The 72,089-nt window shown below is 40.0% G+C and overlaps 2 protein-coding genes across 3 annotated transcripts in view; one reads left to right on the top strand and one right to left on the bottom strand.

Moving 5' to 3' along the window:
• grin3a (glutamate receptor, ionotropic, N-methyl-D-aspartate 3A) overlaps positions 1-30,324 on the top strand; it is a 33,554-nt gene extending 3,230 nt beyond the window's left edge. Inside the window, exons 2-10 of the mRNA XM_026340109.1 lie at positions 3,555-4,294; positions 12,330-12,999; positions 14,156-14,539; positions 16,807-16,952; positions 19,951-20,066; positions 21,072-21,223; positions 23,979-24,140; positions 24,336-24,406; positions 29,760-30,324. Of these exons, the coding sequence (XP_026195894.1) occupies positions 3,555-4,294; positions 12,330-12,999; positions 14,156-14,539; positions 16,807-16,952; positions 19,951-20,066; positions 21,072-21,223; positions 23,979-24,140; positions 24,336-24,406; positions 29,760-30,324 (3,006 nt within the window). The remainder of the gene's footprint in view (positions 1-3,554; positions 4,295-12,329; positions 13,000-14,155; positions 14,540-16,806; positions 16,953-19,950; positions 20,067-21,071; positions 21,224-23,978; positions 24,141-24,335; positions 24,407-29,759) is intronic.
• Positions 30,325-35,747: 5,423 nt separating this feature from the next.
• On the bottom strand, positions 35,748-71,091 carry plppr1 (phospholipid phosphatase related 1). 2 transcript variants are annotated; one of them, XM_026338979.1, is made up of 8 exons: positions 70,899-71,091; positions 58,378-58,487; positions 52,060-52,248; positions 46,530-46,662; positions 44,023-44,273; positions 42,796-42,972; positions 38,026-38,157; positions 35,748-37,758 (listed from the first exon to the last, which is right to left on the bottom strand). In XM_026338979.1, exons 2-8 carry the CDS (start codon positions 58,435-58,437, stop codon positions 37,753-37,755), a joined length of 948 nt encoding a protein of 315 aa, XP_026194764.1. In that variant the 5' UTR covers positions 58,438-58,487; positions 70,899-71,091; the 3' UTR covers positions 35,748-37,752. The 2 variants fall into 2 exon arrangements, with proteins under 2 accessions (XP_026194764.1, XP_026194763.1); XM_026338978.1 differs by having other exon boundaries at positions 35,748-37,541.
• Positions 71,092-72,089: the final 998 nt, after the last annotated feature.

Here is a 72,089-nt window from a genome sequence, read left to right as displayed (position 1 = left end):
TCTACTGCACATGCAGGAACTTAACATGACTCAACATAAGACATGAATATTTTTACAGTGAAGATAAAAGTACACATAAGAAGACTTGAATTTTCTTTTCAATTACATGCTGCTTAATTAATTTGTAGAGTTGGTTACTGATTAGAGCATTGGCATAATTATGTCTTCAGCTTCTAGATGAATGATAGGGATTTACTAACTGGAGGGAGTTGTTGGACTCTCTTCTTTCCTTTATGAATAATGTTAGCAGTGGCATAAGAAAACCATGAAAGGCTAAGAGCTATGGCTAGGTCTTTAAGTAAAGGTTGGCTTTTTAACAATGGTGAGACCCCTCAAGGCTTTACAATTCTTCAACAGCAGCATGATTTTATTTGCAGGACACGGCAGACATTTTGCATAACTATAAGAAAACATCTGCAATCTTGTACAAAAAAAGTTAAAATATCCTTTATGTCGTTTTACACTTTCCAACACAATGAATCATTTAATCAGGAAAAAGATCAATACCCAAGTCATTGCTAGTTTACTTGATTTGTCTACTGGCTCATGATGCTGCCAGCACCTGCGGTTTTAATGCAATGCTTGCATTTTCAGAGCAAATGTATTTTTTTAGGAGAGAAGAGTGATAAAAGAGAAAACACAGGGACAACAGAGCTGGGATTTCCCGCTGCATCAAAAGCAGCAGATTTCTGTATTTACGCCAGAGAGCAGGCAGACAGTTTGTAGCTGATATTTTCCTGTCTATTTACATGTGGAACAAAGACGCTCCCAAAGTGTTACAGCTGTGTATAAATCGTACAATATTCCTCAGGGTTTAAAGGAGGTAAGAGTATGATGCCCTGTAGACTTCTAAGTCCAGCATGAAATGTGCCGTATTGGTTTTGTTGGTGCTTTTTTTTTTTTTCATCCATCATTACAATAAGTAGATGAATAATGATTAGCTTATTTACATGCCTTTTGGGTAGAGTGATTAATGGGATAAGTGAAATTAACCAACAGATTAATCTAATGGACTTTAAGTGCATAGCTTGTGTAAAAGTTGTAAAGTCAATTAAACAGAGTTGCTAAGGGCCCTTTTCAGTGTGTGTAGTTCTGCGTGTGAGAGCATCCAAGCAAGTGCCTGACTGATCAATTCACTGTGCCTGGTATGTTGGAAACAGTGTGAATAGGTGTTAAAGCACGACGCCAACTCAAGCTACCTGATCTGATCTATTTATTGTATATCTGAAGTTTTATTGGGATGGCTGTGTCCCCTTTTAAACTTTGCTTCTGGCTTAATATATACTGTACAGATTTTGCCATTTACTCGATCCATTTGTATTGTTTAGGTTTTAAGATGTTTGAAATAATTTGCATATGTTTTGAAATGGGTGGACATTGTAGGTTCGAACTAGCAGGAAGAATAAATGGAATAAAAACGACAATGCAGTATCCTTAGTCTGTGAATCCGTTACTTTTTGTATTAAATTTAAGGAAATATGGTGGGGGGAGCGTCATGATTTGGGGAAAATGAATTCCCTTGTGTATCGAGGCATCCTACAGGATCATGTCAGGGTGGCTTTTCATAAACTAAGCAGAAGTTCAGCAGATGTTTGTGGATGCAGTACAACAATGTATTTGGTGAAAATCGGATTACATTTCATGAGCAATTTATGCAGAAATAAGGGAATTGTGTTCCAGTGCCACTATCTCTTTTCTCACTGTATGGTGGATACAGCATATTTGCACATACATGCAGCATAGGGAAGCCTAAGGTACATTTCTGCACTTTACTGTACAGCTTTTCAGATTGTCTACCTGACTTACACTAACACTGTGTCTTTGCATGTTTAGTGTTTGGTGTAATGACCACTGCAACACTGGTATTTTCCTTTGGGATTAATTCAGTTTCTATCTAACTTTTCTTGTTAAGGGTCACAGGGTTGCTGAAGCCAATCCCACGGCTGACATATAAAGACAGAACGACATTCATACTCAGATTCACACCTATTGATAATTTAGAATCAGCAGTTAACACAACTCGATGTCTTTGGATGAGAGCATATTTCTTCAATTCTTCAGTTTACTGTTTTGCACTGATGGTACCTTCACAAATATGCAAGACACACATTGCAAAGGTAGCGATCCACCCACATACCATCACAGATGCTGACTTTTGAACATTTTAGTGATAACAGTATCATGACTCATCTTTGCTTGCAAAAACGCAGCCTTTGGTGGCTTTATCTTCACCTGTTACCTATTAGAGTGCTTATATTGAGATAATCCAGAATAGTGTTTGTCGAATATTTGATTAGATTTTTAGCCTTCTTTTGTCTCTGTCCCAAATTTTGAGTTGGTGCAGGCAGTGAAAAACTGAAATTCCTTCCTTTGTGCTTTTGTCAGATAAAACAAGGTTAAAGTCGGTTGAAAAATCACATATTTTAGTTTTTATTGAACTTTACAGAAAGGGTTCAAACAGTCATTTGCTGAACAACACTGGCAAAAATGTTGTTGATGTGCCACCCAGTGCGTCTTTTGAAATTAATCTTTACTTTGAGCCATGAAAATTGCCATTAATGAGCTAATACATGTACATTAGGTATCTTTACCTTTGGTAAAATTGTTGCCTGAATGCATATCAGTATGCCTTCAACATTTATCCATTGTATGGATGCTTTCATTGCAGTGCCATAGGTGTCATGCTTTTAATGAGTGTCCGGGTGGTAATCACACGAAAGTCATGCTGTGTACAAGACACTGGTGAATCCAGGCCTTATCAATCAAGTGATTAAATCATGACATCACAGATTAAATTACATGGAACTGACGTAGCACTTCCCATTTGGGTGGTGCAGTTGTGTTTCTTCAGGTTTAGGGTATTCCTAAAAATAAGAAAAGTATTCAAATAGAAATAGATGTAGTGTATTTCTTATGATGTGAATAATGATATTCATGGGAGCTGGTAAGTGGAGGTTGAAACCTATTATATCCAACAGACTGTGTTTATTCTGGAGGAACAAATTGGATTCTGGGATACAAAGTAATTCTGGTGTTGGATTTATAATCTCTCTCTGTCATTCTTTGTTTCCCTCTTTCTTCTGTTCTCTCATCATTGTTCTACCACATCTGCTTCTCCTTCCCACCGCCACATCTTCCCATTCTTATTCCTCTACAACCTTATCCCTTCTTCCTTAACGCTGCACCTCGCTTCCTCCTCCATCCTCTTTCCATTATCCTCATTTTACCTTTCACCTTTTTTTCTGTTCTCATTTCGCCATTTCTTCCATCCTTTGTTTTCTCCATGAAATCTGACTGACCTTCACTAACACTTTGTCCTCCCCATCTCCAATTGATTATTCCCATCACTCCTATGTTTTCATTCCCTCCTGTTTATTTAACAGTTTGTCATATCTTCCATCTTTCCAATCCCCTTCCCTTTGCTCTTTCCACATATCTCTATCTATCTCTTCCCAAAGCCTCTTCCTCTTTCTCTATCATCTATTTTCACCCTCTCTGCTTTTGTGTAAATCTTTCACACTTAACCTGCCCATTCTTTTGTAATCTTCTTGCAGAATCGTCTCCATTTTCAAATGGCGATGCGAACTGTGGAGGCCCCACCATCCCATCTCCTCTATTCCCTCCTGATGATGAACGGCTGGTGGGACATCAGCATTCTGCTCTGCCAGGAATGGGACATTAGTGACTTCCTCTCGCTCATCAAAAACAACACCCGCTTCCACCTCGGCACACTTGTCAATCTGACGACCACCACATCAACCTTAGCACTGTCTTCATTATCATCCTTTGGAGTGACATCAGGTGTCACAACAGGAGTGGAGACATTATCATCATTATCATCTCTACCTTTTTTTGGTCCGGCCGCCTCATCCCCTGCTTCTTCGTCCACACCCTCATCTAAATCAGATCAGCAGCAAGCTCTCATGCGGCAGCTTGAGGCCCTGAGAGAACCTTCATCCATAACTGGGGTGGTGACATTTGGGTGCGATATCCGGGAGGTACGCCGTCTCTGGACACTGGCCACTCGGATGACACTCCCAGAGTTTCACTGGGTATTAGGGGACAGCCAGAATGTGGCTGAGCTGAGAACAGAAGGTTTGCCCCTGGGGCTGATAGCACACGGGGTCATGGGGTCTCCTTCTCTGGATCATTACGTCCATGACTCATTGGAACTGGTGGCGCGGGCGGTGGGCAGTGCAGCCCAGGAGAATCCCATCCTGGCACTCATACCTGGAACTACTAACTGTATGGCTGTACAACAGAACAACGGCAGCTCGGGGGAATACTTAGCAAGGTAGGGATTTAATGTGACAAATATACCCATATGTCCTCAGAAAACCAAAAGTCCACAAACATATGCAGGTTACATGTTTGGGACACTTAATTTGTGTTTCTACCCATCTGATGACTATTTGTCCAATATTGATTCTCATTTTAGCTGCATTTGGTTTACAGTAAGGGGATCTTTGTTATGCTATGTGAGCTATTTTGCTGACAAGTTACGGGGTCAATTTGTCCCCTGAAGAGTGATGGGTCACTGCAAATCAATACAGAGTTGTTTTCAGTGATTAAATGATTATTGGATGATTCTGTCTCGATGAGCATGACCTCCAGGCTGAAGATTGTGTCACCAAATGGCTTGATGAGTATGAAAATGACGTGATTCATATGCTGTATCCTTTGCAGTCAACAGATCTTAAGCAAAGTAAACACTCATGGGAGGCTTTGGAATGACATGTGAGACAGCTTTCTCCAGCCAACACTGCCATCAAAACACCACCAAACATGTGGGATTATCTTATGGAAGAATGGTGTTCCATCCATCCAGTAGCATTTCAGACATTTATACTTGTGCAGCTGTTCAGGCAGCGCATGGTGACCATTTTTCTAAAAGATATTCTCATCTGATGTTTTGATGATGGAATTCAACTGTTGTAATAGGTTGAACCTGGGTCATCTCTACCCAGCAGCTCTTATGTACCACTGCACTGCTGTCAATAATCTGTGTCTTCTTCAACTCGTTGTTGGACAGGCTATTTCCTTCACATGTTGCAGGTGTTTAGTTACATCTCAGCAGCAACAGCAGCCTTACAGTTTGTGCTGAAACACATAATTCACACACATCTGTGTAGCCATATGCATGTAATGCACTACCCTATTAGAACGCACACACTATACAGTCAGTGACTGCAGCAGTGTGGCAAAATGATAACGTGTGATGAAATGCATAAGTAGCAGCGCCACTGCAGCTGAACCACTTTATATTGCTGAGATATGAGTGATGAAAAGTGTGTGATCACACACCACTGCATTACAATTAGAGTTTGACCTTTCCTACCAAGATTCCCCTCAAAACTCCTGAATCAGCAGAGTGATCATCCTAGGAAGAGAATTATTTGGACATGGTGAGCTTGCAGGAACTGGAGGAGATTTCTAATTGTGTTTACATTTTTTTTTTTTTTTTGGTTCATTTTAAGCTGATTGTGAGATATTGATTTGTCTAATAGTGTTTTACAAATTACAGAACAAAGAGTAAGGGGGGGTGACTGTGGTTCAGTTAGTAAGGGCAGCCGTCTATGGACCCCAGGGTTGGTGAAACTTTGTCTGGACAAGACAAACCCTTGGCGCCTCAATGCAATTTCCCCACTGTGGGACTAGTAAAGTTTTATTTAAAAAAAACTGTACCTCTCGACTTATACCAGAGTCCTGTAGTTGACCATGGGAAGGTAGGAGACTTACCCTAAGAGGAAAAGTAGTAGCAATATATTACCAGCAGTGGAGGATGGAGAAGAGGAAAGTATTTTGTGTGTAACCTGCAAAGATAAAGAAAGCCTGTTTTCTCCCTGAAATGTTATTCCCCTTTCTTGCAGTTCAATTTTTGAAAAGCCCTGGGACTGTGTAGACTGTCTAATCACATTCATGCTACACGGAGTAATGGGTGCTGACGTATTGTTCTTTTTTCTATTTCCGTACGTCTCTCTAGGTTAGAAGGATTGGCAATGAATGGAATCAGGATCCTGATCATCACCTATTGCCATTAACTTTTCTTTCACATAGTAAGAAATATATTTACGTGTGCAGTCTAAGAATTGAATCAGTTTTTTTTAAAACCTTTATCTGAGCTTTAATCTCATTGTGGTGGCACTGTTAGAAACAGAGTCATCTGTTTCTCTTTGTCAGTTTCGGTCATGCAGATTTTCACGGTGCTAACAAAGAGGTGATATCCTGACTTGATGACAATTTGAAAATAATTATTTGATGATATATTTTCCCTTTTACTCTTCTATTCCTCTGTACCCTCTCCAGCACATGAAATGTGTCAACAGGGGGTATAGCACATTCAGACTGTTCAGTAATGGCAGAGGACTCAGGGGCTGTAGACACCCTGAGGGAGAGAGAGATATATGAACAAGGTTAGGATGTGGTGTCCTCAAGTTCTCCAGAGGAAGAAGCACATATTTGCACAAGAGAGTTCCTGATGGTCAGATTATATATATTTAAAACCACTTTCAGCTTTTTGCTACAGAGTAGGTTGACATTCAGACCAAGGAGAAGTGCACATACAGCACACAGATAGCAAAATATGTATTACAGTGAATTGTTATTTGAATATTTGATTCAGACAAATAAAAATAAAAAAATCGGATGCATGTCAGGTGCTGTGGTGGAACAGCTACACTGACTTGAGATTCTCTCACCTATTACAAGCAAATTGCACTGGTAGCACAGTGCTGCTGCAGCAGAGAATGTCACTGAACTAATTAGACTGCAATTAGACAATCATTAATCAACCAACCTGGAGCTAAGTGCTTGTGTGACTTCTGTAGTACTGCCTGCTGTATTTACGGATACGGAAATTCCCTTTTGCACTCTTACCAATGACATACTGTCACAAATCATTTTACAATGCACTTGTGCATCTCATTTATTCAATCTAGTTTAACATCATTAGAGGACTGTTGCGCTGAAAAGATGAGAGGCTTTTTTGACAATTTAAAAGTGCACATCCTTACTTGTGATGACATTTTATTTTTTTATTAATCACCACTAAACAGGAGTCTGGATGTTAGTCCAACCAACCACCTCTGCTATAGAGTTAAGAAATGTAGTACTCATTCATTAAAAAAGAAATCATTACTCAGCAATTTGTTACCACCACGCATTGTTGGTAAAACAGTTTAGTTTTATATAACCAGACAGTATTTAGGAGATAGAGTTGGTCATTTTCAGTCATTTAAGATGTGTCTGTTGCAGTGACGGGACTGACTTTGTTTTGTCAAATCACAGTATCAGGGACACAGTGGATGAGTTGACCTGGAGGGAAGTGTTGTCACCACAACAGCGTTGAAGCCAGAAACTATGTGGCAGATGAGCAGCAGAGGGTCTGTGGCTGGACTTTGAAACCCTTTAGGGAATCTATTGCATTATCATCATGGACTTATGGTGGCAGCACAGTTGCTGGCCAAGCAGCAAGCACTCATAGAGGGAAATTGCTGATGACATGTAGAGATGTCTCTCATCAGACAGCTGTAGTATAGTAAGGGACTGTTACAGGCGACACTTTGTAAAAGACACCAACAAGGTTCTAAACCAGTTGCAGTTTGTACTCAAGGTAGGTGAGAGAGCGAAACTTCCACAGGTTTGGTAAATATGAAAAAAAATAAAAGAAAAATAAAAGAAAGAATGAGGCTTAAAAACCTTCTAATAATGCACTTGATGACTTTAATTGCCCAGTTTATAGTTTTCTTTTTATTTCTGAATAAGTGTTGAGTCGAACGAGTGAAATTAACTGTCCCCGCAAAACCTGTGTTTCAGGGCTGATTACTCAAGTTAAACTCGCCAACATGTTTTTTACCTTTATTCAAAGCTGCTGTTGCTTTTTGTCGTCCACGTTTTATGTGACGTTTATTGTGAACTTTTAATAATTTTGTTGTGCTATACTGACCTTAAACTAACAGTCAGTGTATTGTACTGTATGTTCAATATGTATGTACACAAGGAGGCACAGCTCTCTGTCTTTTGATCCTGGGAGGAAATGCTAATCAGTCAGTTGAGATGCAGCGTATGAGTGTGTGGAAATTGAAATTCTTCACAGAAAATGCTTCCTAAGGATTCTTACCATTCTTCCTTATGAGCAAAATGTTCAGTGTCTCAAAAATCAAATTTACTCAGCATGTTTAGAATATTTATGGACTAAATATCCAAACATAAATAATGCATAGATGAAAAATGAAACACTAAATATTCTAATAATGTAGAAAGTTTCCATTATGTGAAATGAAATTATTAATTCTGTCTTATTTCCAATAGTGCTAATCAGTGGCTGCTGGCACTTCTGCTTGGTTTGTACTTGATTTATTCATTATTACTTTCATTTCCATCTCTCTCTATTTGCTTTCACGTGCTTTGATCCAGCAAATGTCACAAAGGTTCAGGTTGTACCATGGACAAACTCATCACCCCATCAGCCACATCCCAGAGCTTTTCTTTCCATTTACAACTGGGTTTCCTGAGCACTCTTATATGTGCACTTCTTGGTCATTTGTTCAGTTGGTCCTATGTGAAATGTCATTCAGTTTACATCACTTAGCATTGTGTTGAACAGTAGCCCGGGGCTACCAGCGCAGTGCACTGCATATTTGTACTGGAACTCTTCCTGTCCTGCTATGTGCAAAGAATTTTCTTCTGTACATTATGATACACAATAATATAATACCAATCTATCTATAAGTTCTTTTTTTTAACAAATATTATAAAAATCTAGTGTTACTGAGGGTGTCACTATAAACATACTTATTGTTGATGTGATATTGTTCATGTTTTCACCAATTTTCCCACTGAAAAAACGGGCAAGTATCCAATTTCTAACAGGCTGCTGGCCCTTTAACATTTTAATTGTATTACTGCAGTAAACAGTACACACTGTATTCAACATCAAAGTGGATATTTATGACTCTAAATTCTTCATTTTTAAGTCTTGACTCTGAGCTGGACCAACTAGCCTCAGGTTAGGAGAGCGAGTTAGCAGGACATTTTTCACATTCAGCATTCCTTTTTGTTTTTGTTGTTGTTGTTGTTTCTTGGTTTTGGAGTGGGCATCACTTCAGCAAAAACAATGTAAAATATAAATGATGGGTGTGCTTAACAACTGGAATAGTCATCCATGACTTTCATCATAGCTTTTGGCTCCCTCAGCCCACATTATATTATTGCACTGTACTGTGTATTGGTGTGATTTAAATAAATGTATGGTATGGATTCAGCTTGCAGCACAAGGTGAGAACATGTTGTCCACAAGTTCTGCAGGAACACTATGATGTATGTTATTCCAAAAAATGAATTTATAATGTCTATAAGGCGCTGAGAAGGACTGATAATGTTTGCCAACCCAGCTGGGAAGTTGAAAGAGGAAGGATAGTGGATAGAGGCAAATGATTAGATAATAGACTAACAGAACAGAAGGAGAGTGGAAAATAACAAAAGAATTATTTACATAAATACTGTAATAAAAAAAAGCCTGGAGACGCAGCCTCATAGAAAAACTTTGGAGGCCAAAGTCCTGTATCAACAGATTAGATACAACCAGGACAAATTTCAGCAGGTTATCTTTTTTAGCTACAACCCTTTCTCATAAAAATCACTTTAAAGTGATACATACCTACCAAAAACAAGTGGAGTATTCTGAATGAGCCAGCCAGCTGGGCTATGAAGATATAAAATGCTATATAATAAATGTCCCATCTGAGGCTTATACAGGATTCCCCGAGCCAATGTAAGTAAAACACTCTCTCTGTGCTTCAGGGAGGGATTGGTTTAACGAGGAGAAATGCTGTTGGCAGACATTTTTATGTTGCTAAAAAGGCAGCGGTATTTACTTATTTCTGGATCTTTTGGTGTTAATAAATATATGTCTTGATACATAAAAGAAGCATGCAATGTAGTGCAATGTAGCGATGTCATTTTAAATGCATTCCCATTCCTTTTTATGCAGCTTGCTTTTTTGCTCAGATCCCTTTGGGGGCATTGGCGTGAATATGAATACAACTGTGTGGTAATGCACAATATTATCAGCACGATCTCTTTTAGCTGATGCATGAGGCAGGAACACAAGGCTGACATGACAGTCAATTAGTGTTTCTGTGTAATGGATACAGTGTGATTCACCCGGACGTCACTGTCTGTTCACAGTCTGAATACCATCATGCAATACTCATGTGCTTCACATCACAACATTTTTTCATTTTATTAGGTGCAATTAGGTCATGTCTTAAAAAATCAAATCATAGTTTTTATTCATAGGTCTGTAGCAGTTTCAGATTAGCAGTCAAATTAGCAGTTTAATTAACAAGCTTTAGACACTAAATACATGTATGTAGCCCGGGAAAATGAGTTGACACATGGGACACAATAACTGGGGTTCTTGCAGCTTTAGTAGAATTTTACAAAAAAGAACAAAATAAAGCAAAACAAATATATACATATTAATTAATTTGTGTGTATGTAGTGTTTGTTGTTTTAAAAAAGTGGTTTAATTGGAGGCATTGTAAATATGAACTTTTTACAACCGTTGCACAATTCAATCTATAAAATAGTGATAATATCTTTATTTGTTAGGAAACTAGTAACTATAACTGTCAAAATATACTACAGCAGTAAAGACTTTTCCATCTCAAGTGTGGTACTGAATGTATGTACTTACACATAGCTGTCTGCTCTGTGTTGATACATGAGAAATAAAAATCAGTCAAGTCCTTTACATGAAAGAATCAACATGTACAACCGTAGGCTGTTCAACTTTTTTGTTGCAACATGTCACGTTTGTAATTGCTACCGTGAAAGAGCAGTGTTATGCTACTGAGAAAGAGCAGTGTTCCCAGTGACCTTTCAGTCAAAGATAGCATCTCTGACTTTCTAAGATTTAACTTCTTACTGCAGAGCCACTTGTGAAACTCAAGTCCCTCATACAACTCCACTCTGCTGACATACCCGGCTGGTTACTTCAGATTTCAGCGACGAAACACACCAAAATGTTATCAATGTCTCGACTAAACATAAAACATTAACTAATATACTATGTGACCTTTTACTAAAATGTGACATTTCATTCTTTAACATGAAACACCCTCTACACAGTAAGGAGTGTAGAGGAGAATGTCACTTCCATTGTGCAATGAGGAGAAAGACACACTCCCCAAGTAGCTTAACACCTACAAGACACTGACCTTCAAACAGACTAGTTGAGCTGTCAGGTTGGCTTAAAGCCTGCTATAGACAAAGAAAAGTAGACAGGGTCGGTGGTTATTTTCAGTTTTTCAGGTAAACGAGGTGACACAAAGGGGAATGTTTGGGAAAAGGCCACATTATTTACATCATGGCATCTCTACTGTACGTAAGAAGTGTAAATCTACCTTCCCGGGATGGACGCCTGCATTCTTCCCTAAATCTGTGTGTGTGTGTGTGTGTGTGTGTGTGTGTGTGTGTGTGTGTGTGTGTGTGTGTGTGTGTGTGTGTGTGTGTGTGTGCGTGCGCGTGCACATCTGCTCTGGTATCTGACACTCTCAGACAGCCAGCAGCATGGCTCAGTGACTGAGATGGCGTGATCACTGGACTGTGGTCTGTCTTATCCTGACACACACACACACACACACACACACACACACAGACATTGGACAGCCACTGAGACCACCAAGATAATACATTTCTCCTGTGCTGGTGTTATGTCATTAAATGGGATTTTTTTTTTTGTATAAACTAAACTAAGTGTAGAACATAATACTACATTTAAGCCTGTTAATCCCTGCTACCAAAAAAAAAAAAAGTCCTGAGGTTTCTGGAAAAGGTGATATTCTTATTGGCAAATGGACAAAAAACAGCAAGCCAGCAGAAAAAGTCTCCAGCTTACTTTGCATCTAATTTGAATAAATGACTTGAATTGTGTTCCATGCACTCTCACGCTGCCCATGTCATTTGAAAAACAGCCACATAAAGAAGATGCAGTAGATATACGAATACAAGACAAAGTCATATGCATATTTTATGCTGGTTCATCTTGTTTGGTTCTCAAACAAGATGTAGCGTGGTTTTTTTACAGCTTCTCAAAACCTCAGGAGCAGGCTCGACTGGATCAATGGGTCAAAAAAGCATGAGCTTACACAGGAAAGACTGATACTTGTTTTGTCTTTACTTGTTAGAAAGCTTATCACACAAAACATCTTTAACTCAAATGTTACCTTTCTTCCTCCAACTCATTTGATATCCTGTGTGTCTTCCATTTCTCAACTCCTCCTCTCTTCCTTTTCCCATCTCGCTTTTCACTTCACTCCCCTCAGATTTCTATCCAACACATCATTTGAGGGCCAGAGTGGTTTTATATCCAGAGACAGTCGCAGCCAGAATCTCATCTCAGATGCCCATCACTACATCTGGTCCCTGCAGCTGGACCCTCTCGGCCAGCCAACCTGGACTCGCCTGGGACGCTGGCGCAGGGGGAGAGTTCTGATGGACCAGGGCGCCTGGCCGAGCCATGCGGGTTCTGTGGGAGGGGGTGACTGGCGTCGGTCCGCGCGGCTGCATTTGCGGGTGGTGACGCTGGTGGAGCACCCGTTCGTCTTTACACGGGAAGTAGATGGGGACGGGTTGTGTCCTGCAGGCCAGCTGTGCCTCGACCCGCTCACCAATGAATCTTCAGTCTTGGAAGGGCTTTTTCAGAACCTCGCAGGACCCAATGGATCTGTTCCCACTGATCTGAAGAAGTGTTGTTATGGTTACTGCATTGACCTGCTGGAGAAGCTGGCTGAGGACATGGGCTTCACTTTTGACCTCTATATTGTTGGTGATGGGAAGTATGGGGGGTTCAAGAACGGTCGCTGGACAGGATTGGTGGGTGATCTGCTCAGTGGCGCTGCCCACATGGCGGTGACTTCTTTTAGCATTAATTCAGCCAGAAGTCAAGTCATTGACTTCACCTCGCCCTTCTTCTCCACCAGTCTGGGAATTCTGGTCAGTATGTCTCTTTGCTTTCTGTCATGCACATCTTTTTCTCATTATATACAGATTTTTTTCCCTTCACTGGTTCTTTATCACTCTTTAGCCCATGCTTCTCTGCTTTCCGTCAATGACCTCAATTCAACTCTTCCCGCTTGGTATGCTGGTGGTCAGCATCAATATGGTAGACTTTTATTACTGCAAGCCCTATGTGATTGGATTCTAATGCAATTCCCCACATGGGGATGTACTGATGAGTGTACAGCTTTGTGGGGTGACTCTATTACTGCAATTACTATAGGTAGTCTCACCGGCTGACAGGTATAGTGATGGTAGTAATCACTCTTCCCTCTCCCCCTCTTAACATGCCACTATAGAAGGAGATGTCCTGTTTTATTTACAGCAGCTGTCTCTTCTATTATGTGTTTCCTCTGCTTTTACCCCTGTTTTGCCTTGGGTATCTTTCTCATTCACAAAGGGCACCTTTACCAGTAAAGCTATATGATAACAGCATAAAAAGCTACTTTTTGTCACTTAAAGCTATAGGATGAGAGGGGACATTTGCATTGTCCAAATGGACTCCTTTCCCAGCTTGGTTTAATGTTTTTTGTGTTTCATTGCCCAAATTGCTGAAACTATAAATAACCATAGATCTTAGTGAGTAAAGGGTGACCAAAACAATATTAATATTCATAAATAAATTGGATAGCATTAGATTACTTAATTAATTGGCCAGTGAGTGCAAATTTGATTTGGTTTGTTGTCGACTCCTCATTTTGCACCTCTGCTTTCTAAAAACATTTTCATACAACCTAACTAAAAATCTAAATGTTTTTCTGAGGACCATAATTACAATTGGAGGATAAACTCTCAGTCACTTTGAACACAGTGTGTTTAATTATCTATCTTGGGATTGTGGTGTAACAGTTCTGTGCATTGTATGCCCATCAGTCACCCCATTAGTTGCAATAGGACATAATCCATCCAGTGCATTATGTTCTCTACAAAAACTGAATCATGTAGCTGGAGTTTAGTTGAAGATTAACATCATTTTTAGGAGACATGGTTCGACTGTTAGGATTGTTTCCAAATGAAAACTAAACTCATATACCTTTGTAATACTATAAAAAAAAAAAAAAAGATTTCTAATCCTTTGTACCACTCTGCCTAGGTTCGTACTCGTGACACGGCCGCACCCATCGGGGCCTTCATGTGGCCCCTGCACTGGTCCATGTGGCTGGGCATCTTTGTCTCCCTTCATGTTACTGCCATCTTCCTCACTTTGTATGAATGGCACAGCCCATTTGGAATGACGCCACGTGGACGCAACCGCGACAGAGTGTTCTCCTTTTCCTCGGCGCTCAATGTGTGCTACGCTATTCTTTTTGGGAGAACAGTCGCCATCAAGCCGCCAAAGTGCTGGACAGGTCGTCTATTGATGAATCTCTGGGCCATCTTCTGTTTGTTCTGTCTATCCACCTACACTGCTAATCTAGCTGCTGTCATGGTTGGGGAGAAGACCTACGAACAACTGTCAGGGATACATGACCCAAAGGTACAAGAGCTCCACTTTCTACAGTTAAAGTTTAATGTTCTTTAGAGTCCATCACTAACGCAGGCTTTCTACATACATTTACTCCCTGCCCAAGGCCACCTTGCCATACCCTCATGCCACTCATGTTATGTATTTTTTGATATGCCACATCAACACTTGATAGAGTAGACTAAGAAGTACAAACTCATAATAAATAGAACATGGGCATATTATGACTTGACTTGTTTAGTCAGTCATGAATGTTTAATGTCACCGAGAAATAATTTTTCAGGGGCCTTAATTTAAAAAGGTCAAATTCACCAAATCACACAACTGCCTCCTCTGTATTAAAATATCTAACTGCTTCTAGCTCAAAATCCTTTTTCAGTTCAGTTGACATCAGCTTCACTGGAAAACAGTCCTCCATATGATGTCACCTGGAGGAATTTTATTTTTAGCTAGAAGTCGAGAGATATTTTAATACAGGGGAGTTTAATAAGAACTTTAAGTAAAAGTATCCATGTAATATAATAATGATGTGCAGTGGCACGAAAAAGTATTTGAATCTTCTGAATTTTAGTGGTTTTCTGCAATAATTTCTCATAAAATGTTATCTGATCTTTATCTAAGTCAAGAGTATTAACAAAAATAATAACACAAAAATATCTGATCTTTCATGTCTTTATTGAGAACAACCATTACAACCTCATAGTGATAGAGGAAAAAGTATGTGAACCCTTGGAATTAATAACTGGTTGACCCCCCTTGACAGCAATAAACTCAACCAGGCGCTTCCTGTAGCTGTGAATCAGACCTGCACATCGTTGAGAAGGAATTTTAGCCCATTCTTACTGGAGAATTGCTTTAGCTCTGTCGTATTCTTTGGACATCTCATGTGTAGCTCTCTTCAAATTGTTCCATAGCATACCTTTTTATACCAGAGGTAGTGCTGTGTGTTCTTTCCAAATAGTTCAATCTTAGTTTCATCAGTCCACAAAATATTTTGCCAATATTGCTGTGCACTGTCAATGTGCTCTTTTAGCGAGCTGCAGGTGTGCAGCAATGTCCTTTTTATTAAGCAGCAGCTTCCTTCCTGGTGTCCTGTCATAGACACCCTTCTTGTTCAATGTTTTACCTATTTTTAAATCATGAACACAGATGTTAGCCAGTTCCAACGATTCCTTCTGATCTTGCCGTCTCTCTGGGTTGTTTCTTAACCTCATTAATGAGTGTTTGTTGAGTTCTTGGGGTCATTTTGACTGGCCGCCCACTTCTTGGTAGAGTAGCCTCAGTCCCAAAGTGTCTCCATTTGTAGATTGTTTGTCTAACTGTAGACTGGTGAGTTTCTAAAGCCTTTGTCATCACTTTGTAACCCTTTCCAACTTTATGTAAATCAACGATTATTGATCGTAGATCCTCTTAAAGCTCCTATTGATGAGGCATGGCTCACATTCTTCTTGTGCAGAGCAAACTCAAAACGTTAGAGTGGTTTTTATCAGTCAAAGTAGCTCTAGTCCACACCTCCAAACTAATTTTCTTAACAAGACTCCAGATATGCTAACACCTGAGTCAGCTTTTTTAAGGTCAATATTCAAAGGGTTCATGAGGTTTTTTTGGTTGTTCTTAATAAAGACATGAAAGATCTGAATTTTTGTGTGTTATTATTTTAGGCACATTGTATTTGTTAATACTTTTGACTTAAATGAAGATCAGATCACATTTTATGAAAGAATTCATGCAGAAAACCCTGATTTTCCAAAAGGTTTACAAACCTTGCCACTATATGTATACTTTTTCAATGTTAAAGTTTGATTTAAAAGTCTTTTGATCCAATTTAAGTTTAATCTGGTGCGCTGTCTTTGCAATCGTGGTTGTTTACGTTCTCTCAAGTCTATGATGACTAATGGGCTGTTGTTAAAATTCTCTTGCCCTTGACAAAACTGCAGACCAACTGATCAGCTATTTGTTCATTCTTTAAAAAAAAATCTCTTAAACTTTAGGTCTGTAAACACGGTGCAGTAATTTATTCAATTAGACCACTTTTGTAAGTGCAACTGGGGTAAAGTAATTACAACTCTCTGAATCACAAAAGCACAGAAACACTGAGTGACTTCTGGAAAAGAAAAGCAAAACAAGCATATTAGTGTAAAGTCTTAGGTGAGTGTTCTTTCTACATCTGAGAATTAATAAATTGAAAAAATTAAAAAGATAAACAGAAATATCTGATTCAACTGAAAAATATGAATATCAGTAGAGTAACACCTTGGCTTCCTTTTTCTCTCCTGCAGTTGCACCATCCCTCTCAGGGATTCCGATTTGCTACGGTGAGAGAGAGCAGCGCAGAGGACTACGTCAAGAAGAGTTTCCCTGAGATGCACGAATACATGAGAAGATACAATGTCCCAGCTACACCAGATGGCATACACAATCTCAAGTAAATCAGAGTTATACAGTACATACAGCCCACGCACAGTATATTTACATGCTTGCCTTCACTGAATCAGGTCCAACTATTCTGATTTGAAGATATTTTTGTCTTTATTTGATAGTTTATTAGTAGGGAGGTGGACAGGAGACATGGGAGAAGAGAATGTGGTATGACAGACAACAAAGGTCCTGAGCCAGACTCTAACTGGGGACGCTGCATTTATGCGGCATGTGCTGTAACCATTCAGCGACCAAGGCACTCTGCAGTGGTGTCTGCTCTACAATAATCACTATTTAAACAGTTTGCTTTCTGTCATTCCCTAAATATCAATCTGTCTCTGGTTACATAAAATAGAATAACAAATCTAACTTGCGTGTCCAAGTCAACATTTTTAGAAAAGGAAAAAAAAAAGCATCCCTGCTGCTGTTATTCCCCATTGCAAGCCTGCCTGTTTGCATTCATACCTCACTCTCCTACTTACCCTGCCATTGCTGTCATCCTAAGCTGCTTCAACATTCAACTGGCATCCCTGTGGAGCAAAGCAGAATATAGCGAGAAAAGGCAGCTGGAGTGCCGGGCCTAGGCTGAGTAGGACACAATTCGAATGGATGAAACAAGATTTTTCACTGAGCTTGTAAAATGCTGATTAGAGGGTTCAAGGGAAAATGTCATCTTTAGAAAATTACAACTCGGGAACAAGACAGTGTACAAGTGCCCCATGATGCAACTTTGAATACTGTGTCCTCAGGGTTTATTCCCCAAGGTACCTGGCATTTAGTTATCAGTTACATAATGAGATACAGTAGGTTATGTGTGTGTTTGTGTGTGTGTGCTATGTGAATCACCATCGTATTCTTGGCATCTATACACAAACAGCAACATGGGGAGATTTAATCCAATGCTATTCATGAATTCAGTTCTGAAGTGTTAAGAATTCTATTTAGATTTTCATCCTTTGTCAGCTTTTTGTTATGGATTTTATTTTATGGTCATCTTCATCTAATTAAAATGCTTTTTTTCCAAAAACATAAAACAAACATAGTAAAACACTGTAAAAACATTTGAGACACAATTCCTAATACTGTAAACAGAATTGTAAGTTAAAAGGCTTAGAATCAATCGAGGCGAAGCATTCTACTTTAAAAAGCTGCGAAGTAGTCTGTCTAAAATAATTTACCTGAGGCTTAAAGGGCTCTGAGGTTTTCTGCTAAGCAGTGGTTGTAAAGTGTGGGAAATGGTCTATTTTTTTTTTTATGTAGATCAATACAGTGATAAGAGCGATAAGAGCAATATTTATCTCCCATAATGTAATGCAAAGCACAGTGATAACCTTCATAAAGATGTTTTAAGGTAGAGATGTGAAGTCTGGTTGTGAACTTATCATTTTATCAAGACAGAAGCATGATTTATTCAGATTATTATCTTACTGTCTATCCAAAAGTGATGTTTTGAAACAGTTACAGTAACATTAGAGCATTACTGATGGTACATAGGTTAGACCCAGTGAGGACCCTTGCAGTACCCCCATATTTATTAAAAGGGAAGATTTTTATTATGCCATTTTGGGCATACAGGTTTGCTATGACAACAGCATAGCATGTGAGATTATAGAATATCTATTAGGCACTTGTCTTGGTTCTCATTCCTGCATCTGTGCACCCATTACAGTATGTGTTTTAGTTGGTACTGATTTTACCACAGCAATTGAAGCCAGCTACAACTAACTACAGCTAACTACCAACTACATCAGATAATCATCTGATATTATTTTGTCTTATCAAAGCACAAAAAGAGGCATTGAAAACACTGTCATATTCCTACAGTCTAGCACAGTCTAATTCACGAAGGGGTTTCCTTGAATATAAAATAAACAAATTGCAGAGAATTTTAACCTGGTTGCTGATGGTCATGATGTGAAGACGTTTCCCTGATCAACTTAAGAGATTCAACATTAATGGAACTGCTTCACATGACCTTGCATTTAATAAAGCTACAATACACCACGTAACTGTGTCCTCTGGCTAGTAGCATTTTCCATTTGTAGCATCAGGATGCAGTTCAGCTCCTTTTACATCTCCAAATAATGATGAAGAGAAAGAAGCAAGCTAATTCAACCGGCAATAATGAACAGCCAGATTGTGGGTAGAATACTGCAGAGGGTTTGAAGCACTGTCCTTGACAACAAGCAAGCAAGGGGCTTTGTACCGTTTTGTATCCCACTAGACTTTAGCTGTCAGTAAAGACATTTTAGAGTTGATTTGTAAAAGCTTCACTGTAAGTGTTGTGACTCGACATGTCATCTCTGTAAACCACCATGTGAAATGTGGACTGTGAGTAACTGGTAGTATTGGAAAACCACAAAGAGTGGCCTGAGAAATGTTTAGTGACGGTTAAGAGAAATGTGTCGAATCATTTGTGATCCGTTCTTTTCATTTTCTGTGTGATAAACCATCCTCTCTGCATTACCCACCTATAACCACAAGCACAATTCATTCTCATTTATATGCTGTTTATGCATTATTCATTGCTTTCAGCTTTATCCAAATCACTTGTAAGTATTATTCCTCTGTTAGCTTTGATTTGGTGATTTATCATTTATTGAACAAAATGCAAACTTCCACATTTCAACATATCTATACAGCTTTACTTTAAGGGAGTATGGACTATGTACGGTCTGTCTACATTTCAAACAAGATAAGTGCATATATTTGATTTTGAATATGCGTTATGCATTGGTTTACCACAGTGTGGCTAAATATTGCTTGCAAAAATGTCTGTGCAGTGAAATGTTTAATTAACACAGCATGCCACATAGTTAGTGGTAAATCTACATTCACAGGAAGTGCCACATCCTCTCAAAGGCTGGTCATAACATATAAACATATTTTAAAAAATCCCTAACTCTTCTAAGTCTCGTTCAACAGTTTGAAGCTCTGAAATGCACGACGTCTTTAACTACACCTGCACTTCCAGTACACTGTATCTTCTCCCTGTGTGTTTACAGGGCTGACCCTCAGAAACTGGATGCGTTCATCATGGACAAAGCTCTGCTGGACTATGAGGTCTCCATAGATGCAGACTGTAAAACACTGACTGTCGGAAAACCCTTTGCAATAGAAGGTAACACGTAAAAGCTCATAATGTGACTATTTATGTTTTTAGATCACTAACTGTGTGTTTGCTGATCAGTAAGAGTAGTGCTCGATTAAGAACATTTTAAAAGACTTTAGTCATTACTGGATAGTTTTCTAGTTTGTGGCATCACAGCAATATTCACAAATATGTGTTGGCTTTTAATTATCACTTGATTTTAAGAGGTCTTTCTGCATGACCAACCAAGCATGAGCATTTTTAGGCCAGACAATATCAATCACTGAACATTTGCACAGCAGTTAATCTTCTGCCTCTCAAAAGCTTACATCCTTTTCTCTCTACTGTTAATCTCTGGTCCATTTAGCAAGACTCTTCCTCCCACTGTGAAAATGTTCCCGTGGTGGTTGCTTCCATTACAGGCCACCACAGTCCCAGATTCCAGTGTTGTTGTTAATTACTTAATGCACTCTTAAGCCTTCAGGATACAATACAAATCAATCAGCGTACTTCCTATTGTGGAAAGGTACTTCTGTTATTGGCTATTGTTGGATTTATCACACTGGCATGCTCAGACATTCTGAGATATATTGACATTGTCAAGTACCTGCTTTTGCCAAAATTGCCGGGACTCCTTTCTTTCTGCTCAACAGCTGTTTTCTTTATTCTTCTACACAGCTATAAACTAGCAGAAGAAAATAATGGCGCTATGTGATTGTAAGGTGGAAATGATTTTGCCGCTGTGACAGAGGGATAATTGCTAGGGAGTCTGTGTGTATATAAGGAATTGCGTGTGTTGTGGGGACTCAAATCTTACAACACACTCACTTGTGGGGACATCACTGAATTTTAGGGTGATGCCTGGACCAAGGATAGTAAGGTTATAGTTAGGTCAAGTTAGGTGAGAGTTAGAGATGCTTAGAGATGCTGTAGTTATGGTTGGAATACGTCTCCAGCAAAGGAATGTAAGTCAACATAATGCCCCCTCAAGTGATGAAAACCAGACTGTGTGTGCGTGTGTTTGTCTTCTGACAGGCTACGGCATCGGCCTCCCTCAGAACTCTCCACTCACCTCCAATATCTCAGAGCTTGTTAGTCAGTACAAGTCAGATGGCTTCATGGACACGCTGCATGACAAATGGTACAAGGTTGTGCCCTGCGGGAAGCGCAGCTTTGCTGTGACTGAGGTAAGAACAGCACCACCAGGCGCATTCAGCAGCAGTAAAGGTACTGTTACTATTGACTGAGGCATTTTGATAGATGTTGAAGTTATCAACACCCATAGATTTAGCTCAAATCTACAACTGTAAATCAGTCAGGATGCAATACAGTTTAAATTCACCGTATCATCATGGTTTCACCTGCTTTGCAGGATTTTGTTTATTTTTATCCAACACTGGACAAATTCCATTCAACTAAAGACATATAAATAATTATCATGGAGCCTTTATTGAAAAATGTGAAATAACCTTTTTAAATAAATAAAGTAAATCAAATGTGTCCTTACCCAGGCCACAACCTGCATGCCCAGTCATCTCTCCTTTGTCACTTAGACCGTGGTCCCTGACCCTCAAGCTGCTAACCAAGCTGTGTCCCCATAACTTCAGTCCTAAGTGCTCCAGGCCCTGTGGTCAACTCTTTTCTGCTATTACAGAGCACTTAGCTCTCTTAACAGCCTGGCCATGTCTTCACACAGCTGTGACTCTGAAATCCTCAAAAGTGACTCATGGCTCAGTACAGACTGTCTCTCCCCAATCACTGCATGTCCCTTCCCTAACCAGTCCTCATTCTGTATATTTATTATTTATTTTCTTGTGGACTGGGTGACAGGTTATATAAACTCTGTTAGTTCCTTATAATGATATCTAATTAAGAAGAACTCATAGCGTGTGCCTTGGAATGACAGTGTCACCTGAATACCTTACACAAATTATTTACTAACTCATGAGTCTCATGAGAAACTGACAGTGTACATTGCAGCGCCACAGATTCAGTGTCAGTGAAGAGAACTATTTTCCACTGTGTAACAGCTAGACGTGTCATAGATGCTATCTGGAGATGCAGACATTTAAATTGCTCCAGGTACATTTCATTTTGCAGCACCATGCCTTCACCTGCTTACAGTGACAGCAGAGAAAGTTGTCAGTATGGGAAGACCAATATTTTGCATCATATGTGTCTCATATAATATCACATGCAGCTATATCTGGTACATACAGTACCAGTGTCCTGCAGAATTTGCAGCACCATGACTCCTGTTTATTTATTTGTTGGGAAAAACAAAAAGAACACTGGACATTATTAGCCAGAAATTCACGTGATATAAGCAGTGTATAAATTACTGGCAAGGCTGGCTCCTTTTAGTCCTGCTCAGACTTTTGTAGCAATCTTTTATTTCGACAAATTACTGCTTTGCCACCAGCAGCAAACCTGGTTTCCTGAAAAGATGAAAAGTCTTGTGGATTGACTTTAGTGAGGCAGCCAAACTCTCTGGAGTTTGGCGATCTCTCCGTCCCCCCCCCCCCCCCCCCCCCCAAAAAAAGTTGATACCATTTCAAGTAATAGAATAAATACCAATAAATGTTATATTATTCAGTTAGCTAACGTTAAAAACGCTGGAAGAATCAGAAATATATTATGATTATGGGGTTGATGATTGTTATGTACTTTATTGCAAGTAATAAGTAGTAAGTAAGATTTAGTTTTTATGCAATAAAGCTAAGTATTAGATTGAAGTAAAGTCACATGTGTTCAATAAGCTTGTCTTACTCTTAAGAGGATAATGCCAACATATTTACCACTGTCTGTATTGCCCGACCTCCGATGAATCTCTCTCTCTCCAAAATTTCATTACAGCAGGCTCACCAAGTCACAATACTGCAACGACAAGTTTAATCCACTGTGTTTTCTTTCCCAACATGATTTTTATAATGCAGCCATCGCAGCTGCTCCTGTATCACAAACTGTTCCACACTTAGCAGCAGGAGATTTATATGAAAGACCACGCAGTACTTTCAGCAAATGCTCAATTAAGAAATGAATTGTGATATCACATTTAGAGATGGTTAATAGACTCTCACGTACAGTATGTTTCTGTGAGGTCACTCTCCACGCCGATGTATTTAGAACAGAATAAGGGCCAAATTAAAGAGCAGGTGAAAGCAAAATACAATTATCCCAGAATGAGAAGGTTTTTCTCAGGAGCAGGATTTTCAGAGATTCTGAAAATAGAACTCTAACGTATGACTATGACTTGCTATCCACTTTAATTATATGTTATTATGCAAATTATTTTCTAGTTATTAAACATGTGTCATATTAAGTCAAATTATGGACAGAGAAATTTCCTACCTTGAGCCTGTATGTCTCTGCCAACCAATTAATCCACAGTTTACATGCATCTCTGTCCAGACTCTATTCTGCAGGTGGATATTTGTTCCAGATGTACTGTAATGAAATTCCCTCCAGCTTTTCTGATGACATTGTGTTGAAAATGGGAGCGATAGGAAGTTACAGTGAATCTTGAGCTTTGACCACCAAAATCTAATCAGTTCACCCTTGAGTCGTAGAAGTAGAAGTTTGTGGTAATTTGTCCTGTGTTATTGCTTTCACAAGAATGATAGGGGCAGACAGATGGACAGCCCTACTGCAAAACCTACTGCCTCCCGCACATAATTAGAAAAATACCGTAGGCTTTACTGTACATCTGTCAATGCAGAATCTTCTCCTTTAGGCTGCTGTTAATAATATTTTGAAAACAATTAGAGAAAACCAATAACCACTGTGTTTACACTTAGGTTATTAACTTATTAACTTATCACTAATGTTGAAATGTAAAGTGTAAAATTTCTTTGCTCAGTAATGTGACTGTTTTACCACCATGCACCACAACCTGATGGACTTTATACTGTCCCCCATGTGTCTCTCATTGTCTCTCTCCAGACACTACAGATGGGTATAAAGCATTTCTCTGGTCTGTTTGTGATGCTCTGCGTGGGTGTGGCCTTATCTTTACTGACCACGATAGCAGAACACATTGTGTACAAGCTGGTGATCCCAAGGGTCAAGGAGCCACGCTTCAAATACTGGCTGCACACTAGCCAGGTACTGAACTTTTACACATCAGTCACACAAATGCAAATAAATGCATAGTGAAGGTTTTATTGTTGTTCTTTCTCATACATGTCACACTGCATGGGATGCCTAGCTTTTAAAGTTCCCAGTTTACAGAGAATCACAAAGAATAGTCACAAAGTAAAGACAGAGCATGTGATAGTTAATGTTTTGCTTGTTTTCCAGAGATTACACCGGGCCCTCAACTCAGTCTTCACTGATGACAAACTACCGACTGTTACCAAGCCCGGGAAGAGGTACTGTTCCTGTTACTGTAGACCAAGCTCTGTTAAGTTTCAGTTCAACCCAGTGAATTCATAGAAAAGTACTTAATCTTTAATTAGACGCACAGTAACTGACTGAACTAAATTTAAACTGTTGTATTTTAATTTATCATTAATTTAGTTTGTTTTGTTATGACCTGGGACTCCTATCATGCAAATATAAATAAGAAAACGGGCCTGTTGCTCATCTTAATGTTACAACACTTCAAATTACTTTAGTTAGAGATGTCAACGAAGTGACAATTTGTAGCAAATGGTTATAGAGATAGATTTGGTGGAAAAGACTCTGTAGCTTGAGAGATCTCATGTGGAACCTGCTGAGAGAGCTAATCCCCCACACATGAACATGAATTTTAGTTACAACATGATATATAAGGAAGAGGGTACCGTCACCATCAGAATGACAGTAAGTGCCGGCTTATAATATCCCTGAAGCTCACTTGAATGAACATGATTAGATGTTACTGCTCACTCAGTTTGAATGGTATAATTGTAAAGAATAGTGGAAACACATTGAGTCAGTTAGTGTGACGTCTCAGTGCTCTGCTTGAACTAATGCCATGTATCAAAAACAACTAAATATTATACAGGAAAGCGGCAGATAGTTAGAGTCTGAACCCGGTTCACTGCACCACATACGACTGAGCTCATATGTTGTAATCTCTATTCACACCCATGCACAGAATCATGCCCAGCAAGATGCCACTTTTCCAGACTTAAACCGCCCATTGGCCAAATTATCAGACAGAGAATAAGTGACATCAATTAACATTCGAGTGGCAGTTAAGGCACCCCTTTTTAATCGCACACTAAATAGCATGGGCAGTCCTTTGGAAGCTAATTATCAGTAAAGGATATTAAGGAAATAATCTCTGGCTGGCGTCACAAAGTATTGTTTGGCACAGAGGGTGAGAAAGGGAGATTAAGAAAATCTTGACAGCTTCTTTTTTTAACAAATTTGAGTGTCTTTTCAAATACTGCATGGGTGCACTTTGTCCAGATGAAGTACATAAACCTTCACAGATGTTTTGACACCACTAAAGTGTGCATCACATTGTAGCATCCCACGTCTGCTGGAGTCTCCTGCACATGAATAGCATCTCGCTGACACCTGCAAATTAGATACACTATTCCAGAAATTGAATATTTCCTCTTGTCTAGTTGTAAGTGGACCTACTACAATTTGTCTCTGTGCATACATTTTCCATTAACAAGGTACTGTGTCCATGTAGAGTAGAAGGCACAGTGTCTGAGGAAGGAGAAGTAAGTGGGAAATTTATGGCTCTTTTTAGTCTTCTAAGGAGAGATCAAGACAATCCCCAATCTTCTGTGCAGCAAAGGAGTTTCAGTTTATCACAATTTGTATGGAAAATGTTGCTCTTTCACATCTAGCACCTCACACAGAGGGGACACTCAGGTGGTGGACTGAAAGTGGGGATTAAATACACATAATAATTTTGGAGCCAAGGCCATGAGCGGGATGCCTGTGGCAATGAAGATAGATTACCTGCCCCTGCATAATTACTCTCATTCGATCAAGCTCTTCTGCATTTTGCCCGCACACACAGAGTCAGAAATGATTACTCATATTTCATATAACATCACGTCATATTGTCACTGCCCTACAGACACCAGGTGCGTAAGACGTATGTTTTGCAAGTATTGTACGTACTGAAATTGGCTGTTCAGTATGATTCCACCCTGGAGTTACAGGAAAATACTGCACGCAAACAAACAGTGCTGCTACAGTTTTATCTTGTGGGAGAGCTTTCTATACACCTCTTGCTCATCAGTATAATAAAAAGAAGGAGTTACGTAACCAAATAGATCAAATAGGTAAAACTTAAATGGCTTAAAATGACCATTTAGGATTAAGCATATTTCATTTCCTGGCTGGCTAACAAGATTGTAGAATCCAAAGGCACCAGGGAGAGCTAGCAGATGTGTCTCTAATACCCTGAAACACTCTCCGATGGCCAATTAAGATTATGTGATTTAGTATCAAACTCAGTATTAAGGTCATGTAGCTCTACAAAAGCCCTTCAACAGATATCTGCACTGAAACAAGATAATCTGTCACTTCTACTATAGATCATTAATATCACATTACATTTTACAGGAGATGTGCAGTAGTTCTTTATTTAATGTTTGTTTCATGTGTACACTTAAATGCTGGTCAGTTCTTAAATGTGATGCTCATACAACACAACCTATCAGCTTAATTTAAATGAAAGGATAAACTACACTAACACAAAAAGAACAGATGTGACATTAACATCCTCACCCCGGTGACTGGCCTCACCAGGGTGATCTACAGTCATTCACGGCTGTACAGAAATGCACCACAGAGCTTTTGGAGGCTGACAATGTTCCTCAAAGACATTTCTTCAGGATCACTATGTTTAAGATGCACACGTGTCCTGCTTTTTGAATGGAAACCTCACTATTCACCATGCTAAAGCTGTGCCTGCAGTTTGATTGTGACTGCTTGTAGCAACATCTGTACTGACAGATGCGTTGGGAAATACTGGTCATTGGTGAATTATTCCAATTACATTCAATGAAAGCATGTTAGAGAACTGCTGCAGGTAAAATGTGAATAAACAATGAGCTGTTCTCTTTTCATAGTTTAAAATGATTGGCATGAGAAATAAAAATAGTTGCCATTATTAAAAGTTCTGCGCAGTGACAGGCTGTCTTTCTTGTGTGCATGAAACAACATTAGATGGATGAAAATCAATATGTTAATGAGGGATTGAACATTTCTTAATGAGAGGAATCTAGTGACCCAGCAAATTAGAAGCAGCATGAACCAGATATTTAAATTATGTGGAGGAATCAGAAAGCAGGATTGCTTTTCTGAAGAAAAGTAGCAGGAGTACACCTCCTCAGCAGCAGTCACTTATTTTTCTGTAAATGAAGGAAGTAGGCTGAATTGCAGCTCTTTATATACCATAGACTTGACTGGCCTCTTCACATACACAATGTAACACAAAGAGCTGTTTATGAGTTAGAAATAGAGAAACCCACTGATGTCAGTGAGAGAAACACAATAATGAGCTTCACAAGTCTTCCCCTCTTATATGTGCAGTTCGTCTTTGAGGTTTACATAACCGATGGCAGGAGCTTCAGTGCTTCAAGAGCAACTAAAGGGGTACCTGCATTTAAATCTGTGGGAAAGTAAATAGGTTTGGAAATTGTGTTCAACAGTGCAAATTTGATGACTATGATGTTTTTTTCAAAATGTAAAGAAAAACAGGAGAGCCAGTCTTCCAGAGGTGAGAATAGTGATGCAGGACATGACAGTGTGTCAGCAAGAACAGTCTGCCCACACTTAAAGAGAGCAGGATTTAAAAGGAGCCTTGTAATGCATGAACCCCTCATTACAAAGATGAAGGCAAAATTGAGAGTTCAGTGGTGCAAAAGACAAAGAAACTGGTCTACAGAGATGTGGAATGTGGTCAGGCCATTTAGCATATTCTTCACAAGTGGGTGAGTGTACATGTGGAAGAGAGTTTGGTTCAGCTTGTCTCATTTAAGGGATTTTCCATTGCAAATCAATATTAAGTTGTTAAATCTGACACCTAAACCCGAGCTAACGATGGCTGAATCTATGTCAAGGTTGACTGAAACTGTTCTAGTGGCACATGGTGGTTGGTTTTTCCTTTAATTTGTCATTTGAATGCAATTCATGAATGTAACACACATGCAGTGGGTGCTCAGCATTTGTTTTCAGTGCAGACAATGCAACACCAGCCAAAGAGGTAGAGCTCTGAGATCATTTACTTGCTGTGATACAGCCAAATTCAAATCTTCAGAAGGTAATGCCTTCAAAATATATTAAAATAAGGATAATTATCCCAAGGCTTAAAGCTTAAGAGATCTGATTATGACAACTATGCTGAAAAATAGTTTCTCTCTCATTTCAGGTATGATGTAAGCACAGGTGCCTTCTTATCAAAAGGTCCATATATCACTTTAAGATGAAACTCTTTTCATGTTCTTATATTCTGATGGCTCATCCTTGAGCTTCAGGTCGCTTTTGATGCCAGGAGTACCTCATTAAATTCTTCTTGTGACTTTTTTATCATCTGAAGAAATACTTTGGATTCAAAGAGTTCTTCAGTTAGGTTGCATTCATATGTTCAGGAACTTGCTTTTCTGCTCCTTTAATGAAACGCTGGTTCTTTTTCGTTTAGTTTGCAGCTCTGGCCCAATAGATGTGAAAGGTCTGTTTTAGAAAGGGAACAAGATCTGGTTCTTTTGTAAGACAAGTTGGAACTACCCAGTAAAGTATAGCAGTAAACACTGGAGTTGACAAAGAGTGCAGTGCATTGTATTGGTGCATTATATATGGGAATCAGTGATTGGGTGATAGTCTGTGCATTGCGCCATAACATTACCATTTAAATCCAATAGTAATATGTTTGCGAGGACTTCTCATGAATATAAATTTGTAAAATACAAGTTTTTCTTTTTTGTTTGTTTCTCTGGATTTACACTCAGAGTTGTGCAGATATCACTTTACTAGGTCCATGTTGATTTGATGTTTATTTTCATGTCTACTGCATTTGATGTTGTCATGTTGCCAGGGTGAACCATGGGTGGTTGTGTGGTTTTAAAGTGCCAGTGAGTTTGCTTTGAGATTAAATATTTATGTGGTTTAGGGTTTCAGTGTAGGAGTACATAAAACATGATCATGCACAGTAAATGAGTGGAAATGAATGCAGGAGAAATGCTGTAAGATGGACACTGATTGCTGCTCATTCGGCTCTCCCATCACTCTTTGAAACAAAACAAAAAGAAAGGAGATTTGTTGCTGCTGTTGCTTTTTAATCCCCAGTGGCGGGTGACGTGTGTTCAAGTCTGGAGAGAAGGTGATGCTTGTGATGTTGTGTCAAACTGTCACATCACACTTTCAAGCCATGTTACTGCTGCTAGTGCTCATTAGCTTAAAAATGAAGATGGACCTCCAGGATGAATGGCAGAGGTTGGTGGGATCATTGGAGGCAAACTAATTGGACTCATGTCTTTGCATGAGACTTATTCATTAAAAGACGAAACAGCAAAAACTTGGCATTGTATTTTAACACTGACATGATTATAATGACTGTGACTTTGTTAAATATTTTGCTTGTCTTATCTTCATTGCTCAAAAATGTTAAAAACACAGCTGACTGTACAGTAGTCACGAAAAGATCTGCCATCTGATGCACTATTCTTATAGGATTCAGCCTGTAAAGATGCACTTCAGGTGATAAACAGCTCTGGCACACTGCGGCAAAAGAATTTCCATCTTATGTTTGTGTTTCTGTCTAATCTCCAGGTGCAATGAAGGAAACAATCAGTCAGCGTCTTGGAATCCTGCAGAGTCCAGGCGTAGGGTCCTTCCACAGGAAATGCAGAATGACCTGGAACGACCACCTTCCCAGGATCTTCCTCCTCCACCACCACCTTCTCCCCTTCCTCATCCCCATTCTCTTCCCTTACTGGAGAAACACCTGCCCATAGTGACCACTTCAAATGGACGCTCTGACCTACTAGGGCGGGCACTGGGACAAGGACTGGGGCCAGGACAGGGGGGCTCTGGACAAGGCATAGCACAGTGCCGAGGACTGGCTGCAGGTGACTGTGGCCCGGGCGTGGGTCCCAGCCGAAACCCACTGGTTCAGGAACTATCAGAACTGGAGGGTCAAATCCTTGTGATCAAGCAGCAGCTGCAGTCAGCCATGAGGAGGAAGAGAGAGCTAGAACAGTACCAATCAGAAAACCAGCAAGCAAACCAGACTGCACCCAGTCATGCCACTACACACCAGTCTAACCAGTTTGTTCAGTATATACAGCCCCACCAGCAGACTAACCAACACACAAACACACTTCCAGAGTTCTGAAGCCTTTCTCCTCTCTTTTCTCAGAGAGACCTAGTTAGAAATGGGACTAGTTCCAAAACTGGAAAAGGATCCTTGCCCGAGCTCTGGAGAAGGCTCAGGAGTTTCCCCGAATGCTGGACTGAGATTCTTCCTCTGTAAATCCAGTAGGACATTTCCTGATTTCTGGAACATGAGATTTGAGTTGATGAGACGCACTGGACAAAGGTGAACCAGGGATCCTGAAACAAATCTGTCCTCACTAGTCTGTTTCTGTCCCTGAAGAGCTGTGCCACCCTTTCCTCGTCTTAACTTTACTTAACCTCCTGTTTGTGATCCCTCCATTTATTTTTATTTTTTATTTACCTTTCCTATTTTTCTCTGCTCCATCACCTTTTGTCCCTCTTGTTTCTTCCCTTTAGGCCTTGTCTCTTCAAGGGTACAGATTTGCCTGTCATGATGAGGCCTGATCATAGATATGAAGAATCTTTGGTATTTAAGCTTAATAGGCTAATCCACCTGAGACTCCTTCAGAGTGTAAAATGACCTAAGATTGAACCCAGCCAGTTAAGTCCTTATGTCCGTGGGTCTTGCTGAAACCTTTGAGGGGTAAAGAGAAGCTATACATCTGCTGGTGATTGGCTGATTTTACCACTGATGCCCTGATGTTTTTGGCCTTTGACAGCATTTAATATGGCTCAGGGCTTTTTTTTTTTTCTGGTAAGCCTTTTAAAGGTTGGTGGGCTGTTGTTACGATTTGAAATATGAAAAAAAAAAAGATCTGACGTTTTGACAACACACCTCTATATTCATCTTGTTGGCACTGTGTGGTGGATTATAGGACAATACAAAATCTTATTTATGGATCACTGTATGGTGTTGTCCTGCACTTCACTGATGCACTTCTAGTTACAAAGCTGCACCCACAGGTCTCAATTTAACTTGTCAGAGTTTGAGTTATGATCGAGAAGTTTTTCTTTGTCGTAATGGCTACAGGGCTACAACCAACACAGGACCTGAATAAGTAAAAAGGTATGCTGTAATGAAAATAGTAATAAAGCTAAGAGATCTTTAGTTTTCCAGTCAGGGATCCAAAACCAACTCTTTTTGCAGAAACTCATAACATCACAGGATGTTACACACAGGATTACCATTGAGTTTTTGGTTTTCATTAACAACAGGGGAAAATGTATGAAAATGTTGGTAATAAGGGAGACCACAGCTTGAACTCTGACATGTTATCTAGTTACAATGAACATTTACGACTGAACACTCTGCAACAGTCCCTTTGTGATGAGACCTGTTTTCTTGCAACTTTTCTGTTTGGGTTTGGATGTGTTCTGTTATTAAAGAATTACCTCTCTTCTTTGCACTTAATTTAACTGAAGCCTTTCTTCTTCAGTCGCCATTAAACTGCGAGCCACGTCTCACGTACTCATGATTTCCAGTAAAAAATGAGACAGCAGAATGGGGCACACTGCAAGTGTCTGTGCTTAGCTGAACCTCAGTCCAGTGTTTATTCATCATGCCTCTGTACCCTGATACTGCTTTTCTAATAAGCTAAATGTCTTACCTTTCTGAATGGCAAGTACCTAAAATTAAGACCAGAATACTGCATTCATTTTTTTCATGGATTTTGGGAAATTGCTTATCTCTCTTGCAAGAGAGACAAAGATGAACCTCTGAAACTAGTGGCAACAGTGGTTGACATCCAAGATAAAACAGGAACACCATGTGTTGAGGATTTAATTGCTGGATTTCTTTTTCTAAGATGGCCGTTACGATTCACCCACGGTTACTAATTTTGTCTCATCTAAACAGAATCCATCACTGTTTAAAAATCACCCTGCCAGCCCACTCAGAATTCTGCTGGCTACCTTGAAATGAAATTTTGTTGTTACACTACTCTTTACTCATTTTGCTAGGGGACAGCAATTTGGGCAGGGAGACATATTCAGAAAGGCAAAGGATGACATTTTATAAACACATGGCATGGCATTGCCACATACACACACTACAATTTACACACACGCACACACAAATAGCCCCTATCTATTTAGCCAGTGTGTCTGCAGGGTAAGCGCAGGCTGCCACAGCTGAAATGAATACCTGACAGAGCAAAAGACCAAGTGCACTGGCTGAGCCATCACCTTTCTTTGTGTCTGTGTGTGGGTTTGTGTGTGTGTGTGCTTTTCTTAGTGGTGACATAAACATCACTGATGTCTACGGGGTCGTAACAGGATGAATCAACAGAAAACTAAGAGTCTGGTTTTAGCATATCTATGCTCATTCTAATCTCCTGTCTGTGTCGCATGTGCAGTTGGACAAGGGTGTGGCATGAGGAAGAAAGGGCAGCCTCACTGAATGTGACACTTGGTACAAGAGAAAGGAATTAAGTTATATTCATAAAGACTTTTTGGGAGTCTGTCTAAATATAGGTTCAACATCAAACTTTTGTCCTGGCTTGAGGCTCAAAGCCACTCACTTTGCACACATACATTAGCATTTGTTTGCTTGCAAACTAAATGGCAGATGGAAGGCATCTATATACTAAAATAATTTTGTTTCTTCAGACCCAGACATATTTGTGCATGCTCTCATTAGATTTAGGATTAAAGTTGCAGCAAAATGTTTGATACAATGCTGTTTAAAGAGACAGCATGGTGCATAATATTAGATTTATATTTTTATTCTGGGGCTCTGCTAAAGCAGTCTGGGCTGATTTTCAAATTCCAGAGCAGTAGCCTACCTTCTGATGTTACAGCTTAGCTCATGTTTCTTTAAGGCGCCCTTGTCCAGCTTGTACACTCCTACTCCACTTGTCATTTTCCGCCAGAACCTCAGAACTTTCAATCCTGAGCAGTTTTCTTCCCTGGTCTTGGCTACCCTAACCCCCACCACAGGTCCTCTCTACCCTTGGCACAGAAACAGCCACTGACAAATTATGCACCACACTTTCAACTTGTCTGGATAATCTCTGCCCTCTCTCTTCCAGGCCGGCCCGTACATCAGCTCCTAATTTATGGTTGACTGACCAGATCCGTGAACAACGCACCACACAGCATTACTAAGGCAAAAACAGAGGAGTGAAAACTGAGTATTACATGGACAAACAGCAACACCACTGACACCAAGAAGCTATTTTCCACTTTTAAGTCTCTCCTCTACCCCCGTTTGCCTCCCCCTCCACCTCTCTCACTGCTGAGGACTTTGCCACCTTCTTTACCAATAAAGTGGAAGCCATCAGCTCCCAGTTCTCTTCTTTAAACAGAGTCATACCACAAACTTCATCTAACAATACAATTGCTCGCCTTGTTTGCCACTCTGACCAAGGATGATACATCCACCCTAGTCCTCTCAAACCATCCTACCACCTGTTCTCTTGATCCTATCTCCTCCACTCCCCTTCAAACAACAGTATCCACACTAATCCCAGCTATTACACCAATCATTAACACATCTCAGGCACCTTTCCCACCTCATTTAAGCAGGCCCAGATCACCCCACTCTTTAAGAAACTGACCCCTTTCTTGTGGAGAATTAAAGACCTGTCTCTCTTCTTTATTTATGGCCAAGACCCTTGAACAGGCGGTCTTCAATCAACTGACTGACTTCCTTTCTAGGAATGACCTCCTAGATGACAACCAGTCTGGCTTTAAGAATGGTCACTGCACAGAAATGGCACTCCTGAAGGTCGTGGCAGCTTTAGTGGGCTGAAAAAGCTGCCGCTCAATCTTTTGATATCTGCATCCTTTGACAAAGTTAACCACCAGATCCTCCTTTCTATGCTTTCTGATTTGGGTATCACTGGTACAGCTCTGATATGGCTGATAAGTCCTACTTGTCTGGACATCCCATCAAGGTATCTCGGTAGGGGGAGGTTTCCAACTCTAAATGCATTTCCACTGGTGTGCCACAGGGTACAGTTGTTTGTCCTCTACTGTTTACATCTATGCTACAAGCCTGCGTTCCATTATCCAGTCACATGGCTTTTTCTATCATTGCTATGCTGACAACACACAGCTCTCCCTGTCATTTCCACCAGATAATTGCACTGTCTCACTACACATCACTGCATGTCTGGATGAGAGAGAGGCATCTTCAACTCAACCTCTCCAAGACAGAAGTTCTCATCTTCCCAGCCAGACCTTCAATACAACACAACATCGCCGTCAACATAGGGTCTACAGTGATTGCCCTCATTAAGGCTGCCAGTAACCTTGGGGTGATCATTGATGATCAACTTAGCTTTACCGGCCACATCTGTTCTGTCTCAAGGACAAGCAGATTTGACTTTTTCAACATCAGAAAGATAATTTCTCGTGTGGACTACTGCTATGTCTTAACTTCTGACTGAGTTACCAGCATGCACCTTCAAACCCCTCCAGATGATCCAAAATACAGCAGCATGTCTCATTTTTGATCATCCACAAAGGTCACGTTACTCAATTTTTCAGATATCGGCACTAGCTTTCTGTAGCTGCCCGCATCAGGTTCAAAGTCCTGACCCTTGCCTACAAAGTGGTCAACTCAACAGCACCAGCCTGCCTGAAGTCCCTTATCCAGGTCTACAATCCCTCTCGCCTACTGTACTCTGCCAGCAGATGAAGTCTTGTGATTCTCTCACCTCACCTCAAAAGTTCCCAGTCAAAACTTTTCAGCTCAGTGGTTCCACTATAGCGGAACGACCTGCCCACCTCTGCATGCTCAGCTGCCTCACCTGCAGTTGCAAAACTTGCTGAAAACAGGACTCTTCCAAATCTTTCTCTGTACTTAAAACCTTGAAAAAACAATCTTGCACTTATACCCTATGAAACTGAAACAGCTCTTCCTAGTTCACTCTACTTTAAAGTTCTTCTCCTTGGCTTAGATATTTAGCTTGCTTTGTACCACACTTGTAAGTTGCTTTGGATAAAAGCATCTTAAATAGAAAAGGTGCGCTGTAAAAAATGCTGAAGATAATGTTTCTTTTTTGTTAACAGATGTTACCATTCTCTCTCCTCTCTGTTACTCATTTATATGCAATAAATTGCAATATTGTGTGACTAACATTACGTCTGAAGTGCTACTGAAGTAGACATACAGTAGTATTTTTGAGGGAAAATGTCCCACTGCTGGGGCAGGCTATGAAAACTGTTTTCTGCGGATTTGCAGACAACCTCCTACAGCAAGAAATGTGCTGCAACTGCCTTCTGCTTCAGGTTTCTCTTTGGTATTCTTTGAGTCAAATCAAATCAAATCATATTTATTTAGGCCAATTCATAAATTTCCCTCAGCGGACAGTCTGTACAAAAAACAACAACATACCCTGTCTTTGGATGCCACTTTAAAACAGGAGAGGAATAGGGCTACTTACATCTTACTTGTTTTAGGCCACGTTTCTTACCACTTTTAGTTAAAGCAGCCTGACACAAAATGAAAAACATAGAAACAAATCGTTGCTACTGACTATTTAATTTGCAAACAAACCAAGAAAAAATATATGCAGCATTTCAAATGAAACACTTTTTTGTTCTCAAAGTAAAAGACAATAATAATCACAATGATCATGAGTATATAATGTAGAATTCAAATCATGAATATATATAAAACATCATGACTTCTCTCTTCATGCTGGGCATATCTTCCAATAGAAAATGGAGTCACAACATTGCATCACAATCCACTAGTGGGTCAGGGAGGGGTGCCTCAAGGAGGAAAAGTGAAGCAGGAGTCATTAGCTTGGTAACCATTACTATACCAATATTATAAGGGCTAGCCGGCACTTGAATAAGTCAGTCAGTTGCATTCCTTATATAATATTCATATATTTATAAGGATTTCTTCCATTTAGATTTCTGTGTAAACTAAATTGTAAAGCCATACTTGTGAAATCTTCAGGAAGGTCAGGCACAGGCTAGCCCCACTGAACCTCTGGACAGAAATTCCTATTAACATCACAGTGAATCAGGAAACTGGGGTGAATCACACTCATAGTGAGCATTGTAACCAATCACATTTTCATACATGCTGTCTGATAATGTAACATTGCAGGTGCCGAACCCCGTTTTCTGAGTCAGAGGATGTCACTGACTCTTCTTGTCATTTCCTCCAAAGGGAAGAAGGGGTTGTTCCCCAAAACACCTAAACTGATACCAAAACATATTCAGGTTTACAGCAGGCAGACAGGTCCAAATGGATCATAGTAATCATACAGATTAACAAAAATCTTTACAAAATATGACCCGACATGGTCAATTAATGTACAGAAGCATATAATAAAAAGAATGTTTCTTTTTTTTCCTGTACAAGTGACAAACATCACAGAACAACAACATCAATACTTTTTTTCCATAGCAGACTTTTCAGACCGAGGGAGATAGATGCGGTGATTGACAAGGCATTTCACCTAACAGGATGTGATGTAAAACAGAGTGAGTCAGCTGACAGGAAGTGTGCAGGTTGAACACTGTCAGGATCATGGATGTATTAGGAGAGCTGGATATGATACTCTCACTGCCTTTCAGTCAACTGTGCTCCGTGGTCGCTCACAATATTATAACAAAACATCATCCTGCAGCCAAAAAAGTATCTTCCCCACAGACTGCAACAAGTCTGAAGAACACCAACTACAATGTTGATTATCACTTTTTATATTTTGAATTTTCAATCAGTTGAGTTTTTATATTTGTAAACCTAACTATAGCCTAATAAAGTGAGGTTTATTGTTCGTACAGCATGTCATTACAATGTAAAGCTTTAGGCTGAGTGAGAGTATGTGGCACCAGCAGGGGGTTTGGATGTTCTGGGTGCCATCTTTGACTCTGGTATCCATTTCTCCTAAATACATCCACGGCCGGGATAGGCTTCAGCACTCGCTCATACAAAATGTACAAAACACTGTCGTCTAACTACAAACAGCACACCTTGAAGGAAAGAAAATGCACCATGTTACAAATGGTTTCAAATATCTTGAAAAACAATCTGTGCTTAAGTTTACTTGTGGTATTTTGTCACTGATGTGATCTGTGCCTTGTCAGGCTGAACTAAGCATAGCCCAACTAGATGGGAACCACTGAAAACATGGTGTATTTTGCCTCCCAGGTGATTTAAACAGATATATCAGGAGTGTTTGTTGTTAAGCATTCGGAGCCACGTGGCATGCGTCCTCGTCATTGTGTCTGGAAGTGCTGTGGAGACGCAAACGTGACCCGGTGCTGTCCCCTTAGTCATGTGACCTCCGTCATTGATGCTGAGTGGTTCTGAAAATATAGGTGAGAGAAGGAATGGAGAAATAGGTAAAAGACAGATGAGGAAAGAAAAGGAAATGAAAAGAGGCAGGAGAGGGAAAAGGTGCAGAAATGAAAAGGTAGAGGAAGTCATCGTCAGTCAGTGTCAGGTGCTCTGTGTATTTGCAAAAAGGACGGGGATGTAGTGCAAAATGTCATGCCTGTATGTTCTTCTGAGCATATGTCAATGCTTTGTGTAGAAAGACGTAAAGCAAGAAAGAAAGAAAGCAAGAACCGAAGAAAGAAAAATAAAACATAATAAAACAAGTTGACAATATTGATTTAAAATCCTTTCTCTACAGGGATGCTGAGAAATGTAGGAAATTACCAGCTGAATTAGGACAAGAAGGAATTTCTGATTTAAGATGAAGGCCTTGAGGGATTACTGGTATTTATTGGGAAAAGATAATGCACGTTACAGAGATTAAAGATTTTGAGATTCCAGGTTTTTAGCTACCTGTGCGCTGAGGGTCTCCAGAGGACTCTCTACACGGGGAAAAGTCATGAGAGGCAGACCACGGTAGTCTTCAGACTTCTGCTTAACTGTTGCACTGTGGACACCTTTGAAGTTGTTCACAACACATATACCCTGTGAAGTATGAGAACAGAATGACAATGACACAAACAGAATAAGTTAGATGGCTCCCTTTTTTCTGGGGGGGATTTTTTTTTTGACAAGCAATAGTGTGTAATCTGATTTGATGACAGGAGATCAAATGTCAAAATATCACCAAAAAAACTACAAGTACTATGTCAACCTCATGACGACAGTAGAGAATAAGTCAGTGAATCACCAGAGACATCATCTGGGAGCCATGAAAGTCTGTACGATATATCATAACATCATTATTAAAAGAAGAATGTCAGTTCAATTAATCTGTAATTTCTTTCACTTTATATCAAACTGCCTACCACTGCCAGTACCACTAAGGTATTAAGCTCCAATTACAGAGCATATTGTCTGCTTCAGAACAGTTATTGCTGTTATATAAAGTTTATGTGGGAGTAAAAACTCAATCAAACATTCCACGAGTCCACAAAAGTCAGCCATCATTTAATGCAGTCAGTGGAGATGCTCCATTCATCTTTGTGGCATGGCACTATGCCAAGCAGCCCCAGTGAAATGATGCCTTGTTTCTTCATTTATATGTCGATTTAAATTCTTGTAAATCATATTTACTTGCAAATTATTTTTTTAATTTCTCATTTAATTTATTTATTTTGTCGGTATGGTTTTGCTATCTGTAGGGACACCACCAAGGTTGGTGCATTTCTGGACTCCTCCACGGTCCAGTTAATCAAAGAAGGGAGCCTAAGTGAGAATCCTTCCCCCCAGGCCAACCATGCCTCCAGGCAGTGGCAAAGGAGAAAATGAAGCGGAGTGTTTCACTGCTAGGGGATGCTTAAGGTTTTCTTGTTTGTGTCAGTTCATGGACAGTGCTTTTCTAGTGCTTCCAGAACAACGAAAGGAATGAATCACATCTTTGGGTCCAGCATGTGAAGACGGATGTCCAACATTATTGTTTCACAAGAAAATAAATTATCACAAATGTCATGATGAATCTAAAATTAAAAATCAAAAATCAAAAAATGTAAGTTCAGTCCTTTGTGCACAAACCTAACAATACATATGAAGAATAATATGTATCTAATATTTGAAGCTATAACCAATATATGGTATTAGAAGACAAAAAAATCTTTTATTTACAAAAGTATCCAGACCTTTTGCTGTAGCACGCTGCCTTGTGGGCCATGTGCTTCCTGTTTGCTTTAATCATGACTGATGTGTGTAGAGCTTATATGGAGTCCACGTGTTGCAAAACGAATTGAATTGGCCGTTTAGGAGTCCCCTGTGGAGGTGGAACCTGCTGTAAGGACAACCGTCTCACTATCAACCATGTCTTTTTGTAGAGTGACTACATGGAAGCTGTGCAGCACTTTGCTTAAAGTTGGAGCTGATTTGGTGTTTAATAAATCTGAGAGCATGCAAGAAAAGATTTTGGTTGGATGAGATAAAAAAAACTCCACATGCTATATCCAGCAAACGCCAGACACTATTCATCACCTCACTACAACCATTGCAACAGTGAAGCATGATGGTGTCAGCATTGTGCTTTGGGGGCATTTGCAGGGAGAGGGAGACTAGTCTGAACACAGGGAAAGATGAATACTGCCAATAACAGACGGGCCTCGGTAGACATCAAAGCCCAGGGAAAAGTGACCCAGGCAAAGCTAATACTTGACTGCTTGACCTATTATTGGTTACTAGTGTGTAATGTGTCTACTGTGAGTGTGTAGATTCTTCCACTTAAGTCTGTGCAAGTATATCCTAGGCCTGGTTCTGTAGGTGTCAGCATGTATCTCTGCTTTGTCCTAAGTCAAGCAGACAAGTCTGTCTCCTTGAACAAGTGCTTAACACTGATCCTTCAATCTGCTGGCAAAGGACGAACCTCTTGTAAGACTAAATTGCTGTTTGATGAGTCCATTCAGATCTCCTTTCAGTGATCGCTGGTAGCACAGGGATTCAAGATATACCTTCTTTCTACTCTCTTTGGACCAATTAATTTCCCTCCACATAGCAGTCCGTCAAACTGCCTCGGTTCTCAGATGACAAGACTTCCATAACCTTCATCATGACCAGCAGGACCATGTGCTGAGGAAAGGCAGCCCTCTCTCAGTTAATGGTTTGCTGATAATAAGCTGGAAATGAGCACGTTCAAAACTGCTGAGATGATGATGGACTATCTTGTGTTCATGTTTCCCGGGAGAACACTTACTCAAAATTTTTATAGGCCAATCATTGAATGCTTATAACCTTCATTAAACAGTGGGGTGTAATTGCTCATCCTCCTCATGATGTTCCAATGACAAGTCGCACCATGTTGACCACACTGCAGGTCGTTGGCTTAGGAAGTACAGAATACAATCTATAAAGCAAATAGCAGCAATGATTACAACTCTACTTACAAAGGTGACCTCTAAGTTCAACAGTGCCTGTGACTCCACTTGAGATTTGTTGGCATAAGGAGCTTTCTCTTTGTGAGTAAATGCCCTGTAAGTTGTTTAGTTCTGCACTAGTATTGTGTATTGATATCAGTATGTGTTATGCATGAGATCATGTTTTATGACAAATTAATGCAGAAAAACATTTTTAAAAGGTACACAGAATTATTCTTGCAACTGCATTTATTCAGACGGTTAGAAGATTCTCTGAGGATTTTGGAAAGAAGGAGTTGTGGCAAGTATTTTTTAACTGTTTTCATGTATCGATCGATTGGTCGCTGTCAGGTTATCTGCGTTACTTGAGAGTAATTAAAACATGGCAGGCACAAGCTGGGGCTGCAGACCTGCAATATCCAGACATCTTTTTACCATTGTCACTTCATCACCGTTAACAATAAACAACAAGCAGTGTGTGTAATCATTGTGGTAACTAGGTGATGCTAACGTGTACAGCTGTAAATATCACTGACTTGTGAAGGGTTAATGTGACATCACCTCCTGGAGCACTTAAGAAACTAAATTCTAGCTAATATTAGCAATCTAGTAGAAGTGACAGATTATCTTGTTTCAGCGTGGATATCTGTTAAAGGGCTTTTGAGCTAAATGACCTTAATATTGAGTTTAATACTAAATCACACCATCTTAATTGGCCATCGGAGAGTGTTTCAAGGTGTTACAGACAATGCTGCTGCCTGTGATGCCTTTGGGTATTTCTGCTTCCTTGTTAGCACAGTTTGAAAATTTAATATTTTATAGTTACATCCTAGTCTTTTGGAGGCAATTAGTTTTTACCCATTTGCCCATAAATAAGGGATGTATGTACATTGAATCACTGATTGAACTCCCAAGATTTTCCTCTAGCAACACCGCGAGGCCGACATAATACGTCAGGCTGACACAGACATGCTGGTTTTAAGTGAAGTAAATTGTACTGATGTGCATTTTCTGCTGAGCTTAAATAATTTATTTTATTTTCAATAAAAACTTATTATGCACTGCATGTGATTTGTTGTTATAGTATAACTAGTGGATCAGCAAATTGCACAGGCCCCTTCCACAATGTACCTTCACAACCCGTATCACACATGCAGTATTTGATCAAATTGAATCTGCTACCTGCAACCGAAGCATAAATCAGTTTTCTTCTTTCCACAGTCTCCCCTTCATGTCTCCTCTCTTCTCTCATTTGTTACACTCTTCTTCCTGATTTGACTCTTGGGGACCAGCAGTAATTATAAGTAATGAAGCCTCTGAGACTGTTAAATAAATGGTTTTTGATTTGTAGGGGGTTCCCTTCATCTTCCTTCCTGCTAAATGGGCTTCACACTTCAACCCAAAATCAACTTGAGGGTTTCAGCTGTAACCAGCACCCTCTATTTAAACACTCTACATCCGGATTTTTACAGATGTTCAGTGGAGGCCAAGCTGTTTGACGACACATTATAGGACATGGATCTTTGTCTTACATTAAGGACACTGGAAGTCCAGTCAGCAACATGTACCCCTTGTTATGACATCTGATTTAATAAGACATAGGAGTACAGAACCAGAATAATCAGACCACCGGTTTCCTGAACTCGTTCCCTCCATCATTGCTGACTCAAACACAACCACTAATTAAAACTAATGTTTCCTGCAACTTTCCTTGCCTTTTTGGTCCCTTTACCTCTTCCTCACTGTGCTCTTTTGAAACAAGAGCAACTGCTGATCTCAGAAGAAATCCAGGCGCCACCTCGGTCTTTTCTTTACTTCCTTCTTTCTCCTCTTTCTCCTAATCAACCAATGTGTCCTCAACTTCATCCCTCTATCCAAACTCACCTGCATATGAACCTCCTCCAAGCTGAGTATAAACCCTGCTTCATCCTGTTTTACATCCTCTCCACCATCACCTCTTCATGAGCTACTTGGCTACTCTGCCAAATTAGTGGTCAGGATCTCATTACGCCTGACTGTGTAGATACACAGCTAACTTAACACTTTGGCCTCTCCAATCAATATTTATTACTGCAAAAAATATAGATGATTAAAAAAAACTGCTGGGTTTCAGACTTTCAGGACATGAATTTGCAAATGGCACCGGCTTTTAAAGACTGCTGTGTAAAATTATTTAACTATTGGTTTGGGGTATTTCCAAAAATTAAGCTGTATGTTGTTATTGTAATTTGACCATAATTTATGACCCCACCTCACAACAATAAACCTCGCACTCCTCCATTGTTCTCACCAGAAACAGAGCAACTGCTGATCCCAGGATAAACCCAGCCACTACGTCCGAACAGTGGTTTCGGTACTCCGAGACTCGGTTGAGGCCGGTCAGGAAGGCCGAACAGAGCGTGCCCAGACAGAGCACAGGCTTGGCCAGGCGGCTGGACTTGGTCTTGATTGTGCTGGTGATGTACATCTGTAAAGGAGAACATGGGGGTGATTATATGAAACCAAAGATATCTATATGAAAGACCTTTTTTCTATTCCAAAGGATTAACAGTCACCATTTCTCTTTTAGAGTAGGCAAGAGCAGAAGCAAACCTCTTGCACATGAACTGGAGCATGATACCACAGAAACTGAGTCCAATATTTTGCCATTTTCTCACAGCAGAATGCCTCCATTGTGGAGCAAAACAGTTAAAGGAAGATGTCAAAAACTTGCATCATATGAGTGAAATAACTCCAAAACAAAGAGGGTTTTTTTCACAGAGAATAAAAGATTACAAGATGAACCTAATAAGGAAACCTCTTCAGACACTCAACATTTAAAAACATAGCCTTGAACCTTTACCTTCTCCCACGCCAAATCAGGGGCTGCACGTGTCAAATCCTCTTTTTATCAATAACCTGCCCTTTATATTCCACTTGCTCCTGCTGAAATCTGCACTTCTACTCTTCATTTTACTTTTGCCTGCTGAGCCCTTCAGTCACTCCGATGTCATATAGCAGTTCTTCAAAATATCCCTTCAAAAAACATTATTCATGTGTTCCTGCAACCAATTTTCTAAAAGTGCCTGAACCCCCCCTACACCCGTTTGAAATAGTCACACCTTTAAGATATGTGAAGTATTTGACTTGACAAATTCTCCATCAAAGAACAAAATGTGCTATGCTGCATTTCTTTACCTGGATGAATCCCGCATTCAGAGTATATTTGAATTTTACATTTATTTACCATTAAATGAACTCAGATTTGCAACTGAATATGTAGATGACACAGCATAAGATTTTAGTTAAATCGTTTAGCTTAATTCTTAGTTCAACTGTGAGAATGAATTGAAAATATAGACGTCAATATCTTTACAGTCTGTTTTTCCTAGTCATGCAACCAGGGTCCTAGTTTTGTTACATGATATGATAAGATAGGGAGGTAAAAAGAATATATAAAATATATAATGATGCAACAAAAAAAAAACCCTATAACCCCACATTAAACTTCACTGTAGTGCATGTACATTCTTCCTACCGTCAGATAAACAGCGGAGTAAACACTGAGCGAAGCGTCTTTGGATGGGAACGACCTACGGGCATTCTCCACAATGACAGGGTTCCCGGTGCAGATGTTGCCATTGACAATAAACTGGTGATTAAAACGGCACTCTGTGCCGGTGTAGTTGGGTTTGCAGACAGACAGGAAGTACGGTGAAAGACCTCCTGTCACCACCTGGCCCGCGTTGACGAAGATGTCTGTGGCAAAAAGGCCAAATGCAAACACACCTGGGACACACAGAAACAGCAGAATGAAGAAATCAGGGTTAAAAAAAAAACAACAACACTGAAACACTGACACATAAAAGCCTTAGAAGCGTCACCTCACACCTGGGGTTAAACTGGACTGTGAGTATCTGCTCCCTTTTGTCATTAGGCAAAGCTAAAGCCCAAGTCTTTCAGGTGTATATAATCCTAAATTAATCTGACTACAGTTGCACCTGCGCATCTTCCACTCATTTTATCCCCACCTCAATCCTAAATATAACTAAAATAAGTTTTGCAGCATATACAAGTACAATTTATTTTTAGTTAGTAGCATAAACACATGTGAAATAAAACAGTATCTAATATGAATGATTGCACTGACAGTTGTAGCCCACCAACCCTGACCAGTGTCTGTGTCTGCATTTCATTTGCCATGAAATATGACTGTTGATTATCCAGCCTGCTTAGCCATGAAATTACTCTGCTTTGTATTCTCATCTGTGGGGGGGGGAGCTGCAGGGGGCTGGGGGAAGGGTTTGGGTGACTATGAGAGGTAAAGGGACACCATTGTGCGAAGGACACTGAGTGAAATTGGGTTGCGGATTAGGGTGAGGACAGAGGCTGGAAGCATTCACTGATCCACCGAATTTGAGAGACTTTTTGGAAACAGAGGGAAATTTAAATGACGTGAAGTGCCTGATGAATTTCTGATGAATGCATTACAAGATGGAGTGTTTCTGTAAAAATGTATAATACAGTTGTGATTGTGCTGGGACAGCCCAGAGGGAAATTTCCTTTATTGCAACACTTAGCAAAGAGTCAAGCACTGAATTGATTTTTTTTATATGCACAGTATGTGTTTTATGTGTTTCTCATCATTTGATCCAGAATGACTGAAATCTTCTCAGTCGGGGCAGTTTGCTTTATTTAAACTACTATAACTATATTTAACTGTTCTAACTAAAAAAATCTAAAAGATGATTTGCATGACTTTGAGAAAAAAAAAATAAAAAATCGGACAGATTATGAGGTTCATAATTACACTCCTGTCCTATTACAGTGTCAATGAGCATTGACAGAAACATTTGCCCTTATACACTCACTGGCAGCTTTATTAGGTACACCTGCATGACCTAATGCAATCCAATACAGCAGCTCTGTCATCAACTTTTACAAGTTGGTAATTTTTCAGTTTTTGTTGATACGTCAGGAAGGTAATAATGTTTTGACCCTCTCATTTATGTAAATCAGCTTATCGAAACCTTAAACATCTTTTATATAATGTATACCGAGTCAAGTTATATTAGGGATATCAATCTACCTATTTAAGAAGCACAAGTGATATTGAATCAACTGCTTCACCGTCTTTGGTGCAAATGAAAGTGACAACAGGTACGATGGAGAGTCAAAAGCAGGACAACCACTTCAAGATGGCACATCCATACATGCAGTCACAAAAAGGTTTGCTGTGTCTCCCATCACAGTCTAAAGAGCTGGTCAGGGCTGAAGAAGGGCATCAACCCAACAGCAGGACCAGCATCTGCTCCTCTGTACAAGGAGGAACAGGAGGAGCACTGCAATATGACCTCCAACAGGCTACTGGTGTGACTGTTTGTGACCAGACCATCAGAAACAGACTCCACGAGGGTGGAGGGTGGCAAGAGGGCCTGATGTCATCTAGTATAACGTATGCTCACATCCCATCACCATGCAGCTTGACTGACATGCACCAGAGAAAAGAGATTGGCAGGTCTGCCACTGGTCCCCCTTATTCTCTTCACAGATCACAGCAGGTTCACATTTAGCACATGTAACAGGTATGAAAGTGTCTCTGACTCATGACTGGGTGGTCAGTGATGGTCAGGGGAGGCATATCCTTGGAGGGCCATGTCATAGTCATAGTCAACAATACCTTGACTGCTGTGAGGTAGTGGAATGAAATCCTCAGAGTCAGACTATACACTGATGCAGTGGGCCCTGTGTTTCTACTGGTGTAGGACAATGCACAGTCTCATGACCAGAGTGTTCTCTGTGTAGGCAGTCCCTGGATGACTGATGTCACCAACCATGACTTCAGATTTGTTTTTGTCATTTTTACGTTTTAGAACAGAAATATTAACTCATTTTACTTTTATGTTAATGTCAATTTACTATGTAAAAGATGTGTTTTAGTGAGCACATTTTCCCATGAGAGGGTATCTTTGTCAGCTGTAATAAGGCACCATCGCACCATGGCTATAGGGCAGTTTTAAAAATTTGGCATGACAAACTTCTTACCTATGAAGCGTATGATGCGGCGAATAAGGGGGTTGAGGTAACAACAGTCTCCTGTGACAATGGTTTTCTCTTGGGCCAGGAGAGCTTCCCTTGTTGATTTCATCACATACATGGACACCTCTCCGATGAAAATCTACAAATGTCCAGAAGAAAGACAGACAAATATGGAGCGATTCAGAAAGATCCAGGAAAGAAAATACAAACCATGCAAGGAACAACATAAGAAACATAAAGTGAGGCATCCTATTATAGGGGAGAGGAACATTTGTCTGCTTTTTAGCCTGTGTACATAAAACACAGTGTCTTAATGCAGCCTTTCTTCAAGTCCATTATACTGTGGACATTACATCACGTCTAATGGGGAAAAAATAACTGGTGCTGGACACACAAAATGAAAGTCATTGCTAAACGCCTTGGGTGATGAACGCTTCTGCAAATATATGAGTGAGAGCATGTGCATACAGTAAGTGCATATGTGTGTACGTGCGGTTTTGGCCTTTGGTGTGTGCATAAAAGAGCCTGTTTTTAGCCCCAGGACAAGCAACAAGGCCCCTGTACTTTCCTCAATCCCCCCCCCCCCCCCCCCCCCCCATCAACAAGTTCTTGTGAATGCACCTCTAATTTATGGCTACAAATAGCACGCCTGGATTTACCATCATGAAGGAAGCTGGATTAATATTTTCAAACACTTCCTTTTATTCCCACTGAATGATGACTGACAAGAAGCATGGAAACACTGTAAGAAACTATCATCAAATGCATCGTGAGAAAAAAAATCCATCTTCAGATGTTTAATGACCTAGAAACATCTGTCTTCAAATGCAGCACAACCAAGAGGGGCCTTTATGTTCACAGAGACTGTTACTTCAAATAGACACGTATGGCTAAGCAGTGGTTATGACAAGGCAAAATGCATTTTTCGCCGGAGTGTGGGTGTAAACACTGACCGACACAATATCATGCAGGTCCTTCAAATGCTTTTAATAACTCCCTGCTGTTTTCCTAAAGGCTGATGTTAACATTTATAAGCAACTGGAAATTGCCTTGACTTATTTGTTTCACTCGAGTCTGCTGCAGCATTGTAAAGGTTAGCTACCACTGCCTGATCATCTTACATGTATTTCAGGGCCCCCACTGTCCTTTATATAAATGTCATGAAAACTGACTGAAAACAGCCATCGCCCCAACGTATTATGTCAGAAAAACTTAGACGCGACGTGGCATTCAGCCTGACACAGTTACATCTGAGGAGAGAATGAAAAGGTTAAACATAAGACATGGAGGAGCAAAAGAACATCGTTCGAGTGCCTAAATCTTTAGGAGTAATTCGCAAGCGTAGTAACAAACTTCTGCTTCATCTGTTACCGCGGTAACACTGACCCATCTGTCAGCGTAGCAGATCTATGGGCGCTCAGGTCCGCAATAGCCTTAAAAATCTATAAAAGCTGCACCTGTGGCACTGAAAGTGCCCACCGTATTTAGGGGAACAATTTTTTTATGCATGTTACTCTTTTTTTTCTTTTTTTTTTTTCCCCACACATTAAATGTGACTGCTGTCCCCTGTGGAAAACTATAAATGATTCATGGTGCGCTTCGTTCCACCATGCTGACTGCCAAAAGCTGAGAATTTTTGATCAGAAACCAATCAAGCCCAAAGCCTGAGGCAGCAGAAAACTTCTCTTGGGCGCTACAGTTTACAAGCCCTTTCTGTTAGATGATGATCTCTTTGAATTTTAATAACAAACTAATGTTAGTGGGACAATTTGAGTCTTTATTGAGAAAAATTCAGTACACATTTCTTAGCCAGTTAAGAAAGAGTAATTAATCTCTTTTGTTTACCACACTTAATTATTATTGTCAATGAAATGGATTCAGGTTAACTGCTCCAAGATATATTTATAGAACAAGTCAACTCAAAGCTGGACAACACAACTACAACTAATACTTTCACCTTTGTCTCATCTCTTGGTGGTGATGACGTGTGCTCTTCTGAAACAAACAAACAAACTTGCTTTGTCCAAAGGTTTAAACAGCTTCAAATCCTATGTTTATTCCTATGTTTATATAAATAATACTAAATAAAATTACTATGTTATATTGTCACTTGTAGTGTTGAAGTCTCTAATTCTGCAGTCACCGTCATTTCTGTGGAGCATTTGAGTGTCGTAAAGAGCAAGACTGCGACTCGTGATCCTGTCTTACAGCTCACTAATGGCCAGCAGCTTTGCTGTTTGGATGACTTGCAATACTCTAATCAATGTAATTATCATACAAATAGCTCTGATACACGCAGTATGCTCTGTATCAACCAAGTATCAAACAGGAGAAAAAAAAACAAAGCGGCTAGTTATTGAACATAGTTGTGCAATTAGCAACTAAAGACACACACACACACACACACACACACACACACACACACGTCCCTCAGGAGGCAACGGAAACCAATAAACAGAACAAAAAAAAAACCTAATATTTGACTTTCATACATTTTGTAATGGGTTTGACTCCATATGAGTGTCGTCAGTCGTCTGAATGCCTTCACGACTGACGTAAGTATTTATTTCATCAGCTTAGATATTGCAAACATAACATAGCTGCTGCATTTTGCTTCAAATTAGAGATAAAATACAGTTGCTTCGGAGCTATTATGCATATTTGTGGCGATTGCTGTTCTTACTTTAATATTGGAAACTTTAAATTGTGCCTGTAAAATGTATGTTATTGTATTTTGATTCCTATTGTTATTTGTGTTGTGTTTTACAGCAAGTGAGAGAGAGAGAAAGAGAAAAGGAAAGTGAGCCTTCATTAAACATCCAGGAAAAGTTACGTGTTGTGTTTTTTTTATTGGAGGACCTCCTTCACACCTGTCATCTAACTGTCTAGAATAGAACAAGTTCAACTCTTTGTGAGGAAAGTAAATGCTGCACTGCGTATGCTGTAAATAACCGTTTGCTAATACATTCCCTTTATAAGGTGATACTGTTTAAATGTGTTTTGTTTACAACTTATGTTTGCTACACCAAAGTAGAAGAAATAGTGCTGCTTTAATCTCTTCATAATGACTTGATCATTCTCAGTATTGATTCCAAGAGACACGTAAAAAAAAAAAGTGAACTTAATTCCCTAATTTGTTTGCAGCGCTGGTTACACCTCAGCCCTTAATGTTAGTGACCCGCCAGTTTCTGCTGGACCCACACAGACAGGAAACGCGTTATACTTTCACTGTCTTAGCTATAGGGGTAAAACACTGACTATCTAATGCATGTCCACTGGAGAGGTTTATAGACTGCTGCATGAGAACGACCCATCTAACCTCCACAGCCTCCCATTGTTCCCGCCATGTGGAACACTCAGCATAAATTACTGCCTCTCTGCTAATTGGCCTACGTCCCAGGACTGTCATCATTAATTCTGATTGGCCACCTCTCTGGTTTATGACGCATGTGGAGACAGGGAAATATATACAGTGTCAAGCACAACTTAAGCACCTGACACAGCACTCTCAAAGGGCATAATTAAAAACTCTGGGATAGCATAGAGATTGATAAAGAGATAGCAAATTACAAAGGCCACATAGTCAGTGAGAGAGAGAGAGAGAGAGAGGGGGTTGAGATGGGAAATGACCAGCAGTGTTAAACAAACTAAACACTGTTACACTGAATCAGCTAGAAATGATACCGTCGGCATATTTCTGGGCCAATCAGAGCACTCTTCCGGGTTTGATTTGATTTTTTTGTGTCAGTGTGTGTACACCGTGGGTGAGTAACACCCTGGTCTGCTCATGTGTCTTCACACCAATTAGCTACAAGGAGAAAATAGGGTGCATTTTATATGTTCAGTGAAAGTGGCTATAATTCAGATTTCACTTCTCCGCAACATGCTGGAAACAGCACAGTGTTTAAAAAGCCCGACGGCAAAGAATGAAATGTCCCAGATAACAAACACATAACATCAGGAGACACAATGAGGTGGCAGAACAGTGATATCTCATTGCAATGATAAATAGGTGGCATGTGTCCAAAAATGAGGCATCTTTGACAATCACTTTCCTGATTAAGTGTCTCTTGAAAACGTAACAGAAAAGGAAGATGTCTGATAGTAAAGGAAGTAAAACCCAGCATATGAAGAATGGGCCACTGAGCATGCTGCTAAAAGCCTTCTAATAGCAATTATGCAGTTAATACACTTTGCTGAATTTGGGATTTTCTGATTTTCTGTACATTTCGTAATGATGTCAGGCTGTTGGATGATAAATAGTTAATGTTCAGTTCAGGTAATGTTGCCTGTAAAGAGAGCTTTTATGATAGTTGTTTCTTTTTTTTTTTTTTTTTACACCTGACTCTGCAGCTTGATTATTTGTACAGTGGATGCCCTGCATGACTCTAAAACACACAAAAAGTCTGTTTTCCACGTGGTGTGATCTGTGGTCTGGGATCGATTTAAAATATGAAATAAAAAAATGCAAACACTCTTCAGGAGGTGGTTAGAAAAAATATTTAAAATGGGTTTAACAATGAACAGACCCGGGGGCCCAGAGAAGTATGGTGCCTCATTTGGAGGAGTCAAGAAACATGGAGCGATACTGACACCTAGTGGCTGTAAGCTGCTACTTCTGTATGCGCAGCCTGAGTCAGAAATACATTTTGGTATGTGGGCAAACACCTACTACTGTCACTCAGGTGTAAAGTGTCCAGAAAATGATTTCACAGATATTTTGTCATGTCACAGCAGGTAACACACAGGTAATTAACAATACCGTGAGTTGCAAAACTTGGCTTTATTGCACTCACATCCCTGACTGCAACAATGGTATAGAGTCATTCTTCATGTTATTAGGTATACAGTACCTGTGCTAGGACAAAGTAAATGTCATGGTATTATCTGCTATTATACAGGTATATGCTCAGCACGTGTCATTTTTTAAATGCTATACTTCTTATTTAACAGCCTCATCATGTCCCATAGTTTATCTAAAATTAATAAATTAAATTTAAAAAGTCTTTGACTAACCCCTCTGCTCCATTTGAATACTGCATTGTGGGAAAACAGTGTACCTGGCACTCTGAATCAGCTTAAAAGTTTTATGTAGAGTGCATCTGGGACTCTCTTTATCTCTGACTTTGTCTGTGCAACATTTATGAAAAGACAGAGTGACACAAGGGGCCTTACTGTATATCTAAAAAGAATGAGTACAAGCTATTTGCTTTTTAGTAACGACACATAATCTAATGTGTGAGTGGGTGATCGTAGTGCAGAGATAAGGACCTTTACACAGCTCTGCGTGCTGCTGTCGACAATCGAGAGTCAGAAGTTAAGTCTGTGAAATCAATCCCAACATCATCAAGTGACCCATAAAAGAGAAAAGCATCTTCAGGCAGTGGGTTTGTCATGACATTTACTTCCACGCTGTGACAGAGCTGAAATTCACCAGGTACAGAGCAACTCCAGTACGTTAGAGACAGATAAGATACCTGACTGAAGCCCTACTTTCCAGTTCTGTGAAGATACACATCAAATGACTTCTACTCACGATGGCGGTGGGGGCGGCGGCCACCACGCAGTACAAGATGAGGGGGGGGATGAAGCTGGCTTCCTCTGTGCCGGGGTACGGCTTCATTAGGTCAGCGTCGTTACAGAAGAAACCCTGCACATGGACGCTGAATAGATCCGTGCACTCCATGTAGTAGGCCAACAACACCGTGCCGGACATGATGACGAGCTGGAAGAAAAACATGTTGGAGATGGAGCAGAGGACGTAGAGGAAGAGGAAGAGGAAAGACGAAAGACAGAGTTGTTAGTTCTGCATCCAAAAAAAAAGTTAATATCCTTAAGTGGGTTGTTTTGTGGCTGATCCCTGAATATGACTTGGCTCCTCTCTCCGCTGTGATGTGTATAACAGGTTTCAAAACGTAACGACTGCATACGTGGTTCAAAACCTCATCTCTTCTACTCTCTCTCTTGGTTTTTCTGTGTCATGCTGGTCGTGTACAAGCACCCAACCCACCAGCACCACATCACCACCATCAGTAGCATCACCACCACCACCACCATCACTTCCCACCTCCTCTCCTCCCTCACCCCCTCATCCTTTTATCCCTCTAACATCGTCTTTTGTCTCTGGCCTCCTTTCGCTCTCTTTCTAGAATCGGCTGCAGGCAATTTTGTTTTGCTTTCATATACGATATATTTAGTTACTGATAACAAACCAGCACTGGAATAGGAAATGTAACACATCACAGAGCAAACGTTCTAATATGGTTTCTGAAAACCAGCTGCATTTGCGTCACTCAGCGACTAATGTGCCTGTAGAGCCACCGATATAGTCAACCTGCTGGCACTGTGCTGTGGCTTTATATCAAAGGAAAGTAATAGGATGTGTTCATATTTTTATGCTGGGGAGTCTGCCAATGAAAAGAAAGGCCCTATAACGTCACTGTGACTGGAAGAAGGAGAATATGTTAGTCATGTAAATGTTCTTCCAATAAATGCAAAACACTCACAGTCACTTTCAGGAAGGATCAACATTAGCACAACAGTAACAGCTCCTGAGGTTCATATGGTGACAATATGACAAACGCTGCCCCGAAGGAAAAGCGAAGAAAGAGTATAATGATAATTAAAGTATGGAATTTAACAAGATGCAATTATTTAGTGTGCAATTTTATCAATGGATGGTTCACAGATAAGACAGTCATTTGTTAATACCTCACTCTAACAGCAGGTGTCACTATGCTGCTTCATAAAGAACACTACACAACTATCTCAGCACATGGATATAACCTGATATGACAGTGTCTCTTAAATGATTTACCTTTTTTTTACCCAGTGTCTTAATATTGGTGTGGTTTTTATTTAAGTACATTAACTGTGTTTCCATTTTTTTTAAAGCGACACATTATTGTCATATGAAATAAAGAAAGGGATTTTCTGAATCGTTTGGAAATGCACAGCGGCATCAGTCTGGATAGAGTCGTTCACGGGGGGCACACATAACCATCTGGGATAAAAAGCCATCACATTTAGTGTAATATAACACTGCTCATGTTACAAACTATAGCTCACAGTGACCTGCATGTGATTCCCCATATTAACTGTGCAGCAAAATGAAAATTCCAGCTTAATGCGTTTCTGGGCCGAATAGTAAACGGCAATCACACTGGGCTCGCCAGAGCTGATGATGCTTACTGTAAAAACAATTCTGCCACAATTAAATAAATGGAGTGCTGAGGCAGACTGGACAATATGGTCGGTGAGGTTCAGACGGTGAGGGCAAGAAAGAAACTCTGTTTACATCGAACGGGAGAGAAATGTTGGCAGATCTAGTGCTGTAACAGATGGCCGTGTGGAGATGTCCACATCTTGTTTGTGTGGCTGTGTGGCTGTGTATCTGTTCTCCTTGGCAACTCTCTGCATACACAGGTAGTTAGAAGCATGTTTCTGTTTCTCCTGTTATTATGAAGTTACTGTGCCATGAACAGCATTAACAGCTACTGAGGAATCATAACACCTGGATGCACAGAGCCTGCCTAACACATCACAACTGCATGCACAGCTGACGGCAGCAGGCATTCAAAAAAGAAACTCTTTCCCTTCTCTGTCTTAAAGCAGCTCGTCCACGCACAGCCTCCGAATTACTAAGAGAGGCAGATATAGGATAATTTCATGTTTTCATGTTTCACAAACAAGTTCCAAGAGGGCAACAAAATTATTCATAGGTCTCCTCTGAAAATATGTAAATTCCTTCGCTTGCAGAAATACCATGTAATACCCTGTGGGATCACATACCTAAGGATGTCAGGTTTACAAGGAAACACCTGGAAAGGGATTGGACAGATTATCTAGAGGGGTGTACGACAGGGGCGCATGTGTTGAACTTTATTATTACTGTGAATTCATTTACTTTGACCTTCAACTTATTTGCATTTGGAAAAAAACAAAGCTTGCCTCGAGCTTAATCACAACAGATACACAGCGTGGAGAAGTGTGGTCTAAAAAGTTACACTGTATTTCTCCTTCTCACTCACCCCAGCTACTCCATACATCATAGAAAGCCATAAACAGCCAGTGAGTCATTAGACTCGAAGGCGTTCAAGCTGTGGTAAATGAGCAAAACAGCCCACAGGAGAGTTAAGTTGAGGTCTGGACTGATCGAACTCTTCTTTAGTTTGCCCTGCGATCTGTAGCACAGCCGACTTGGAGTCAGCGCTACAATTACAGTAGATAAAGATGTTGAAGTGAGCTGACTCTAGTGTAAAGAACACAACTGTGGTCTAATTCCTGCATGAATTGTTCCTGAGCTGCCTTTTCTATCACAGCTCTACACGTGGACAGGCGTCCCTTTCTCTGTAAGGCATAACTTGTGGCTCTATTATCTCCACCCCCCCCCCCCCCCCCATCCACCCAACCACCCACCCATCACCAGCGTCGCGCTGCATTAGCGGTGTGAAGGGCAGACGTCGACAGCTGTCGTAAAATGGTTATACAAAGTTACTGCAGCACGCCTTTATCCTCGTCCCCCATCGTGTACAATTCACCTCTTTCTACCCGGGAGTCTTGCTGGACGTTTTGGTGCAGACATAAACCTCTGTTAGGTTCTAACAAGTTACATTTTTATGTGCTTTTACCACTCTGAAGGAGAGGAAAGAAACACTCCACTTACAAATCAACTACTACAAGTGTGCCTTAAAACTAAGTACAATGTCTTAGTTCATAAATATGCATTCTAAATATATATTATAAATCAAACCACAACATCCAGCCAACCAATAGGCGACCATAAGATGCCCGTTCCTGTCAGTCTTTTTTTTCCCCATCTCCACTGACATGACATGAAAGTGAAATAAAAATCTAGGACTTAACTTTAGATTTCAGCTTTTCGTGATAGGAACGGTGATGGGACTGACAGTATAGAGACAGATTTTAAAGTGAAGCAGAAAAAGAAGAGAGGGGTCGGAAAAGGAAAAATACAATTATGCTACAATTATAAAAATCTAATTACTGTATTCACAAATTTTTATTATGATCTAATTGACTATGTATATCATGATTACAGAGAGTTATCAAATGTGTAACTCTCTGCTGTGAACCAGCACATGTTCCAGAAATAGAGTTACTATATATATGTGTTGCTTTTGGGGAACATCAGCCACAAATTCAATAAAAACCACAGTGCGGTAAATTTGGCCTTCAGTCTTAAAGGAAGACTATTTACAATGTAGAGTGAGCACCATTCAGGTGTGTGAAGCGAGAGACACTGTCGTGTGGTGTCCCCAAGCAGCAACGTGTGAAGAACAAAGGTTCTGATGTAAGAGTAAGTTCAGCAGAGACCCAAGAGCAAGATAAGACTAAACCTTGTTCCAATAGTAACATGATGGAAAGAAGTGCAATAGAATTCATCAAGAAAGAATAATAAGAGACTGACTATCTTATTGTCCTCTGCAACCAAAATCATGCAAGCGTGTTTCCTGTCTAAACTGTATATACAAAACTAGCAGGTGTAATTAGGCTGTAAGCCCTTCCAAAACCAAATTTAACATGCTATTCCCCAGATGAAACCCTCTTTTTTGAGAAAGGCAGAGCTACATCAGAATCATTAACCCCTGTGGGGATGGGGTTTTTGTTTTTGGAATACTGACAATGGAGAATATCACTATAGCGCGCCCGGTAGAGGAGACTGAGCGAGATAAAAGAAAGAAATTATCTGTGAGGTTGACAGGAGGAATTTTTCACAACTGTTCCCTGCAGCCTGACACATGTGATGATGTAAATGCAGCCAAGTTCTCGTTTTTTTGTACACAGTACCTGAGAAGTCTAAGTGGTCCTAGTTAGATTAATGAAGGCCTGGGGCTCTGTGTGTTATATAATCTCCCCCAATGGGAGGTACAGGATGTATCTGTTCTCTCCTCATTCTTCTCTGCTCACCTCTACAGCTCTTTAATTAATTTCTCATCGTTTTTGCAACCTTTCACTTCCTTCCCCTCTACTTTGCTGTACTTTTTTCATCCTCCTCGTCTCGTGCCTTTTCTCCTCCCATGTGTCCCACCTTCCTGCTGCGATCCATCCCAGTCCTCTCATCCTACTTTTATTTTTATCCCCCTTTTCATCTCGCAGCGCTGTTTTCCATTTCCAGTCTCTCCCAACAGTAATCACCATTGACAACAACAAATGATGCTCTGAAGGTTAAGTTACAGATGAAAGAAAAGCAACAAGTTACTTGAAGAAATAAACAAATCACCATAAATCAACATCCTCCCTGTCACAGCGCCTCTGGCAGCGATCTACACAGCCCAGCTGCTCCAATCAGGTGGCTTTGCTAAGGTCATGTGACAGCAATGTCCCCCTGCCTTGCTCTGTTCGTGACAGACTGGGTGAGTAAGAGAAAGAACAACAGAATAAAAAAAGAGAGAGGGGGGAGAAGGTTTTGCGGAGACACTAGAGCTGAGAGAGAAACGGGGCTGTGAGGATGTGACAGAGACATCAAAGATGGAGTGAAAGTGAACACAGCGATGGCCAGAGAGAGACAAGGAGATGGATAGGATGCCGCCGGGAAGTGTCTGTGAAGAAGAGGCGGAGTAACGGAAAATAAAGTAAAGGGAATTGAAGTAAGTGTTGGTCTGTGGGCTTTTTACACTGTCACACACACACACTACCCCTATGGTCTGCTGCAATATGGAAAACATATATGGTGCAATACTTTTTTAATATTGAGATTGTTATGTTAAATTGATCTTTTAGTGTTAAGCTACCAAATAAGACTGGGTGACAGTGCAATATTAGAATTTATCACAAAATGAGAAAACAACTGGTGCAATAAAGAAATGTTACAGCCATTACAGGGAATTGTCATGATTTTAATCTTCTCATCCTCAATAAAAACATTACAGCCAAAAACCATTAACTGTTTGCTTATTTGTTTCATTCTGATTAAGATAATGAACAACTTTGAATAATCAAACGTTTCTTGTGGTAACAGTGATGCTCCTGACATGTTAAGCTGTACGTGATGTAGTATTAGCAGATGAATACGGGTAACCATAGGTCTCAGAGGCTAACAGAGGGGCCGATGTTCACACCGTTCAAGAATTGACACAAATAAGATTTCCATTATAGGAACATTTTACTGTTGCATTAATGAGCTGCTATGAATAAATATAGTGAACTTGCAAACATGCTTTAAAAATATTTCAGTAATTGACTGAAGCCCATCTGTTTTCCCTGGTGCGATGAGCTTTAAATCACACTTTTGAGCAGATCTGAATAAAAGTTTTCACAGAACTGACTTTTTTGGGCCTACGTCCCTCATCATCACAAAGCTTAATTAAAATTACTCGAGCGTCTCTTATGTGAAAGGAAAAGCAAAACGAATAATGTCATTCTTATATAACTATTAGGTAGGGGAAAAAAAGACAGTGTCCTATGATGCACCATCAAAGACATGCAAGTAAACCCATCTGAGACCGTTAGGCAGGATATTTCCTCAGAGAAGAGTGTGTGTATGAGTGGGAGAGTGTGAAAGAGGAAGAGAGAAAGAGGAGCGTAATGCAAGGCGTCCTGAGACATCTTTCTGATTAAGGACTTTCAGCTGACAGGGTAATTAAATATGGAGGAGCAGCACATACACACACATACACTCAGCTTTCCACTCATTCCAACACTTTACGCTCTGGTTAACTGTGTATAATTTACTAGAAGAGGTCATTTGCTAATGGTTAAATTGTCACACACACACACACACACACACACACACACACACAACCACGCATTCATCATGTGTATGCATTTTTTTTTACTGTACTGTACAAACGAAGGCGGATTATCACCCAAACGCGTGCACACACAAGTCTCTCACCTCCACGAAGATGAAACATGGGATGATGGAGTAGCTGCGCAGGGTGTTGTTGGAAGCCATCTTGTCTCCTGTCAGGAGACTTCTCCTCTCAGGATTCACAGCAGCTCACTCTGCAAAGACAGAAACATCAAGTGTCAGCACTTGTTATCTGTTAACGGCAGGAATGCACCCATTTCCACCTATGACAACCTCTATCCTTAATGGCCGACCACCCACAACCAATTATTATTGCATATTATTGCATTTCAACTTGATGACACTTTCTGTCTGTGTCTACCCATGCGGCATATCGGCAAAATCACTTCCTTTATCTATGACCCGTTTATCCTGGGTTTTGGTGACAGGAAAGGAAAATTCAGTGCAAATTTGTTCTGGGGATCCCAAGAATTCCCAGAGCAACCAGGTGATGCGTTCCCTCTGTCATGTCCTAGTTCTAACCTTGGTTTTCCACCTAATCATTTGTGACCATGCAACCTCAAAAGGGTGATGCCCTAGATGGTCCCTGAAAGGACCACCTCTGTCACTTTCTTATTATGTTTTCAACAACCCCCAATCAGACACTAAAACCAACAATGATCAGCCTCTATTCACATGTGGTGTTTATCAGTCTCTAGCCTCCATTGTCATGTCCTCGTTTGGCTTATCCCACATGGGGATCACCACAGAAGATCATGGTCCACATGTTTTTAATCATCTGTCTACAAATAATAAATTCAAATAATTCACTGAAGGACATTAGAGAATTGCATAGAAGCAATACATGGTTGCTTTAAGGGATGTCCTCGTATTATTAATATATTAATCTTATTAGATATAAGATTAATATGATTATTATATTTTCTGCCACTTGACTAATTAATAAATTTAACAATACTAAGACAAATGAGTCTGGACAGCTCCGGCCTTGTTAGCAAAACCTGGCTAGCTCTCAGATGCAAATTAAACTTCTGCAATCTAAAAAATCTAATCTATCTTGTTGTATTAAGTATCTGTCCCAGTTTTCATATTGTGCTTTCTGTTATCTCCTGTTTGTCCTCGCACAGTTCTCATTTTAACAGCATCGAGTACAAGTCTAAATTTGCCCTGAAGCATTTCTAATCCTATCATATCATTATTAACATGACAAAAAAATATATAGATTCAGAATTAGACATTGTAGTGTCATTCACATTAACATATTCATATATTTGTTGTGTTACTTGTTATTCGGGCGCTGGACAAGGCTGAAAATGTCCTGTCAGTAACTCGTAGCCTTGTTTTTACAATGAGGAGGCGTCTCTCACCTCTCAGTGATTAGGTGGATTTTAAAATCGTTCTGCAAAGCCTGACAGTATCTGTCAGTAGCTGTTGTTGATTTATTGATTAATCAAAAAGGCTGTAACCCCCTGCGATTCTAAACGGTCATAAATGCGTTATGGGGCTGTAACCATACTTAATTCCATATTAGAGAAGAACATTGGTCCCGATTTGAGCTCTCTTTCTTCCTACTGTGCAATTCTGTATAATGAAAGGCAACAAGTGTAGAGAGAAGGAGGAGGTTTGTTTTAGAGGCAAGCTGGAGAAAAAAGGGAGCAGCGGAGCATTTCATATTCTACATTTGTAACATTTTTCAACTACAGTTTTTGTTTCCCTTTGTTTTGTACCACATGATAAATTGCAGTTCATTTCAACCAACCGAGAGACAATGGAGCCAGGTTCAAATGTTGAAAAGATGAAACCTTTTGCTATTTTATGGTAAAGTACTGTATTTGGTGCTGAGTTGAAAACAGTCAGAGTCATAACAAGGGTGGCAGCAGCTGTCATAATATCTCAGAGCTCAGGAGTGGTAACTCTCTAGACATGGACATTTTAAAGCTGCAGTGTATGTAGTGCATGTTTAAACTTAATGTAGCAGCTGTTGTATTATGAATCAGCTCCATCAACTTCAACATGGTAAAATAAAAGAAAAGTATGATCTGTACATGTAATGAACCTAATGGACAGTTCAACAAATAGCTGCACTGTATATGTTGCTGGTTGCTGAATAATCACGGTTTACAAGGCTGCTGTTTTTTTTTTTTATTAATATTTCAAAGCGATTCCACAGTTTAAATACTTCTTCAGTAATCTCAGGAAAGTCCTGGTCAGACAGTGTTGAGAGTCCACTCTACGGAACAGATACATTGTGATCATCTAATATTATTTGGCAAAAGCAGTAATCCATGAATCAACTTCTGTACATCTCAAATCTGTTTGGGTGCTCAGAGAGAACGTCTTTGAATGTGTCATAGTCGTTAATGGATATGTATATAAAGTTGAAAATGTATCCTCTTCTAAGAAGACAAACACATTTTCAGAAGGTGTTGGCGTTTGCCAGGCTTATCTATAGTCATTGACCATGTTTATGATTTTTATGAACAGGATCTGGGGGGAAGGAGTCAGGTTTCAGCCCTCTCTGACTTTTTGTAGATGATATGGTTCTGATGGCTTCATCAGATGGTGACCTGTACATGTACAGGAGCAGTTTGCAGCCGGAGCAGGAGGGGAATAATCAGCTCTAGAGAGAAGTGTCGTAGTGGCTATAGAGGACATTGAGCCTTGAAGGCCAAGCTCCAAGTTTACCAACCAGTCTATGTTCCAACCCTTATGGTCATGAGTTTTGAGTTATGACCAAATAAATAAGATTGTCTGTTCTCCACACACCTGGTTTACTACTACAGTTTTGGTCATAACATGTATATTACCATCCAAATCATGTTAAAACAAGCTCACCTTAACAGTAGCAATGTGGGAAAGTGGACTGTGGAGCCTGTTGAGATGGTTTAGTGGTCCATTCTGAGGTTTTACAAGCACACCCAACTGGAAGGAGACCCCAGGGCAGACAACTGACAACTACCTCGTTGAGCCTGCTGCCACCACCATCCAAATCCAGCTAAGCGGCAGGAAGCATGGATTTGTGTCTGAAAGGGCTGTGTGATGTCAATGATTCATTCTGGGGATAACTCAATAGTCCGACCTTTAATAAAAACATTAATATTATACTATTGCAGCTGATCTGGCCGTATCTTCAAGTTCGTCATGCAGGTTGCAAAGATTCTTCTGAAGCTCCACACAAGTCTGAGCACCTCAATCTCACAGAGTCGCAATTTGCAGGTACACCACGATGCTGGCAGGTCTAATCAGCCTGTAAGTGTGTGTCCCATCTCATTTAACACTCAGTCCAGGCTAATCAATCTGACACTTTGTGACAACAATCTGACTGCAGGCCTCACAGGGTGCCTCACTCAGTGTCAAGGAAATATGCTGTCTGTATATGAAGACACCACATTTCCTTTCCAGACCAGGCTTTTCCTGTCATCCTGCCATATGACACTAAAAATCTTACACACCTGCATGTGGCAGGAGAGGCAGATTTACATTTATTGCTTATTTATCTGCAAAACAAAATGTGGTTGACACTGAGTTCTTCAACTCAGTGTCAACCACACAGCAGGAAGAGATTCACCGTTCTAACACATTTCAGCTGGGTGGACAGCTGTCAAAGTTGAACTGAGATCTTCCAGTTGACGGGTGGTCTCCTATTCCACTAAAACCGCGAGCACTCACCTGAAAAGACTTGAATTTTATAAAATGTTACTGCAAGGCATCAGTGCCATGCATCTCAGTGCACGTTAGCAGTGTAATCAGCCTCCAGCGACTCTGTGACTTTTCAGATTATGTCAGGTGGGGAAACAACAACTGCAGAGAGGAAACTGAGTAGTCATGCTTGTAATGTGTTAAAAGCCCCCAAAATTAGACGTAGATGTCCATATTAATTACATTTATATACTTCTGATACCGCAAGATATGTGGCAATTCAGAAAAATAAATCTCTATGGGAACTATGAACAGGATTTTAATTATTCATCGTTTGTGCAGCTTGCTCCACTGAACCACGATTGGATCATGCCATTCAAGTGGAAACAGTTCATGTAGCAAAGTGTAAAATATTTTTATCTCAGTGGCAAGTTTTGATTTTTGTGAAACCTATTCTTCTCTTAACATTCAGTCGTAAGGAGCAACAGATTAAATTTGATTTTGTGAATTGTAAACGCAACACAGCAACAAATCAAAGTAGGAATTCACTGTAATAGAGGTGACATTTCATGTCAAGGAAGCAGTTTGTATTAAAAAGAACTATTTTCTTTATTCCCATCATTAAGCAGCAGAGAGTCAAAGAGTGACAGGACACAAGGAGCGAAAGTGTTAATGCAACAGAGGTCCCAGGACAAACATATCACAGGGCCCAAGTTGACTAATGAGACTAAATAATAATTGCATAGCAACATGAAAACATAATTCCAATGCGCTTAGGGTGCATCAAGACTTTCCGTTGCTATACTGCCTCTGGGCATGTACAGTTACACTGCTTATTAGTCCAATAAAGCTGTAAGAGGCAGTGAAATGCTTCAGGATTCCTCAGTCACTGCAATTTGATTTCTCCACATGGGACTGTGTAGTTGCAAAACCTTCCAATAAATTAATTAGCTGATATATAATTCATATAATTTCATATTTACACGTTTTTTGGATTCGTTTTTAATAAATCAACTATTGACTGCATTGGAAATTAGGAGAACTATTTGTCTTCTTAAAACTCGAAGTGGCTCCAGGGTTTAAATCTTTTGAGACATGCTCTGCAGTTTATTTCTGTGAAAACTGTACAGCCTAAGCTTTAATAGCAGTCCTGTTCTATGGGCAATGGTGCAGAAAGGTACAGAAAACTCTCCAATTTGATAGCTGAACTGTGAGATTGCCGATTTGATTTGAGGCTCTGTGACAGATGATTTAAATCAGAAAATGTAAGTTGGCCCCACACACTGTCAAAAGGTTGACGCTACATTCATTTATTTCAGCCTCACAGACCTGAGGTGTCAAAACATTGAACAACTGGACCCAGTCACAGTAAAATCTTTACATGATTTCTCTTTTCCCAGCTTCAGAAGACAAATGCAAAGATCACAACCAAGGAGCATTTTCTTCCAATGCCAAGCGCCAGTTAATTACAGTCGGATGAAAGGTGATCAGATCGTCTACCCAGTGGCGAGTTCATCAAACGAGCAGCCTACAGGCTTTGTCAAGATTCATCAGTATCTCCTCTCCACTCAGCCAGGCTGTGATGACTTTGTCTAGACATAACTGCTCTCCCCTCAGAGATGGCAGGGGCTGACTGTGAAATATTGAACCCAGAAATATCATCTGATTGACCATCCCCTGGTCTCCAGCTGAGCCGTTCTGCCTGAATGTGATGACAGTCTGAATGGGGCTAAACTGTCACAGTGACAGAGTTGGTGATTGAGCTGGGAGTCAAAAACTGGCCATGGAAAAATGAAATATGACTTCATGTTATTATTACCAGTGTTAGCTGTGTGTTCTTCTCTCCTTCTGTACTTAAACAAAGAGGCATCAGTTATTAAACTCTTACAACTGCCAAAACTTTAAAGTTTTAAAACATAGTGGTTTCGAAAGGTACATTGGCAAGAAAAACTATGTGAACCTTTTGGAATTTGTCATAAAATGTGATCTGATTTCAATTATGAAGATTATTAACAAATATAACGTACCTAAAATAATAACACAAAAGAACAACCATGAAAAACACTATGAGGTTTTTATGGTTGTTCTCAATAAAAACATGAAAGACCAGATATTTATTGTGTGATTACTTTAGGCACATATTTGTTATTAATCTTGACTTAGATGAAGATCAGATCACAATTAATGACAAATTAATGTAGAAAACCATGAGACATCTTGCCACTGCAATTGTTATTGTAAACTATTGCAAACTAGGTCTCTACTTTCACAAATAGAATTTCTAGCTGAGGTAAAACCTTACTTAAATTCACCAACGCCATAGCAAAAGCACCACACATTTGCTCACTTTAGCTTTTCAGATGTGAGGATTCGCAGGTATTTCCTGTCTGAAATGACCACTAGTGACTTCTTTGACACTGTCAAATTCTAATCAAGCTGTCATTTGATATATTATGATTAAGTTGTCACTTTAACTGCATAGAGAGGATCAAGAAAGAAGATCTGTAAAATCTAGATGCAGATAGAGATTTAATGTATGCAGTCCCCTCCACATGAGTCTAATTGTAACTGGGCTTTACAGATTAATTTAAAATCAATCAATTGCTGCCAATGTATGTAATAAACAACATTAGCTGTAATATTATCTTTTCATAGCTTTGTGTAAAGCTGACTATAACAATCACCTATGTTGTTTTATACTTCATGAAATACTACCCAAACTTACAGCACCCAAAGGGAGGCTATTTTGAGTCCTCTTTCTCAGCAGATGGACTACATCAAAACAGTTTCCTGGGAAATATGCCAGCTCAGCTTGCCAGTCTATGTCCAAAACCACCCCAAACTGAAAAAGCTTTTATTTTTAATGCTAACATTTTCTCCTGCTCTCATGAAATTGTTATTTTCACATCTATGATACAAGCATTACATAAAGTGCATTTGTTCCACGGGACGTTTCCTGAAATCACAGCTGGGAAAAAGGTTCATTCGCTATAGTTAACACAGTGCATACATCTCATTTTGAATTCCTCTTCTGCTGACTGCATAACAGTGCGCACACACTCTCTCACAGACACAGAGATGTCCCATGGCTACCACTCTTGCCAACAGAGCATCTTTGATGCTATAAATAGTCACTTTTCATACTGGCTTTCTTACAAGTGATTTGTGGCAAATCAATCTATTCTTTAGACCGAGGAAAACAAAACTAATGAGTTTGCTCAAAACTGTTTGATGAGAAGTCTGCCCACATACATTTCTGTCTCAGCATAACGTAACATTGTCATCTTGTCTCTCCTGTTTCCCCTCAGAGCCAAACATCTGCGAGGACACTGACTCACAACGGATAGAGTGAAAGGGACGTGAGAGAAAAAAAAAACACAAAAGACATGAAAATGGCAAAAGTGCTTTCTTTTGGGGACAATAACTTTTGCTACTGTTTGAATTTATAAATGATTTCTCTATTACATCTTTGTATCTCACACCAACTTTCTGCACATATGGAAAGTTATATTTAAAGTTCAACTGAATAGCATATTATTTAGTATAGTATAAAGTATTTCTTATATTTTTAAACTCAAAATGTTTATTTTCAGACTTAAGTTCACTTCAACAGACTCTTCACACATTCTAACAAACTACAATTATCCCATCTGGGTTTGGAAATAGAAAATAATTATCTAATTGTCCGTCACAATGATGTCATGTAGTAAACAGTGTGCTGCAGTCTGGGATTGACAGAAGGTCATAGCGGCAAAATAGGAGGAAGGCTGGGGGTATATGTGCTGTTGATTACACGCATGCATACGTAGGCTGCGTCGATTTAGTTTGCAAACATCATCACAAAATAAAGCTACAAATACGCAAAGTGCAGTTCCACTTAAAGCAAAAGCTTAGAACCACCACAAAAATAGCATAAAAAAAACTAAAGCAGGAAAAACGTCCTTTTTCTACAACCACCCCAACCTTAATTGAAATTTGTTTGAAGATATGTATAGGTTTGTTTAGGTAGCATAACATTTAATAACAATTAACAACAATTAATATCATATGATCATATTTAGTATTTAAATATGAGATTTTTATTAGGGATAGTGTATAAATGGTATAGTTAATCCCCAAATATCAAAATAGTATTCGGTTCATTACTCCGACATTAACAACATTATTAACTAAGCAAAACTCAGCAGATGAAAAGATCCATTCTAACACCGACTGACTTAATACCTTGAAATGCTATCAACACTTGAATGCGAGCGATCATTTTTTGTCTTTTGAAAAAAAAAAAGCTTCGCTGAGAAATCTGCACAACAACTGGCAACAACTTACAGTAGAGGACATAAGAATGTCAGACACAGAGAGACGGGTAAGATGAGATCAAAACCCACAGTTGAAAGTAAAAGAAGATCAGAAACATCATTTTAGAACAGAATCGAAACTTCTCAAAGAGAAGTTTGAAAACGTCTTCCCCTGGAGAAAGACATTACAGTACATGACAAAGTGAATCCAGACATGAAGAAACACCAGAGAAGAACCGAGTTTTAATTTAATTTTTTCATATGTTCCTAACCAGCAGCATGTACAGTTTCAAAAGTCTGCAGAAACATTTCTGTATTTCCACATATGAAGAATTTACACCAGCTGCTGATCTATGCTCCAACTTCCCCACAGACTTAAATGAATCTCTGCTAATTCTGGTAATTTTACTGTATAAAAAATCACAGTCAAATGTGATTAGTAAATAAACACTACCTTATCACGGTTTGTTCTTTCACTGACTGAACTGACTGTGCACTGACATAAGGTACAATGATATGTTGTAAAAGTGCATTTTTTTTATTTAAATAACATAATACATACTCTACATTATAAGAATTTCTCTAGGTGTTGAACAATACTGTTTAAGTTTTTCACCTGCTGTTTTGTCTCTATTTAGATGGTCTCAGAGTATTCATTTATCATTTGTCCATCTATTAACAACCACAAACCTCATTACATTACTATCCTCCTGACCCAGCTGGAGATCAAGCCACGTTCTCCTCTTGAAATTTCCTTAACATCATGCTACTGCAGCGTCTCAATCATTTAATTAGGTATCAAGTATAATATACCTTATTATAAAGTTTTTTAAAAGCTGCCTTCGTCGCTTTATGGTATCCAGAAGATACATAGTTTACAAGTTGTAAAAGAGATAGTTACGTACCCTCTAATGCACATCCACATATTTGTATTAGTGTACTCACTACCCAATTTCTTTTTTTATATGTTATGCTTTGGGGCAGGACAAGTTGTTAGATGAGTTTCAATTGTGTAATTTTCTCCAGCAATGATTTATTGGTACCATTAATGCGTGGTGATTAGTACCACCAGCAGTGATGGAACATCACAAGCAAACTTTTTAGCTTAACAGACGCGTCCCAATCGTACCTAGGGAAATGTTTGGAAAACTGAGAAGAGAGCTGAGTGTAGCAGAAGATGTACACTTTACTATATCGGCATACAGCTGTTCATTTAGCAGTAGTGTAGCAGAAGTTGACAAGCGGCTTGAGATCTCACCAGAAACACGTCAGACGCTGCCGTGCACAGAGCTTATTGGCACAGAACAAATGGTAAGGAATGTCTTCCTTCTCCTCTCTAACAGAAACCATCCCACCTTTGCAGTAGAACAGTTTTGAAGTCTGTCATCCTGCTTCACACTAACCACTAACAGCAAGTGTTTGGCTGTGAGTTGCTCACATGAATCTGGCCACTGGACTGTCTTTGTTTATTAGCACCAATAAAACAAATGCATCAACTATATTGATAAGCTGTTCTTATAAACTGCATTAATATGTGTGCTTCTGATTTTGTGTCCAGTTTCGGACTTTTGGTATTTCCCTCATATTTCCCTCTTCTGGTGACCTAAGGCAACATACAGACAACAACATAACCAGTGTCACTTTGGAAACAAGTGTAGAACATTTACCAAACCACAATATTCTGTACAAAATTAAAGTGTTTGTTTTTTTTTTTATTAATCTATTCAGCCCATGGCCTTCTCTTCAATGTACGTTAAAATACAACTGGGGAGCACAGCCAGCAGGGATATTTGGCTGCAACTTGAAGTATTTCTCCATTAGCTCCCATTCACATTCTGACTAATTATATACACAAGCCTGGGCTGAAAAGCTCACACCAGATTCTGGCATGCTATAAAAAACACCCATTTGAGCCAACAGCTACACTACTTTTTTTTATTTTTTCCTCAAATGATTCAAGCATTCTGGTAAATATATAGTACATGTTTTGCCACATTAGATGCCCCTCTACAATATTTTCTGGCTTCTGGCAAATAAAGCAAGACTGTGCTGCCTGTGCTGTCATTCTTCTTGCTCCTCTGTGACACAATATCACCTGTATGTATCAGCCGTCGTATAGATAAAAGCAAGAATAATCAATCTCTTGAGACAGGCTTTATCTCCTTTTAGGGCCAATCATTCCCCCGAGACATCACACTGACAGATTTATTGCCCAATCACGACATCCTCACTGCACTAATAACAAAGCCCTCACATAGTGGTAATCAAATACCTGCTATCAATGGACCATGGACAGGGTTTGTGTGAGTGAGTGTGTGTGTGTGTGTGTGTGTGTGTGTGTGTGTGTGTGTGTGTGTGTGTGTGTGTGGCACTCAACATCAATCAATCAATAGACTCGCTCTGGTGTGGGAATGGAATAGGTGTTAGATATCAGACGTGAGTTTAGAGGTCATTCCTTCCTGCAGCTTTACTACAATAAACCCGTCTGGTGTTTTTTCTTTTTTTTTTTTTAACAACATAAGGCATTGGCTGCTGTCTACCATGTAGTTTCTTTAATTCGTGACACATTTTGCAACAGCACCATTCCACTAATATGAGCAAAGTGTGTTTGCGGATACAAAAGTCAACAAGAAAAAAAAAATTACACATTTTATTCTAAATAGACACAGATATCAGCTATAACTCAATATTTCATATTGACAAATCATGCAGGATGTGCTACTAGTCCCTCACTTGGAGATTTTGGATGCCTTTAATGTATTTCCCAGTGTAGATTCTACAGTAGGGTCTTACATTGTTGCGGCTCATAATGGCACAAGAGACAATAACTTTAAATTTAGACAGTTCACATTAAAGATGACACTGTAGTAGCTTTGGAAACTGCCACAGTTTTTTTTACCAATTTATGCACGTACTAATAAAAACAAACATTATACAAATCATGTGTGGCTGAAAGAAGATGCAGTGGTGGTGTTAGAGCACCAACAAAACAGCCGCCATGGTTAGTTAAATCATATGTAAGTGTTGTTGATGTTAGAAACAGACTACACGTCACAATAACTAACGTTTCTGATGACGTCAAAGGTGACCGTCACTACAGAGCATCACTGCCCGGCACGACGATGTCATTGGGACCTGTCTGTTATGTCATCTGATTGCTCAAAAGTGACGCAACACTTCATATAACACTTATAAAACGGGACCTCACGCACACGTGCACTTGTGTGCATTCATTTAAGACATGTCACGTCGTGGCATGTGTTCACGGCTGCAACATACAAACACACATGTCCTGCACTGTATAAATGAAGGAGAGCACGGTGGGGTGTGTATGCCAAGAGGCTTCTTGCGTACAGCAGGCCCCGCTGAAAGCCAATGAAAGGCTCACCTGATGCCCGGCCACCTGCTATCCGTCTGCTGAGTAATACCATTTGCCTGCTATACTACAGGGATGAGCATGTACACACCTGTCAAATAAAAACACACAAAGCTAAATGCACAAATTCACAGGTTCCAAATACAAATAACAGGTGGAAATACGTGCATCTCTGGGTGGGTGATCCTATTTTCAACACTGGTGGTTAGAAAGAATGGAAAGCACAGTGCTGTCCAGGAGCACTGAACATGAGCCACCTCTTTTAGACAACACTGACTTGAGAGTCCAGGAACCAAGTGGCTACTGCTGAGCACCGATGGTCTGCAGTGCCTCTCAGCCGCAAACATCTATGTGCACTTTGTTGTTATTCACAACTAATGTGTTTAAGTACAACAGAAGATCACAATAAAAGCTATTTCTGACTTAATCACATGTGAAAACGCTGCTGCATGATGCAATTATGGAGGATGGAAACAGACACAGGAACCTCTGCTGCACCTGTTCCTCCAACATCTCACTTTCCAACAGAAAGAAGCTGATTTCCATCTCTGTGTTGTGCCCAGATATTCTGTTCAAGCTGAGGGCCATGCCTGCACATGTGCACAGTGCCATTTTCTGAATATGATGATAGGGAAAGCAATCAGGAGAGGATGAAGACACACGCGCTGCACTGGATTCATTTCGTGGTTCCCCTACACCGCTCATCAGGGCATCTTAATAAGCAGGGGCTTGCAGTCTTTCACTGATCTGAGAGCCATGTATAGGGGGCTGGTTGAGGATTAATAGTCAGGCTCTGATGTTGGGGGGCGGGGAGATGGGCCAATTTTTTTTTTTTTTTTTTTTTTGTGCTGGACTGAAGACACATTTGCTCGGCAACGAAGGCGAAAAACATTTGCGCAAAGCTTCGTGTTGTGTTTTTCGGTGAGGGACGCACGGCTCCACCATCAACAATCAGATGTGTGCGGCCGTAAATCAGCGCCGGAGGGCGGTCACTGTTGCTGCTCAGAGACAGGTGTCTGTGGAAATACCGATATCGATTCTTTCCAGCTCGTTGAAACGCTTTTGTTCACACACGCTCACAGAAATCCGGCGTGAAATCCGATCCGTTCACGAACCGGTCTTCGCCGCGCGCGCTCGGACGCGTTTGGATCCAGTCCCGCGTTGTGACTTCGTTAAGGTCTGAACTTCCCTCAGCAACAGACAATAGCTGCACAGTCCCGTCTCCTCTTATTTCTCCCCCACCACAGCATCCGCATGCATCACACACACACACACACACGCGCACACACACTTACCGCGATAGGACGAAGCAATAATCCGGAGAAAAGGCGAATCCATTAAAGAAAACGTGAAGAAAAGGTCGAAAGGAATCCGTGAGCACTCCCACTACTACTAGTACTACTACTCCATCGGTGTAGCGGAGCCGCCGCTCTCGGTTTGTGATGGGGATCACGCAGCGTGCGAGCGCATGAGGATGGATGCTGTGCTTCGTCGGGGGCGGGGACAAGACGCGTACTCAGGTCCAGTGAAGCGTGCTTAATTCTGTGTGGGGACCTTGTGTTACGAGCAAGTAGGCTGTCTGGCCCGTGTATGTCCTAGTCAGCGTGCCCTTCAGAGCTCCACGTTTTTGCGGGAATATTCCGTTTTCTCTCTCACCTCAGGCTGCACACTGTCCTTTCCATGCTGCTTCGTATTCACAGAGCCTCTCAACTGCACCCTCTGTATTCCTGCTTCACCACAATGCCCAGCACTCCAGGTTTTAGTCCTATGAAATGACAATAAGCATTCATTCCGAAATTGGCCTTCTCTGATTGGTCAGAGGGGTGAGCCTCACCCAGAAAGCTCTGCAAGCAATATCTCTGCACTGGTGCCACGAGGTTTTGGACAGCACACCTCTACATTACCTCATTTACCATGTTTCTACAAAAACAGATAGAATAAAAAAAAAAACTGAAATACTGTAATATAAAATAAGTAAAACGTAAAACAACGGTTAAGTATGTGCACCAAAGCAGCATTCACATATGAATGAAAGGTTTTAACAGATTTATGAGACGTATTTGCCCAGACAAACATTTACAACAATTAAACAACAACAATTAAACAATTAAAGCATTAACATCCAAGACTAAGAGAAACTAATGTGGAAGAGCTTTAACATGCAGCTCATCTAAATGTTGCTCAGACTGTATTTAAATTAGTTAAGAGGAAAGAATAAAACACCCAAAACATATATGTTTAAAAGCTAATGTCACTTTGGCTGATGTGTTGGGACTTTTATTAAGTTGTTTTTTCAATCATTTGTAAAGTCCATTGTAGCTCAGTGTGCCATATTTAGCTGTGGTGGTTATAACTTTATAACTTTATGACATTAACATCATTTTAACTGACAGTTGACAGTTTGAATGGATTCACCCGAGGACACTAAGAAAACACATGGACTGCACTATGACATTATCACAATCTGCAAACAATACAGTGAGTTT

This window comes from Anabas testudineus, chromosome 22 (assembly GCF_900324465.2).
Source record: "Anabas testudineus chromosome 22, fAnaTes1.2, whole genome shotgun sequence".
In the NCBI taxonomy this organism is placed as follows: Eukaryota; Metazoa; Chordata; class Actinopteri; order Anabantiformes; family Anabantidae; genus Anabas; species Anabas testudineus.
This window is presented reverse-complemented; position numbering and strand designations above follow the sequence as displayed.

Bases quoted from the DNA above. Each gene is read 5' to 3' on its own strand.
- plppr1 (XM_026338978.1), bottom strand. From the start codon at position 58,437: ATGGCTTCCAACAACACCCTGCGCAGCTACTCCATCATCCCATGTTTC. The intron at 46,663-52,059 runs GTGAGTAGAAGT...GGACATTTGTAG, and splicing joins CCGCCGCCCCCACCGCCATC to ATTTTCATCGGAGAGGTGTC. The intron at 38,158-42,795 runs GTGAGAACAATG...CATACTTCACAG, and splicing joins CAGCAGTTGCTCTGTTTCTG to GGTATATGTGTTGTGAACAA.